Source organism: Papaver somniferum, unplaced genomic scaffold (assembly GCF_003573695.1).
Source record: "Papaver somniferum cultivar HN1 unplaced genomic scaffold, ASM357369v1 unplaced-scaffold_154, whole genome shotgun sequence".
Taxonomy (NCBI): domain Eukaryota; kingdom Viridiplantae; phylum Streptophyta; class Magnoliopsida; order Ranunculales; family Papaveraceae; genus Papaver; species Papaver somniferum.
The window spans coordinates 3178860-3250948 of NW_020624820.1; the positions used below are offsets into that span (position 1 = coordinate 3178860).

The 72089-nt window shown below is 36.6% G+C and overlaps 1 protein-coding gene and 1 pseudogene across 3 annotated transcripts; one reads left to right on the top strand and one right to left on the bottom strand.

Moving 5' to 3' along the window:
- Positions 1 to 18732: 18732 nt before the first annotated feature.
- LOC113336887 (probable histone-arginine methyltransferase CARM1) lies at positions 18733 to 24282 on the bottom strand. 3 transcript variants are annotated; one of them, XM_026582580.1, is made up of 15 exons: positions 23811 to 24282; positions 23629 to 23697; positions 23423 to 23531; positions 22584 to 22727; positions 22221 to 22306; positions 21967 to 22065; positions 21781 to 21850; positions 21577 to 21673; positions 20948 to 21002; positions 20706 to 20789; positions 20336 to 20413; positions 20020 to 20123; positions 19706 to 19878; positions 19461 to 19612; positions 18733 to 19081 (listed from the first exon to the last, which is right to left on the bottom strand). In XM_026582580.1, the coding sequence occupies exons 1-15, from the start codon at positions 24018 to 24020 to the stop codon at positions 19022 to 19024; spliced, it is 1590 nt and encodes a 529-aa protein (XP_026438365.1). In that variant the 5' UTR covers positions 24021 to 24282; the 3' UTR covers positions 18733 to 19021. The 3 variants fall into 3 exon arrangements, with proteins under 3 accessions (XP_026438365.1, XP_026438364.1, XP_026438366.1); XM_026582579.1 differs by having other exon boundaries at positions 22221 to 22309; XM_026582581.1 differs by having other exon boundaries at positions 22221 to 22345.
- A 17088-nt stretch (positions 24283 to 41370) lies between these two features.
- LOC113336709 lies at positions 41371 to 43047 on the top strand (annotated as a pseudogene).
- Positions 43048 to 72089: the final 29042 nt, after the last annotated feature.

A 72089-nucleotide genomic window follows, 5' to 3' on the forward strand; every position in this document is an offset into this window, starting at 1 on the left:
TCCTCCTCGAGCAGCAGCAGCAGCAGAACCAGAATCTCTGCAACTTCAATTTTCTTGCTCTGTAGTGCTCTAAACCTCTCCCAATTCTCTCTAAACTTGCTAGCCTCTCCTTCTCGACATTAGGGACCTATTTATACACAACAAGTCACTCAAATCCTCGTAATAATTCCAAGAATATCCGACCATTAAAGAAAATATTCTGAAATATTTTTCTTTAATTCTCTGATTTGTTACGGATTGTTCCCTGTTTTATCTCTTCTCACGCGTCATCCTTGAGCTGTAGGGATTGTTTCCATCCAATAGCATCAACCCATGCACGTCTCTTACATCCAAGAATTCCAAGAATATAATATTTTTCCTATTTTAGAATATCTTCCCTGATTTGATTCCCACCGGTTATCTAACCAATTTTGACTGAATCCAACACCCATACCAGCTCTATCTAGGCCCTAGGAACAAACCCATTTAATTTGGGCCATTGAATCTCACTGGAACACCTTCAAATCCTCAACCCTAGTCACGACAGTTCAAGAACAATTTTTTTCCCGCCAATTTTTGGTTTTTGAATTTGGGAAGAAGATGTCCTCCCCCTAACCAGAACTGGGGTGCGAATAGCAGCTGCCTTGGGGGTGACCCGGGGGTGACCCTTAGTAATTAGGTTACCCCTTATCCAAAAGCGAGAGTCTGAATAACACTTGTCCTCCGGGGGTCCCAAAATCAACTTTTCGAGCCGAATTTTCCAAAAATGTTTATTTCCTAAAAATACATAAAAACACAATATTAGTACAAAAATAGAGTTCCAACAATACGGACATTGAGGACAAATTAGACACTAAAATGTGTCTATCATGTAACACTCCCTGGAGGAAGACAATACAACCATTCTTCTACTAAGTCTCTCAATGAGAACGGGAAGGCTTGTAGCATCGCCATATCTCTGCCTGCGGTTGCATGCCTCAGACTTGTCATTGTGTTCTGGAACTGTTAAAGGTGTCGATTTGGATTTTCACCTGGATGTCCCTTGAACTTTGGTATATGATGAAGTAGATTCGACTTCAGCTCCACTGGGTAAGTGATTGTAATGCACAGTGGTTGCGAATCTAAGCATGGAGATGTCAACTCTCCTAACTTCCTCTCCTGAGGTGGAGGTGGTGGAGGATTTGCGCCGTTCACCATCTTTGATGTAGACGGTTCTTGATGCGACTGTTGATGTGCTTGTAGCATCGTTCCCTTGCGAGTTTGAATGCCGCACCTCGGGTAATCCCACTGTTTCGGTGCCAGAGATTAGGTACCTGAAACTAAAATTCTAGAAAAAAAATATCAAAAACTAAAAACAAAATCTAAAAACAAAAACAAAACAAAAATAAATAACAACTAAAGCTACCAACTGCTCCTCGTCACCGACGCCAAAATTTTGATGTGTGTCGTAGGTGCACAAATTAATTCACTTATATTCTACTTTACTAATGAATAATATAGTAGTAAATAAGATACGTTCTCACGAAGAGCAGGGAGATTTAGTTGTCAAAAAGTGTCACAATAGGGGGTTTGTTTTAGATTTTAGAACAAAGTAAATAACAAAGCAATTAAGAGTAATTAAGATTGCAAGCAATGGAGAGAAATATGATCAGGGAATCCTTCTTCGTTACTAAACATTCATCAAAGTAGCATATTCATCTATTCTTTGTAAATCACATATTATTACCAACCGTAAGAAAACAAGTACGCTTAGCTATCCCCAAAATTCCTTATATCAATGGAAAACAGGTACGCTTAGTCTCCAAATTATATCCGTCTGAACCACCTTGAGGTACGCTTACAAGATGTAATTCAGCCGAATGCCTTAAGGTTTGTGAACTTAGGTTTGATCCTAGCAGTTAAACTCAGTACGCTCGGTCCACTTACTAGGGTTGTTTTTACTTGCGATTGCTCCACAGAATCCCTGCAAGGTTTCACAATTTCTACTTGTGTAAGAGTTATTCAACAATTACGGATATCCTAACTCATTACTAGCATTAGATTTACTAACAAATTGACTTAGTTGGCCACCTAAACAAGTTATCAATCAATCATGAAATTAAAATAGTAAAAACACACAATAATCATATAAATAATTATGAATAGATTTATATGCTAAATTGAATCATGAAATAGAACTAAGAATTCATCCCCAATCACTAGGAAGTGTAGCTACTCATGGTACTAACAAAACCCATGAGTTTCATATGATAAAATGGTAAAGAAATAGTTACGGTTATGGAAATAGCTCCAAAGTCTAACTTTTCTTTTCTTGAGTTCTCCTCTCCAATGACTTGATAAATAAAAGATTATAAGATATCTCACAAATATTAGAAGAGTCTTTTATATGGTACCCAAGTGTAGATATGCCCGTGCGCTGAATCCCGGTCCAAAACAATTGCCAAATCTCGCTATTTCCAAAAGCAGGCCACGTCCCAAATCTGAAAAGTCTGCAGTTTTCCTGTCAGTTCCTTGGGACTGACAGAGTAAATTTCATTAATTTCCACGGAAAACTTCTTTTTTCTCCCGAGTTTACGTACGGTAATAATACCCCACCATAGCTTCGCATGTTCTTCCCTACGGTTTGAAAACAAAACCGTAAGCTTCCCTGAGTTGTTCTACGGTGGAAACTTTCAATCCGTAAGTTTCCCGGAGTTTGGCTACGGTTAGAAACCCTCCGTAGCTTTCCCTGCTGTTATTTTCTTAGACTTCCTCTGGATTTTCCAACTTCTTTTCCTCCCCTGACATCCCTGTCAAACTCGAGAAGCACAACTATCTCTTTGTCACCATTATTATCACTGCCAAGCTCACTGGTTTCTCGACTTAATTCAAACTCTTTTAGTCTTCCAACACAGCACAACCAACATCTCTTCTTCACGGTTTCTTATCCTCAGCAACTTCTTCTCGGCTCCCATACAAATCTGAGCACACCATTCTTCTTTATCGCTATCGAGCTCCATCATCATCCTGCTGTCAATAAAAGTAACACCATGCTCGCTGCCATCCTCCATTAGCTCGAGTTATCCATCATCACCACGACTGCCAGATCATCTCCTTTCTCCATCGTTTTCTCGTTCTCAAACTCACTTTCTATTCAGGCATTACTCTGACAACTTCCGAAGAATGATCATCAACAATGGCTGGCTGCAGTACCTACAACATCATTTCACCATTCTTTCCCCGTGAACAACAGCACATCTCCATCGACAGCTGCAATCACTCAATGCTCTTTTTTCATCTCGAGCTCGTCATTATTTCTGCCAACCATGGTTCTTCACGTTTTGCTCTCGAGCTCACGTCCACCTCCATATTTTGATCAGCAGCAGACCTTCTCCCATCAGTCACCGGCCGGTAAAACCACCAAAATCAACTCCGTCTTCAAACTTCAACTCCGGTAACAACAACTTCGTCCAAAACCCACACAAACTCTAGCCATACCATTAGTTCATCATTACAGACCATCAACAGCTCCCTTGCTTCATTGCATACTCGACCATTGCCACTTCTCGATTCATCTTCCCTGAACTTACTCCAAACTCGAGCTCCATTGTAACCACAACGTCCCAATCAGCATCAGAGACAGCCGTTGATCATCTCCGTCACAGCACTATCACTGCCATAATCTATTCTCCATTTCCATTAACTATCAGGTACATCATAACAGTCGAGCTCCACTTCTCCGTCTTTTCTCAACTGCCGGCATTCACCATAAATGGTTTCCCGTGTAAAGAAAGTGAAGATGAAGTGCCCTGAGTAATCTGAAGGGTGCCTATAACAATTCTGTAGGCTTAACAAAACTTCGCAACTTTACTCGCTTCAATCGCCCGTCATTTCTTCATACGACATCGGAATGACTCCATTCTTTCGCCGCTGGCTTCGTCTTTTCGTCCTCTTCGAGATGATATCAAGCACTCCTAAATTCGAATGAGCTCTACTTAGTCTTTGGCCCTTCTCCACTTGTAACTAATTTCTTTAATTGCACAATTACGTGCCAATTCACTTCTTTTGGATGATTCATCTAGCAAAACACAAATAAGAGAAAAAAAACGTAATATACAATATTTCTCAAGAATATAAGCAATTACTAGCATGGATTCGACACTAAATATATGCAAAAATATGCACTTAACACTGATTCCATCATAACTTGGGTTCTGAGATTAAATACCCGAAAACCACGACTGTCAGATGCATAGCCAAGAAAGATACCTTCATCACTTTTAGAATCAAATTTACCTTTCTGTTCTCGATCTTTCAGAATGTAGCAGTTACTCCCAAACACTCTGAGATAATGTAAGTTGGGCTTCTTACCATACCACGACTCATAAGGAGTATTTAAGGTCTTTGACCGTAGATAGACACAATTGATCAAGTAGCATGTTGTAAAAACAACTTCTCCCCAAAATTTTAACGGTAAGTTTTTGTTATGGAGCATTACCCTTGCCATTTCCTGAACGTTCCTATTCTTCCTTTCTGCAACTCCATTTGCTTGGGGAGTAATGAGTGGTGAGTATTGTTGAATAATCCCCAGTTTGTCACAAAATTCAAACACCTTAGTGTCCTTGAATTCAGTTCCACAGTCGCTTCTAATTTTCTTTAGCTTGCGACCCTGTTCGATCTGGATTCTACTAACAATAATCTTGAATTCACCAAGGGTTTAATTCTTATGAGCTAAAAATGCTACCCAAGTGAATCTGGTGTAATCATCTACCATAACTAAAGAATACTTCTTCCCAGCAACAGTAGGTTGTTGAATATGACTGAAGAGATCCATATGAATTAAATCAAGAGGAGCTCTAGTGAGAATATCTCGAAATGATTTATGTGGAACTTTCTTTTGTTTACCCTTTTGATAGGCACCACAGACACAATCAATCTTAGCATTGATTTTGGGAACACCTCTAACAAGTTTTTTGTTGATGATCTTAGTTAGAAGGAGGTAATTGATGTGACCAAAACGTACATGCCAAAGATGTGTAGATTCCACCTTAGTCAAATTGCAACAATTACTAAACTGAGTATCTAAGAGATAATAGTTATTTTTACCACGAGTTCCCTGAAAAACTACTTTTCCAGTCTTGTCTACAATGTCACATCCATTCGCATTGAAGACAACTTAATGGCCTTTGTCACAAATTTGACACAGAAAGAAGATTAGCAATCGTACCTTTAACGTATACTACATCATGGATTTCAGGAATGTCAGGTAGTTTGATCGTCCCCTTCTTGCTTATGTAGCAACAACTCCCATCTCCGAATGTTATTGGACCTCCTTCAAAATCGCTTGAATTCACAAACCACGAAAGATCTTCAGTCATATGTCGGCTACATCCACTATCAAGGAATCATTGAAAGGGTGATGTTGATTTTAGAGAAAAAGCTCCCATACTAACACTGCTATCCCGTTTGGGTGATGTTGATTTGTACATGATAGACACATTTTTGTGTCTGATATAGTCACAATTGTATATATTGTTAGCGTTCGATTTTGTATTTATTATGGGTTTTTATGTCTTTGGAGATGCTTTTGAAGAAATAAGCTTTTGCGGAGAAATTGGCTTGAAAAGTGGTCCTGGGAGAAAATTACTAAAGGCACCTAGAAGAATACTACGGGCCTCCCGGAAGTATGTTGGAGACGCCCAAGAAAAGTTATATTGACATCCCAAAAGAATTGCTAAAGGGACCCCAGCAATGGATAAGGGGTAACCAAATTACTAAGGGGCGACCACCTTCTATTCGCACCCCTGGTCTGGGTAAGAGGCACTCATCCCCTAGCTTTTGAAAATTCAATTTGGCGGGAAAATTGATTTCACACTGCAGAATTAGGGTTGAGATTTCGGAAGGGATTAAATGAGACTAAAGTGCTGAATTTGTTTGGGCTTGCTCCTTAGGCCTAAATAGGAATGATATAAGTGTTTGATTCGGTTAAAATTGGCTCAATCATCGATGTGAAGCTAAAACAAAGTTAATTGGTTTGTTTGAGCTATTGTTGGAAGTTTTCGTTGGAGAATTTCGGGAGATTCAGCTAGAGTTTTTGTCGCAGTTTGATTAGGAATATTCTGTTAGGTTAAAACAGGAGAGTCAATTGTCTCAGATTCGAAAAAAAAAAGGGAATAAATGTCACTTGGAAGAAAACAGGGAAAAGTTATTCTCGGGTTATTGGTTTTAGAAGATTTCATGGATAAAAGGGAAGATATCTTCTCTATATTGGTCCTACTCTATATTTGGAAAAAGTCTTGACTGAAGAGAAGCGTATAGAAGATTTGGAGGGGAGAAAAACCCGTGACTTGCAGGGAGGAAAAGAAGATATATTCAGGAAGATTTTACAACCCTGAAGTGTATAAATAGGCTGGAATGAAGTCACAGAAGGCTATCGGGAATTTGGGGTATCTTTGGAGCATTAACAATTGCCGCAGACCGATTCTGCAGCAGCAACATGAAGAAAGAGAAGAAGAAGTTGCAGACGACAAGACAGAACTGTCGTTCTCAAGAACAGGGACTCAGTTATTTAACCGCACAACATAAGTATCGTTGTTCATCTGTAATTGCGAAAGGCCTTTAGTAACTAAGTCTGGCTCTCTAAAAAAAATTATGTCATTGTTTCTTGTAAGAATCAATTCTTTCTCATATATTTCTTCAATAAAAACACTTTTTGAGCTATGGATTATTATTTTGAGCGAGTGTTTGATATCATGAGTTAAACCCCATCACCGGGACGACGGAGGAAGCCTTATTCACAATTGTTTGATAACTATATTTCTTCAATAAAAACATTTTTTGAGTTATGGATTATTATTTTGAGCGAGTGTTTGATATCATGAGCTAAACCCCATCACTGGGACTACGGAGAAAGCCTTATTTCATAATTGTTTGGTAACTATAATTGATTCTTCATGACTTTTTTGCACTTATTTTAATTGATTTATGATTTTCACTAATTAGTTGTGATTTTGTTTGATGGTGTATGCTTAGACGTAAGAGATTTTGATACACCATGCTTATGATTTACATCTAATATTTTAAAATTCAACCTTTGGCAAAGAAATAGAGTCCACAAAAGAGATACAATTGTTAAGAATCATTGTATGCATCACTCGATATTGATTAATGGTGGAATCCTAAGTCCCGGTTTTTCTCCATATTATTATCACTTTGTATATATTTGCTAGCTTAAATTAGAATTTTTATCTTGAATCGAACCTTAATAAGTCTGAGCAACAAACTACTTTCTTACCACTTCTACACACACATCAGTACACCTTTGTAGGGCAGTAAACAGTTGTTCAGCTTTTTTGTGCAGATCACTAGCAACCTTTAAACTTTTCTTGAAAGGTGTACATGTATGCTGAAAATGATCACGAGAACCACAGAGCATACATGTACCAACATCTTTAAACTCATCTGAGAAGTTCTGAGTCACATAGGTTTCACAAATCCTAAACCTCGCTTATCTCCTGACTTACGACAATTCTTCAGGGAATAATTAAAGGAGTTTCTCAAATCCATTGAAGATACTTTGACATGCTTCAAATCCTTATTTTTTGCAATTTCTGCAACAAGATCAGAATTGATCCGGATTTATTCATCCAACTTCTTCTGGAGATTAACTAGCTCTTCAGAACGTTCTCGAAGATCAAAGTTTTTGATGTAAATTTCCAATGAAGACCATCAATTTTCCTTATTAATTGATGTTTCTCTCGACAAAAATTTTTAATGATTTTTTCTAGATCAAAACACTCAGCCTCATCGATGGCTTCTAGAACACACTCGGAGTTGAGTAGATCTAATCCTGGTGAAGCGTTTATAGAGACTTTACTGTCCATAGGGTCAGATTGCTACAAACACAGATTTATGAGGTCTTTAACGTGTTTGCCTGCTTTGATACCAATTGAAGAAGCAGGGGTCTAACAACCACACCCAATATTTCGTTCGGAAATCTTTATGGACTAACTCCAATATAATTCCAAGAGAATCAACTAGACAGTCAGACTCAATCAAGGAAATATATCCAAGAGTTATATCTCAATTTCTCAATACAATCTGCAATCGAACAGACAGAGATCTGTGAGCCTTATTGATATGAGAAAAAACTTGAACGATACCAAAAACCAATGTTCAAGTGTCAATCAATTTCAATCAACAACCAGAGGTTGGATTTACCAATTGATCGAACTACGCACAACCTATGATATTTCAATTATATAAACAAACATAATGCGGAAAAGAAATAACACATGCACCTGAAATTTTATTATCGAGGAAACCACAAATGCAGAAAAACACCGGGACCTAGTCCAAATTTGAACGCCATACTGTATTAAGCCGCTACAGACACTATCCTACTACAAGTTAACTTCGAACTGAAATGTACTTTAGCCCTAACCAAGTCTCACACCGTTTAAGGTACAGTCGCGTTCCTTATTCCTATGAATCCCATCAGGACTCTATTCCCTTAGTTGATCTCACCCACAACGTATAATACTTTATAAACAAGTCTCTCACGGAAAAATCTATCCTGATAGATAAATATATCTCCCACAAAAGTACCTATGAAGTTTTGATCCGTCTTTTCATATATCAAGGTGAACAGGAACCAATTGATAATCCGGTCTTATATTCCCGAAGAACAACCTAGAAATATCAATCACCTCACAATAACTTAACTATATGGTAGTAGAAGAAGTTATTGTGGAATCACAAAGAATGAGACGAAGAGCTTTGTGATTACTTTTTATATCTTACCTATCAGAGATAAATCTCGAGCAAATCTTAGAGAAGATAATACTCAATATGATAGAACAACTAAGATCAGAACACGCAACTTCAGAGAAAATAGTTGGGTCTGGCTTCAGAATCCCAATGAAGTCTTCAAGTCGTTAACCTATAATGGTTTTAGGAAAAACCTAGGTTAAAGGAGAATCGACTCTAGTACACAACTAGTATCACACATAAGTGTGGGGTTTATGTTTTCTAGTTGCTAGAGTTCTCCCTTATATAATCTTCAAATCAAGGTTTGATAGCTTAGAAATAAAGCAATCAATATTCACCGTTAGATGAAAACTTGATTTAAGATTCAAGCTAAGTTTGCTTAAAACCAGAGCAATATCGCTCCACCGTTAGATGGTCTTAGCTTGTTACACACAAATGAAATATACTTCATTTAGATATGGGTACCGTACCTAAACATGTATATTGAGTTGGCTCAACAATAGTTAACCGAAGTTAGCCATATGGACACTTTTGTATTAACCATATTCATCTAACACTTCTAGATCAAATTATAATCAAATGAATCTAATTGTCTTACTCATAGAGTTGTTCAATTGATTATATTCTCATAGAAGTATACAAGACACAATTGAAGCAAAATCGAATTTGATTCAAGATTGTACAAAGTACTTATTCAAGAATCAATTCATGAACATTAAGTCATGGTTTGCAAAGATTGTATTCCTTAATTTATAAATGTATTTGTTCATGAGTATGAAATCATATTTAACCGATTTTAGAACTTTAACCAACTTAGTTTGCAAACGGGTATGCAAACTTATGTTCCGGACTTTGGTCTTGTCCGACAGTTCGCAAACTGGTATGCATACTTTCGTCCCGGACCTATCTCAGGTGAAACCGTTCACATACTGGTATGCAAACTTGGTTCCCGGACTTCAATAGTTAAAACCGTTCGCATACTAGTATACAAACTTGGTTCCCGGACCCGAATCATACCACAATAGTTTGCATACTTGTATGCATACTGTGCTATATCCAGACACTGGTTAATTATTCTAAAATCACATTTCAATCATTGAAACATACTTAGAAGACGACAATAGTTGTCTCACACAAACTATTAGCTTATAAGTAATTTTCAAGTGATCGAATGATCAATACGAAACATTCCGAGTCTACATCAAATGACTGTCTCACACAAATCATGTAAGATGTTTCAAGGCAATTTTCACATGATCATCTTTTGAATTATTATTTAGTTTTCGACAAATAAATTGTTTTCAACTAAACTCATCAAGAATAATGATGAATGTAGCTAAAGCAAAAAGCTTCCAACACATATTTCGAGAAATAGATAAGTGAGTTAAACTCGGCTCGAAATATCAAATGTGTATAATGTAAAAGTATATATAGCTACACGACTTAGTGTCATTAGGAGATAGAATAGAATAGACTTCTGAGCGATAGATAAGTTTTAGTCTCCACATACCTTTTGTTGATGAAGTTCCTCCAATCTCTCCTCAGTAGATCTTTGTCTTCAATCGATGAACACCGTGAAGTCTAAAGCTTAACTACACATTCTACCCTAATCCGATATATAGCTATAAGTGGACTAAAAGTCTTGGCTTATAATTTTGATCACCTAAACTTGAAAAACAAGCTTGAGATAGCAACGCTTGCGAGTTCGACTGAGCAGTGCTCTAACAACACTATGTTGAGTAGCATGCATGATGATCTTATTGAAGAATATGAAGATTTTCTTACTGCCAAGTAAATATGGGATCAGCTGAATTTTGACTTTGGTGGTACGTCCACTACTAGACTTCGCAGATTAGTGCTGAAATTTGAGGTTTGCCAAAAAGATCCCAAGCATTCAATGACTGAACATCTTAGAGTGATGTTGTCTATGATCTATGAGTTGAGATCTGCTGGGAATGTTCTTACTGATGAACAACAAGTTTTAGCTGTGATAAGGTCGTTGCATGATTCTTGGTGCATATGAAACAAATTTTGGCTCACAATGAAAACATCAAGATTTTTTCTTGATATCTCTCAACAAGTTGAGCTTGAGGATGAGCGCCAAGAGGCGACACGTGTGGTTGCCTTATATGTTCAAGGTGAGTGCAAATCACAGGGTAAGCGCAAGCACAACAGACAAAAGGATGTCAGCAAGGCAGAAAAGATAGCTAAACGCCATCGTGGCAAGCGAGCTGGTAAGAAGGATAAGTCCAAAATGAAATGCTACATCTGTGGTAACAAGGGACACTTTGGTCGTGAGTGCACTGAGACTAGAAAATTATTTTTTTCACCTAACCCTGTAAATATTTGTGTTTATACACATGTATTGGTTGCTCACTCTCTCCCTAAATGGATTGTAGATACAGGAGCAACAAGGCATGTAGCTCGAGATTGAGCGGGGTTCGTAAATTATCAACGTCTTTCACGTGGTACACAAAGAGTATATATGGGCAATGGCACTCGTGAGGAAGCTGTAGGAGTTGGTACCTATTAACTTCATTTGCGCTCTAGATGCATTTTAACACTTCACGATGTGCTTTATGTACCTGGAATTCATCATAATGTACTTTCAGTTATTACACTTTTTAGTTTTGGATAGTCTTTTAAAATTGAAGACGGTAGATTGGGATCACTTCTGATGGTATTTTATTTGGACATGGTTATTTAAATAGTAACTTCTTTAAACTAGATTTGTTTGATTCTTTTTATTCTGATGTTTTAGTGACTAATGCTAGTAGTAGTACTGTTGATGATTGTATGACTTTACATGCTAGACTAGAACACATAGGGAAAGATAGGATGATAAGGTTAGCTCGATAAGGTCATCCTGGATCACTCTCTAAAGTTTTCTTACCCATACGTATATGAACCTTGTCTAAAAGGAAAAGCTTGTAGAAATCACTTTGGTAAGGCACAACGTGCTACTCAACCTATTGAGTTAGTACATTCTGATATTTTTGGACCTATGAATGTTAAAACTAGACATGGTTATTTTTATTTTCTCATATTTATTGACGATTATACGCGATTTGGTTATGTATATTTGATCGCTTATCGCTACGAAGCCTTGGATTGTATCAAGCGCTTTGTAGCGGAAACCGAGAATCAAAATGGGAAGAGTATGAAGACTCTCTGTACTGACCGTGGACGCGAATTCTTGTGTGATATGTTCCAAGAATTTTTTAAGACTAAGAGAATAATTAGGCAGCTTACAAATCCCTACACTCCGCAACAAAATGGTGTTGCATAAAGAAGGAATGAAACATTATTGGATATGGTTAGATCAATGCTGGCGCATGCCAACCTCCCAATATTTTTCTGTAGGATGCAATTATGAATACATCATACATTCTAAATTGTGTCCCGTTACAGTCAGTTCCTACTACACCAAATGATCTCTGAAAATGCGAAAAACCCAATTTAGAGAACTTGCTCCCATGAAGTTCAGCTGGTTTTGTTCACAACACTTCTCATGTGTAAGAGAATCTAGCACCTAGAGCAAGAAAGCTTGCCTTTATAAGGTATACTGATTGCTCAAAAGGTTATGTGAGGTATGGTAAACATCCAAGTGGAGGAATGACTAAAGTAGAGTCCAGAGATGGTGTTTTCATTGAAGATGATTTTTTTCGCATCAGTGACATTAAAAAGGACTTGGAACTTTTTGAAATATAAGAGAATGTTGATATCTTACCATCTTCTAGCGAGGGTAAGGAATTAATTTCTCAACCCACAATTGTTGAAGATAGTGGGAGTGATCTTCATCCTAGTGGGAGTGTACCACTAGATCCCAGGACCTTGAGATACGCAGAAGTAAGCGTCAAAAATTACCCCGTCGTCATTTTGGAATTGAAGTGGGAATATTAATTTGTGCTGTAAGTATTAAGGATGAACCTACTTCTTACAAAGAAGCGTGTTCCTCACCTGATAGCGACAAATGGATTGTTGGCATGCGGAATGAAATAAAATCAATGAAAGATTGGAGTTTGGGATTATGTTGACCTTTCCCCCGGGCGAAAGACTATTGGAAACAAATGGGTCTTTAAAATTAAACACAAAGCAGGTGGTTCAACTGACAAATACAAGGATTTCCTAGTAGTGAATGGATATACCCAATAGAAGGGTATATACTATGAGGAAACTTTTTCCCCTGTTGCGAGGTTTGCCTCAATTCGCCTTATGCTTGATATTCGTATTTAGAATTGTACCAAATGGTTGTTAAAACTGCATTTCTCAATGGAGAACTAGACGAAGAGATTTACATATCTCAATCGATGGTTTCTAAGTTCAAGCGACAAGAGCGCAAAGTTTGCCATCTAAAATGTAGTATTTATGACCTTAAACAATCGTCTAGACCATGGTATATGTGTTTCCATCAGTCTATCACCTCTGCTAGTTATGAGAATTGAGAAAGACCATTGTGTGTGCAATAAACGATCAAAGAAAAGTATTCTTATCCTAGCATTGTATATCAATGATATTCTATTAGCTGATAATGATCTTGAAGGTATTGTCGCCACTAAGAAGTGGTTGTCCTCTAATATTGAAATGACATACATGGGTGGAGCTAATTATGTATTAGGTGTTAAGATCGCACGAGATCGCTCAAGAAAGATTCTTAGTTCGTCCCAAGAGACTTACATAAAGAAGATTCCTGAAATTTTCCGAATGCATGGCTGCAAACCCATCGACACTCATAAGGATAAAACGTTAGTCCTAAGTAAAGATCAATTCCAAAAGAATGAAGAAGAAAAGAATTATATGTCCAAAGTACCTTATGCATCTGCGGTTGGGAGTCTAATATACACTATATTGTGTATTAGACCTAACATAAGCTTAGCAGTGGGTAAGGTAAGTCGCTACCAAAGTAACCCTGGAACGGATCATGGAAAGCGTTCAAAACGATATTCCGTTGCCTTAAAGGGACTGATGATCTTTCTATTTCTTACCATGGTGATGATATTAGACTTAAGGGGTTTAGCGATGCTGATTGGGAAACGACACAGATGAGTACAAGTCTACTTCAATTTATGTTTTTAAACTAGGAGGTGGTGCAGTTCACTTGGTGTAGTAATAAACACAAGTGTGTTTCCCTTTCCACTATGGAAGCAGAGTATGTTGCACTTTCAGCAGCTGTCCAAGAAGATGCATGGTTAAGTATATTTCTTAAGAGTCTTGGTGTCTCAGAAAATGCAAAAGATGCGGTGGTGGTTCATAGTGATAGCACATCAGCTCTTGCATATGTGAAGGATCCCAAATACCATGGAAAAACCAAACATATTGGTAGGCGATATATAATTGCACAAACAAAGGTTGTTCTTAGACATATCTCCACGAATAAGATCTTGGTTGACCCTTTGACCAAGCTAATACCGAGAGTTGTTTCCCAATCTCATGTAGAACATGGGATTGACTAGGATTTGATATGTAGAACACTTGATTATTGTTTGATGACATTATTATTAATTTTGGATGAATGAATGGGTATTGATTTTTTTCTTGATTAAATGCGTTTTATAGAATTCATATATACTATTCATGTGTGCATGTGTATACGAGTAAGATGAGACAAGTGAAAATAAGATTTTGGGAATTTGTATTTCGAAACCTACATATTTTTGCAACATTCATTTGATTCTTTTCTAAACTGTATAAGTCTCATTAGTATATCTAAGATGAGATCTCAAAGAGATCAGTCATTAAGTTTAACCACTTAATGAAGCCTGTTATAAAGCCATATGTGATTTTCTGAATAGTCTCTATGTGTATGACTGGGTTTAGAAATTCAGGTTAGGCACTTTTTAGCGACTAGACTAAGATCTGTATGGTGTATGTTTTTTAACATATGACATGCCCACTTTAGTGGGAGAACACCATTGAATACGTATACTGTATATGTTAAGTCGACCTAATGTAGGAGTAATGAATGATACCCTGCTTCGTTGTTGTGTAAGCCATTGGATTAATATCCAATTATGGTTTATCTCATGAATAAGATACTTAATGATGCTACTTTAGCATGTTTTATAATATGATGTATATTTCCGTAATGTGATACATGTCTAGGAAATCTATTAAGTGAACTAGATTGATATAAATTTCTTGGATGACAATTTGATGATACACCATAAATTGTGATTCATTGCTGACCAGTGTTTTTTTTCGTTCGTCGAAATCATGAATACAATTTGTATGTATGGGTGTACAATACTGCTTCTTATAGGGATTAAGAGTATTGCATCAGGTGTGGTCAAATTATCTGAGTTGAAAACGAGAAGTTAGTAAGTGATGTTCTTTGGTTAGTTTGGTGAAAATTAATTATTGTACTCCTGTCATTCGTGTAATACTCGTGAGGTCGCACACCGTGTATCCAATATGAAGATTTTGGTAATGATACGTATTGATCTCTGTACCTTGGTGACTATAATTATAGAGGCGGAATTCAAAATAATAATAGAAGAAAACTAGAAAACAGAACACACTAAAAACCAGATTCGAAAAAAATATCTTCTCTAGATTATGAACAAGAAAACTATTACAATTCTCTATTTGTTACGCTCACAATCTCTCTAGGTAAATAACCTTAATTGCTTGTTAAGCTTGCTTTTACAACAATAACTCTCTCACAAACTTATCTCGAGGTGATTTGTCTCGCAAACCTCCTTTCTTAGATCTAGGTGTATCTGTATTACAAACCGCACTCTATATGTTTTAGCTATGAGCTAAACATCTCTATTTATAGCTTTAACGGTTTCCCGAACCTTTTAGGAATGTATTTCCTTATCAAGGAATAATTCCTTTTCTAGGTATATTTCCTTATCTAGGTGTATTACCTTGTATAGGGAGTATTTCCTTATCTAGGTATACTTCCTTACTTTGGTTTGGTTTCCCAAACCTCTTAGGAATCTATTTTCCTTCTATAGGAATACTGCCTTAAATCAGTAATCCCTCATAAATTACAATTTTATCCTTAATCCGTCTTGAGGATCGCTAGTTCTCGGAGAGAGGAAGATACACATGTATCATGCGCCCCCCTCAAGAAGTTGAACTCCTGTAAAAGTTATATTTGGAAGTTAGGGAACTCGAGAGTTCCTTTCACCCTGTTGAACCATCTCTATTTGCTGGAAACTTGACCTTGACGTCTAATTTGAAAATCTCCCATATCTCCTCCTCTTTTATTAGTAACTCTTCGCTCCATAATGCAATCTTCTTTGAGTGGTTATTCTTCTTCCTCGTCTTTTTCTTCAAAAACGCCAGATGAAAACGTAGTCTTTTTTCGGCTTGGGTGTATAAGACTTCATGTCTGTTTGTAGCGTAGCCACCTTCTCTTCCGTAGTTTGTGGTTCGCTTTTCTTAGGATCATCAACTGACTTTCCCATATTTGGTTCCTTGTTCTTTAAACGTCTTCTTGCTTCTCGAGTACCCCACCAAGCTTTTTGTAGACAGATCTAGTGAAGACCATAAACCACTGGAATCTTCCCTCAAGGTAACGAACCTTGCTCTGATACAAACTTGTTACGTATTGATCTCTGTACCATGGTGATTATAATTATAGAGGCGGAATTCATAATAATAATAGAAGAAAACTAGAAAACAGAACATACTAGAAACCAGATTCGAAGAAAATATCTTCTCTAGATTATGAACAAGAAAACTATTATAATTTGTTAGAGCATAGCTCGGTCGACCTCGCATGCGTTGCTATATCAAGCATGTTTGCCAATGTTAGTGATCAAAACTATGAGTCTTGATTTCTAGTTTATTATAGCTAAGTGTCGGACAAGGATAGAAAAGTGTAGTTGAGCTCAAGGACTTCATGGCGATTCATCATACAACGACGAAGATCTACTCAAGGAACCGTGGAACTTCATCAACAAAAAGGTATGTGGAGACTTGAACTTATCTATCACTCAAAAGTCTATATATTCTATCTCATACTTCTTATGAGACAAAAAGTCGTATGCTATATAGACTTGATCATACACATTTGACATTTCGAGCTGAGTATTCACTACTTATATTTTTTTCGAAATCGTATGTTGGTAAAGCGTTTCGCTTTGATCAAGTTTATCTTCACCTAGTGACGAAAGTCATGAAAAGTTTCAATTACTTTGAGAATTGCTCTGACGTTAAATGGTCTGTGAATAACGGCTATATAACGTCCTCTGAGAATGTCTCAATGATTGGAATGAGAGTTTAGATTACATAACCATATATTCCTTAATCCGAAGTTTACGAACTTTGTTGATTGAGAGAAACCGGAGAAATTGGCTTTGCCAAGTCCGCGAACCCAGTCTGCGAACTCAGTCTGCGAACCCAGTCTGCGAACTCAGTCCGCGAACTTACGGAAGTTCTTTTGCCGAGAATTTCTGCTGGGATTTACTCGTTTGCGTGTTTAGTCCGCGAACTTAGTCCGCGAACCTAGTCCACGAACTTAGTCCGCGAACCTAGTCTACGAACTGGCGGAAGTCTCTTTGCCGAGATTTTCTGCTGAGTTTGGAAAACTCCACCGGTTGCCTTAAGTTCGCGAACTTGTTTGTGAGCTTAAGTGGTTATGATCTAAAGATGTGCTCTGAACATGAAACTTAAATTACTAAGGAATGTTTTATGCAAACCGTGGCTATAAAGTTTATGAGCCGATTCATCGAATCAAATCATCGTTGTTTCAATTGTGTCTTGTGTAGTTACATAATATCTCATAGCAATTAAACAACTCTCTAACTAGTTCATTTGAGTCAATTGAACTAGTTATGGTGAAGAAGAACTAGGTTAATATGAAATGCTCATATGGTTAATCTTTTGGGTTACTATGTTGAACCAACATACACGTACACGTTTGGACATGGTTTTCACAAACCCAATAAACGTCTACCCAAGTGTATGTGACAAGCTAAGTTTTCGATCTAACGGTTGAGAAATATTAGCTTGAATCTAAATCAGGTTTTCATCTAACAGTGAATATGGATTGCTTTGTAACTAAGGCAAAACCCTGATTTGAAGGCTATAGTAGGGGTGTTTATAACATTCCCACAATAAATTACTGTCGACAGTCTCTTTATAGGGGTCAAACCCCAAACTAGCATGTCTTTTTTTTCTTTTTCTTTTTTGTAAGGGGTTAAAGCATTACTGCTTGCAATATTAAGGCATTGGTTCTCCTTCAACATCATGTACATGCTTATACGTTATCCGGATACCAATTAACATATTACAATTTGTTGTCGGTCCGCGAGTTATAATCCCAGAAGTGTCACCATCCTTCCACAAAAAACCCATCGAAACAAAAATTACACAAAAACCCCATCAAAACAAAATTAACACAAAAACCCCAAATTTAAATGTTGGTTTCATCAAATTTTATGATGAAACCAACATTTAAATTTGGAGTTTTTGTATCAATTTTTTAAAATTTGGGGTTTTTGTATCAATTTTGTTTACGATGGAGTTTTAATGGATCCCAACATTTGAGTGGGGTTTTTGCACCACAATTTTGGTCACCTTGGGTTTTTATGACTAGTTTTGATTTACTTACTTTGTTTTGTTGATTGGAAGTTTGCAACGTACTGTGATTTTTATTTGAGTTGCAAAAAAATTAGTTACATCTGTTCACTAGGCAAGTCGAAAAATCTGTTTTGTTTATCAGCAGCATAAACTCTTTTTGTTTACTGATAGTATATCATAAATTACCCATTAGGCATGAAACGAGAAGAGGTGACACCCATTGCTGTAGCGGAGATGATTAGACTGCATCATGTACAATCGTCTCCAAAACCTTCCAAGAGAATAACACGAGGTATACATACAGGTACGTGATTTTACAGTCACAAATTTATAAATATCGACCTAGGTACATCTTTGGCTCCCATCGAAAACAGTGTGCAGTTTTGGTATATGTTTCCATGGATCCTTCACTAATGTGTATATTCTTCATATCGGGAGGGAAAAAACAAAACAGTCAAACAGGTTACCATCTGCCTCAACAACCATCCCTACATTGACCTTAATTCTCCTTGTATCAAAAATTCCAGAAACATGCAATTAAGATTCAGACTCGATCAAATTTTCCAAGTCATCTGGTGATATACACAGTGAAATAGTTCTGCCGAAATAATTATGCATTTGGTCAATAAATGACTGGCTAACAAAGGTTGTGAACCTTTAACAAACTTCCCCACATGCTTCATCAGGCAGGGAATGCCATGTTTCATATGTTACAAACACAGAGAGAGAATGAGACAGGGGAACAAATTGAAAATAGCCTCTACAGGGGAACACCTGAGTTCTGCATTGGTTCTCCCATAAGACCAGGTCCTACAGCATCCTGAGATTGAAAATCGGAAAGGATCAGGATCCGAGAATAAGACGCATTACACATGCATGCACGAAAAACAATGCCCTCACAATATAAAAATCACTAAGAACATTCTAAAACACTGGTCTTTTGGATGTTAACTCGTGTTCATGGAGTCTACTTTGACAATCTGAATTGTGACAGTTTGTAGAATATGAATCACCTTAAAATTTTAAGTACCCGGCAATGATGATTATAAAAAAATCTTTTGAGATGATGGGTTACAGAAAAACTTGAAGTGAAGCTGCTAAAAGTAAACATTCAATATATTTTTTGGGCAATGTGTATACAAGATATCATTTTTAGTTAGTTTGAAGAATGTAGTTTCACATGAGACATTAAGCCATACCTGTCCTTGAATTTGCTGATGTGGCTGCTGATCTTGGGCCCATGCGTAGGGTTGTGGTTGAGACATTCGATAGTACGGCTCTTTCAGATCAAGTTTGCATGAAGATGTTTGAAGTATTCCTCCTTGTTCAGCACCAGCACCCCACATTTTAGCTTCGGAAAGTTACAAATGCCAGAGTTAGGGTTAAGTTTTTCACCATCCCTGCCAACACTGAAAGAAGAGTAAGGATGATTTTAGTGCCTCACCTGACATAGTTAAGTACATGGTATAACTCTGTGCATTGTGAGCAACCATACGAAGAGTTCCAGTAATCTCCTGTCCAGCCATGACATATATTGGCTGAGATAAAACACAACGGAGTTGGTACCAGTGGGTTGTGGGTGCACCAGGAGCTGTGGTGAGCCATCGTTTTCCAGTACTGCACATTCACTTTAGTTGTTAGCATCAGCCTCATTACCGAACCTTCTCAAGAAGAATATGCAAAAGTACGGCGTAGCGAATATGAAAGAAGGACAAGAATACAGAAATCCATGTCCTTGATAAGAAAAGAAAGTGGTACCTTCCATCAAACAAAACATCAAACCGACAAGCCAACTCATGCACTCTAGTGCCAACAGACGCAACAAAGCTTAGGGGAATTTCAATTTCATAAAGCTCTTCTTCCTAGAAGATAAAATATGTAAGTAATTGTCATTGATAAGATAGAAGCTTCAGAAGCAACTACAGTCCACAAAACAATGAGTTAAATAAAGCAAATTGATAACAAAAAAAATACAACCTCGTTAACATTCACAAATGACAGAAAAAAGCAAATTGAGTTCAGAACAAAAGAGAGATTGGACCATAATAAATCTGTCCTACGTGTTAAATAATACCTTGAGAGAAAGAAAATCTAGTGGGTGGCATATAGATGGAGCGACCAAAAATCTTGGATCAAAAGCATCAACAACAGGCTGCACGAAAAGCAAGTGAGAATCCAAACTGATGTTAGGAACTACGAATACCACAAACAATATGATACATAAGCATAGTACGACCACGAGCCACCGCAGAAATATTAACACCTTGTTACCATGGAACTACCAGTCTTGGCAATATACTCTTTCAAGTGGTTTCTAGTCCACCATCTAAACAGACCATTTTAACTTTTAAGAAACAATTCCCATATAGAAATCTATCTTCTAATCTAATGTGAAAGCATATATAATTTGGTTTTTGATAAATTTCATAGGTCAGATGTAAGACCTGAGAAAAGTATCCTTGAAATGCAGATCCATACAGAGATGTAAGATCAACACCATAATAGTTTTGCTGCTGCCAGAAGAGAGCCTAGAACAGAAACAACAGCTACAATCAGAAAATTCTAATGGAAGACGTCGAAGATCAACAAAACAGCCAAACGAACAAGAATCGGGAAAAAGTACAAACTGTGTTGCACCACAGACAAGCCAAATATAACGTACGGAACTTAAAGAAGAACTAGGTACCTTATTTGCTATCTCAACATACAAATACTCATCGCTGAATGGAGCCAAGTGTATCCTACAGCAGTTACCAAAAAGAAAATGAATGCACGAAACTAGAGAACCATCAAATACAGAGATCAATATCCTCAAAGTACTTTAGATCAATCTCACGATGCTCAAAAGCTGTGAAATACCACAAATGAAACGAGTAACTTCTGAAATGGGATTCGCGAGAAAAAGCACAGCACTAAGTCGAAAGTGCAATGCAAATACTAGTCTTGATACCATGTCGACAGTTATCAAAAAATTGTACTATGCTGAAGTACAGGTGACAAAACTGACTAATGCTGGTGGAAGGACCAACAAATTGCTTAAAATAAGATAGAAAACTGATGCCAAAATACTGTTTATACTAGAACTGAGAGAGAGAGAGAGAGAGAGAGTAAGAGAGAGAGAGAGAGAGAGAGAGAGAGAGAGAGAAATGAAATCGACCAACCAGTAAGGACGAAGACACAAAAACTGCAAATGATTGAAACCATTCCAATCAAGGGGTAAGTGGTAAGTGACTGTCGACGCAAGCAAATTTATTAAGTACCCAATGTATCAATCTACATCAGCAAATCGAGTCTTCTAATAGATATAGTAGTCACCTTCCATTTGTTGGAAACATCTTTCCATTTGGAACAAGGAATCTATCTCTAGCAATAACATATGACTCCAGCATTCTTTCATTAACCAGTAAGGTACCTAGAAAAGTCAATTGACATATACATTATTAAGAAATTGATGCGTAATAGAAGCTGACATATACTTCTCCTTGCCAATAACCAGAGTTGGTGAGGCAAGAAACTTACCCATGGGTTCAGAGATCAAAATATCTGCCTTCTCAGGCAGCTCTATTTCCTCAACTTTGCCTTTGATCACCTGTAATTTCAGCCAAAGGGTAACCCCATAAGGAAATCAAAGTAGGATATGCTCTTAGGTGGAAGGTAGACAAAAAGTAAGTAATCAGCCTGCTGCTTCCGAAGGAATACACATACCGTAATTCGGTCTCTGAGTGATGGATTTCCAGCAATAAGCCTACGCGCAGATTCGGCCATGTCAGATGCCTCCACAGCATACACATGTTTCGCACCAGCCTAACCAAGAAAGCATACAAGAAAGTCAGGCTCAGTCAGAAAATTCCGTAAGAAACCCAAAACATTGCCAGATGTGACAGTACATGAAACAAAAATGGGAATGGCGCACATAACAGGATAACGCAGAATTTATTGTCTTGAAAAATTTGAGGTACCTGAGCAGCAAATAGTGAAAGAATACCACTACCAGCACCAACATCTACCACCACACGGCCGGTAAAGTCTGCACGATTCTCAAGGACTGCTGCATAATACGATGTCAACAATAGTACCACAATGCCTACAAGCTGTAAAGGTAAGTAATAACATATGTTCAATGAGAAACTGTTGATCCTTAAGAAAACAATGCGACTTCGTGAAAGTATTTTTATTCGGATATTACAAAAGACACTACAAAAGACACGGTAGTGTAGTAGAGACAAGCTTATTCAAGAACTAATTAGCAGGTACTCAGTGCCTGATGCAGTACAAGTATGAAAGGAATGAAAGGAAGAAAAGAATCAGTTTGTTAATATAACCTGTCCTCACGTAATCCTGCAACATATTTTGCTGGTGCAGCAATTGACTGTAATAATGGAAGTACATTTTAGCAGAAGCTGCCTCTATTTTGCCATCAAACTTACTTCTATGAGCTAAAGCTGTTCCATTTTCCAACTGGGATCCTGAAAAAAATACACATCATGAAAAGAATCAGTGCTAATACAAATTTGCATAATAAGAATGATATTGAAATAATCTTCTGTAACTAATGCCTTGAACCACACATCACTTTGAGTTTTGTCATATAACACGTGATTCTAACTATATACATCACTCTCCCTTTATGATATTACTCAGAAGATCCTTTATAGCCACGCCATCTCATCCTACGCCTTCCTCTTTTCTTATAACACATGATTCTAACTATATACATCACTCCCCCTTTATGATATTACTCAGAAGATCCTTTATAGCCACGCCATCTCATCCTGCGCCTTCCTCTTTTCAATTTAGAGACTTCGACGTTGACTAGGGATCTTCATCACCAAGGCTACCACTTTAAAGTACTCGTAATCAATTTCACTTGGTTTTGATTGCTTCTACGTACTAATTAAGTTCCCAATCACATGATCGACTATAAATTTCTGATATAGTCTTTCCTACTATAAAAACAATCAATAATGCAACACACTCTGCTGGGAAGGGTGACACAAGATGATATGATAAAACTAAATAAAAGATTTATCTCCAAGAATATCCTGCAGGGATTTAGATTTCTGGATTTAGGGTTTTAGGGTGAACTTGTTTATTAACATCAAACCATGACATAAAACTTATCTGAATTAGTACAAACACGACATAACAGAGCACTCATTACCTGTATGTACATCATGTGAATCACTCCTCCACTTATCAAAAGCACAGTGAAAAGCTTCACTTTCTTTCTCCGTCTTAAATTGAATAGTAATTGCTCTCGAGTAAGAATTCTAAACCCAAAAAAAAAAAATGAAAAATAAAAACGCAAGTTTTATACTCACTTCGACAACAATAAAATTAAAGAAAAAGATGCAATTTTCTAGTTACCACTTCCAAATTGCTACTTTCGGAGCCTCTGTTTATACAAATAGATTGAACAGGACTTAACCTAAAAAGCTGAAAAATCACACACAGTAATAAACCATCGTCAGCATCATTATCAACAATGTATAACCAGACAAGAACAACTTCAGGAATGAATCAGGAAATCAATTAACTAAATAAAGTACCTCAGCTGTCCGAAGATCAACAGAAATAACATCATTAGGTTTAGATTCTTGATGAAATATAAGCTGTGAATAACCAGATTCAACATTAAAACGAGCAATAGCACCAGAACCAGTATTATCCGTAGAATCAGACGAAGACGATGAAATTTGAGAAACTGAAACTAAAACGAACTCATTTTGTTTCTGTTTTTTCCCTAACGAGACTTCCATTCTTGAGAATACGAGAAAACTAGGGTTTTCTCTGATTTAGGGTTCTTGGCTGTGGTTGCGTTATAAAAGCGCGAATTTTGGATGGAATCTGAAGCCGCCAAAGAGACTATGAAAAGTTTCTCAAGCATGGTACTGACTGACTGGCGGTTGATTTTTGAATGGGTTTGCAGAGAAGAGAATTATCCAATGGATAGGATCTCTCACGTTGGTCGTGTCCGAGGAGTCCCTCTTATTTCGATCCCATATCCTCACCCGGAACAAGGAAAAGACTGGACATATGAATACTTTTTACAGTTAGAAAGATGTCCAGGTATTTCTTATTTCTGTGGACCCTACCACATTTGTAGCGAATACAGACACTTACCTACATCTTGTAATAACAAAATTAAGAAGATAAAAAAGAAAGTTAGAGCGAGATAAGGAAACAAAAAAATTTGTGATTATTTTACTGCTTTATTTTTCGTAATAAAATATACCAATGTATTAGTTTAAAATTTGTCAACATATAATATTTAGGTTTTTTTCTTTTTTTCTTTGAGAAGATTTAGTTATGTATTATTACTTTATTAAGTAATACATACTTGTAATGTAAGAAAAGTTGATAATATCTTGTTTATTTGTATAAAGGTACTTGTATTCAAGCAAGCAAGAAAAATAGATGTCAGAGTCACTGGTCCTACGTTATCCACTCATATGACAATGAACTCGCCATAGAAGTGAATCTATATTAGTATCCAGATGACACATGTTTGCTATACTTTGTTATAAATGTGGGCTACACCAGTAAAGCCAAAAACCCTGACAGCCAACGAGTTTGAAACGATTATCTTTTTAATAGCATGACATCCAGTCAATAAGTTATGAGTGCCGACATTGGTAATTTAAGCACAAGAATCCAAAAGAACGGTCTAAGGAGGAGTAAAGGCTTCAATAAAATGAAATAAACCTTGGTCATTGATCATGGTGTGACTAAGACCTAAAAATATGAATGAAAAAATGAAATAAACCTTAGTCATTAATCATGGTGTGACTAAAACCTAAAAATATCAATGAAAAAATGAAAGAAATCTTTGCCGTTAATCATGGTGTGACTAAGACCTAAAAATATCAATGAAATGCACCTTAGAGAAACCGCGTGGATATCGAGTATCTCAATCCATCCAGTGAGCGATAATTCCTTAATCATAGCTCCGTGATCTACAAACTCTTGAACAACAAAGTCATCAATAACTATATAATTACTGTAAGTGAATTCAATAAGTTGAAAAAAGATAGACGAACACAATGTAACATGTCCTTGTATATTTTAGCATCCACATTTTAACTGTGTTTAAATATAAAATTATTTACCAACATGTTTGACTTGTAATAGAACCGCTTGGAAAAGAGTGAGTTGTTGGCGAACTCAGAACACAATTTCGAGGATTTTTTTCGAACACACTATACGGAAGATTAGAAAGAAAATCACGCTGTGGCAGCAATATATCACGCGAAAGTTCATCCACCACGGAAGGTAAGTGTTCCCAATTAACATAAAAGATGAAATGGAGGAACCAGGTTAAAAAAATTATAAAAATTCACGGCAACTAAAACTCTGAAAAGAAAAATAAAATAAAATAAAGTGTAACACCTCGGGAAGCAGTACCTGGGAAGCAGTGGAATCTCTTCCTTTAGTCATGGGGTTTTCTTGAGTTCCCACTGTAGTATCTAGGAAGCAGTGAAATCTCTTCCTTGATGTCGTTTTCTGTTGAATTTGTTTTCTGTTAGAGCACTGCTCGGTTGAACTCGCAAGCGTTGCTATCTCAATATTGTTTGTCAAGTTAGGTTGATTAAAACTATATACTTGATTTCTAGTCTACTTATATCTATGTCTCGGATTAGGATAGATTGTGTAGTTGAGATTTAGACTTCACGACGTTCACCAATTGAAGAGTAAGATCACTGAGGAGCTTGGAGGAACTTCATCAACAAAAGGTATGTGGAGACTAAAACTTATCTATCACTCAAAAGTATATTATATTATATCTTATAATAAGACTAAGTCGTATAGCTATATAGACTTTTACATTAGACACATTTGATATTCGAGCGTAGTTTATCTCGCTTATCTATTTCTCGAAATACGTGTTAGAAGATTTTGTTTTAGCTATGTTCATCATATTCTTGACGAGTTTAGTTGGAAACTAAATATTAAGTCAAAAGATGATCAGGTGAAAATTACCTTGAACATATTACATGATTTGTGTAAGACAGTCATTTGATGTTAGCTGGGGAAGTTTCGTATTGATAATTCGATCACTTGAAAATTACTTAAAGTTAATGGTATGTGAGAGATTACCATTATCATCTTTTAAAGATATTTCAATGATTTGAATAAGAGCTTAAAGCGATTACCCATGTCTGGATATACAACACGGTATGCATATTCAGTATGCGAACTATATTGTGATGATTCAGGTCCGGAACTCTTGTTTGCGTACCTAGTATGTAAACGGGTTTACTTGAGTTGGGTCCGGAACGGTTGTTCGCGAACCGGGTTTGTGAACGGCTTGACTAGGCTAAGGTCTGGAGTTGCTCGCGTACCCAGTGGTTAAGTTCTAAAATCAGTAATGTATGATTCTCATAGTCATGAACTAAAACATTTATGATTTGGTGCAACCCCATGCCCTGGATTGCAAGTGGATATAGGCAAGAATTTTATTTTGGTCACCTGTTCTAACAAAATAAACATCCTTCTTGAATGTACGAAGTAAAACTGTAGAAGACACTACTAGTCTACTAGATAAAACTCTTCAGAGATAAATTGGAACTCTTCTTCTAGCTGGAAGTTTATTTTGAGAAGAGTCTATTTATGTTGGTCTTGTCAATGTCATCTTGATGTTTATTTTATGTATTATGGAGTACATATTAGTACAATACATATCTACTGTGTACATACGCTGGGAAGAAAGTCAAACTTGAAAATCTATTTGATTATATTTTCTTCATCAATAATTTTAGTTGAGGCCAGTGAAGTATTATGAGCAGTCGTTGAGAGACATCATATAAATGACATGCTTTTAAACTACTCAGCTCAAGTTATCTTGTTGTTGTACTGTCTCGATCTTGTATACATAGTCAATCAAAGTTATCTTGTTGTTGTATTGTCTCAATCTCGTATCCATATATAATCACACGAAGTGTGAACCGAATTGTCGTATTGTCTCGACTCTGTCCATATACGATCACATTCGGTAAAGGACTTATAGGTTGATAAATAAAATATTGTGGTGTATTTGGCTACCCTCATCTTTTCACTATCCATACCAATTTGGGATCAAGAAATCATTCAAAGCTACGACAAAGATGAATGTACTATTCAGCTTATCACCCAACTGTTAGTGGATGTTGATTTCATCCCTAAGTATACTTACACTGAAGGCATATTGAGATATAAAGGAAGGAGTTATGTGGGTACCAATAATAATCTGAGGTAGCTAATTATACTTAAAGTATGTCCATTCTTCTGTTGTTGGAAAGCATTCTGGGATGCATGGTAGCTGTATTAGATCTAAGATTCACTTTTATTAGAAGGTCCTTAAGAAGGACATGCTTATTTTTGTCAGTCATTGTGACATTTGTCGAAGAAATAAGGGAGAACGGGCATTCTCTGCTGGTCTCCTCTGAAAAAGCGGGGGTCTAACAACCACACCCAATATTTCGTTTAGGCAAGCTGTATGGACTAACTCCAATGTAATTCCAAGAGAATCAACTAAACACTCAGACTCAATAAAGGAAAATATATCTAAGAGTTATATCTCTGTTTCTCAACGTAATCAACAAATCAAACAGATAGAAATCCACGAGCCTGATTATTATGAGAGACAACTTGAATGGTACCAAAGACCAATGTTCAAGTGTCAATCAATTTCAATCAACAACCAAAAGTTGGATATACCAATTGATTGAACTACGCACAACCTGTGATATTTCAATTATATAAACAAATATAATGCGGAAAAGAAATAACACATACGCCAGAAGTTTTGTTAACGAGGAAACCGCAAATGTAGAAAAACCCCGGGACCTAGTCCAGATTTGAATGCCACACTGTATTAAACCGCTACGGACTCTAGCCTACTACAAGTTAACTTCAGACTGGAATGTAGTTGAGCCCTAACAAATCTCACACTGATTAAGGTACGGTCGCGTTCTTTACACCTTCAAATCCCAGCAGGACTATACACACTTGATTCCCTTATCTGATCTTACCTTCTGGCCTGAACCTTTGGTCTGCAGGATCAACAGCAATAACTAAGATTTGCTACGACCCAAAGTCGAAAACTTGATAAACAAAGTTTTCTCACATGGAAAAGTCTATTGAATAGATAAATTTGTCTCCCACATAGATACCTACGAGTATTGTGTTCCGTCTTTTGATAAATCAAGGTGAACAGGAACCAATTGATAACCCGGACTTATATTCCCGAATAACAGCTTAGTATTATCAATCACCTCACAATAATCTTAATCGACTAGCGAAAGAAGATATTGCGGAATCACAAACGATAAAACGAAGATGTTTGTGACTTCTTTTGTATCTTGCCTATCAGAGAAATCAATCTCACACTGATCCAAGGTACAGTTGCGCTCCTTACGTCTCTGATCCCAGCAGGATACTACGCACTTGATTCCCTTAGGTGATCTCACCCACAACTAAGAGTTGTCACGACCCAAAGTTGAAGACTTTAATAAACAAATCTGCATTACACAGAAAAGTCTACGGTAATAGATAAATATGTCTCCCACTGAAATTCCTACGAGTATTGTGTTCCGTCTTTTGATAAATCAAGGTAAACATGAACCAATTGACACACCTGTCTTATATTCCCGAATAATAGCCTAGTAATATCAATCACCTCACAATAGCTTAATTATATGGCAGTAGAACAAGTTATTATGGAATCACAAAGAATGAGATGAGGAGCTTTTTTTAAATCTCGAGCAAATCTTAGAGAACATAGTACTCAATACGATAAAATAAAGTAAGATCAGAACACGCAAATACTAAGAAAATATATGGGTCTGGCTTCAGAATCCCAATGAAGTCCTTAAGTCGCTAACCTATAATGCTTTTAGGAAAAACCTAGGTTAAAGGATAATCTACTCTACTTGCAACTAGTATCACACATGGATGTGTGGGGATTAGGTTAGGTTACCCATTTGCTAGAGTTCTCCCTGATATAGTTTTAAAATCAGGGTTTGGAACAAAACAATTAATATTCACTGTTAGATGAAACCTGATTTAAGATTCAAGCTAATATCTTTCCACCGTTAGATGGTCTTAGCTTGTTAAAAACAAATGAAATATACTTTCATTTAGATATGGGTTCAAAAAACGGGGGTCTAACAACCACACCCAATATTTCTCTTAGCAATATGTATGGACAAACTCCAGTATACTTTTAAGAGAATCCGTTAAGACTCAATCTATAAAACGTATATCAAAGAGTTTATATCTCTATCTCTCGATTTAAATCTTACTCAAGCAAACTGCGAGTCTCGATTAAATACAAGAGAGATAAACTTGGATGGTAACAAAGAACAATATCTAAGGATCAATCAATATCAATCAACAACCAAAGGTCGGATTTCCAATTGATTGATTCAAACGCACAACCTGTATTATTTCAGTTATATAAACAAATATAATGCAGAATATAAATAACACAGACACAAGAATTTTGTTAACGAGGAAACCGCAAATGCAGAAAAGCCCCGGAACCTAGTCCAGATTGAACACAAACTGTATTAAGCTGCTACAGACACTAGCCTACTCCAAACTAACTTCAGACTGGACTGTAGTTGAACCCTAACCAATCTCACACTGATCCAAGGTACAGTTATGCTCCCTACGCCTCTGATCACAGCAGGATACTACGCACTTGATTCCCTTAGCTGATCTCACCCACAACTAAGAGTTGCTACGACCCAAAGTCGAAGACTTTAATAAACAAATTTGTATCACACAGAAAAGTCTACCGTAATAGATAAATCCGTCTCTCACGAATATACCTACGAGTTTTGTTCCGTCTTTTGATAAATCAAGGTGAACATGACCCAATTGATAAACCAGACTTATATTCCCGAAGAACAACATAGTGTTATCAATCACCTCACAATAGTCTTAATCGACGCAGCGAAAAAAGATATTGTGGAATCACAAACGATGAGACAAAGTGTTTGTGATTACTTTTCTATCTTTCCTATCGCAGATATAAATCTCGAGCCAATTATTACAATCGAACTCAAAACGATAGAAACGACAAGATCAGATCACACAACTACAATAAAACTAGTATCGGTATGGCTTCACAATCCCAATGAAGTATTTAAGTCGTTAACCTGGTTTTAGAAGAAGAAATCCAAAGGTTAAAGGAGAATCGACTCTAGCTTAGCAAACTAGTATCACACGTAAGGTGTGGGGATTAGGTTTCCTAGTTGCTAGAGTTCTCCCTTATATAGTCTTTCAAATCAGGGTTTGCAATCAATGTTAGCTTGGTAACAAAGCATTCAATATTCACCGTTAGATGAAAACCTGATTAGATTCAAGCTAATATTTCTCAACCCTTGGATCGAAAACTTAGCTTGTTACACACATATGAAATGTCCAATTTTGGTACCCAAACATTAACATTTGTTGGTTCAAAAACAGTTAACCAATGGTTATCCATATGATTACTTTCATATCAACCATATTCTTCTCCACCATAACTAGTCCAAATGACTCAAATGAACTAGTTAGAGAGTTGTTCAATTGCTTAGATCTTTATGTAACTACACAAGACACAATCAAAGCAAAGTCGGCTTGATTCACTCGAATCGGTTCATGAACTTTATATCCACGGTTTGCAATTGCATTCCTTAGTTTATTTAAACATGAGTTCAAGAACAATCGATTTTAGATATAACCAACTCAAGTTCGCGGACTGGGTTCGCGGACTTAAGCTCATGGAAGGAGCACACAAACTCCAGCAGAAATTCTCGGTTCGAGAACTTCCGCCAGTTCGTGGACTTGGCTCACACCACTTTCATTTCTCTTGATCTACAAAGTTCGCAAACTTTGGTTCAAGGAATAAGGACTTATACATATATGTGTTTCCACAACAATGCTTATATCCTACCAATGGTTATGTAATCTAAACTCTCATTTCAATCATTGAGATATTCTCAGAGAACGCTATATAGCCGTTATTCACAAACCATTTTTCGTCAGAGCAATTCTCAAATTGATTGAAACATAACATGACTTTCGTCACAAGGTAAAGATGAATCGGTAAAGCCAAATCTTACCAACACATATTTCGAGAAATAGATAGACGAGGTAAACTCGGCTCGAAATAGCAAATGTGTATAATGAAAGTCTATATCAAAACGACTTTTGTCTCAAGAGTAGGAGATAGAGTAAATAGACTTTTGAGTGACATATAAGTTCAAGTCTCCACATAATTTTTAGTCGATGAAGATCCACCAGTTCCTTGAGTAGTCCTTCGTCTTGTATGATGATTGTCATGGAGTCTTGAGCTCAAATACACTTTCTATCCTAGTCCGAGACCTTTAGCTATATAGGCTAGAAATCAATACTTATAGTTTTGATCACTAACATTGACAAACATGCTTGAGATAGCAACGCATGCGAGTTCGACCAAGCAATGCTCTAACATGGGTAACCGTACGTAAACGTGTATATTGAGTTGGCTCAATAACAGTTAGCCGAAGTTAGCCATATGAACACATTTCTCTTAATTATGTTCAGCTTAACACTTCTAAATCAATTGATAATCAAATGAATCTAACTGTGTTACTCATAGAGTTCTTCAATTGTTTATATTCTCATAGAAGTAAACAAGACACAATTAAAACAAAATTAGATTGATTAAAAAGAATCTTTTAATGAACAATTTATCCATGGTTTGTAAAGATTGCATTCCTTACTATATAAATGTATTTGCTCATGAGTATGCAATCATACTTAACCGATTTAAGAACTTGAACCACTTAAGTTTGCGAATGGGTACGCGAACTTAAGTTCCATACATTGGTCACAAGCTGACAGTATGCAAACGGACATTGGTGACAAAGGCCATAAAGTTGTCTTCAGTGCCGAAGGATGTGATATTGTAGACAAATCTGGAAAAGTTATTTTTCAGGGAATTTGTGGAAAAATAACTATTATCTCCTGGATAATCAGTTTAATAATTGTTGTAATTTGACTAAGGTGGAATCTACACATCTTTGGCATGAGCGTTTTTCTCACATCAATTATTGTCTTCTAACTAAGATTATTAACAGAGAACTTGTTAGAGGTGTTCCCAAAATCAATGCTAAGATTGATGGTGTATGTGGTTCCTGTCAAAAGGGTAAACAAACGAGAGTTTCACATAAATCATATCGAGATATTCTCACTATATCTCCACCTGATTTAATTCATACGGATATCTTCGGCCTTATTCAACAACCTACTGTTGCTGGAAATAAGTACGCTTTACTTATGTAGATGATTGCACCAGATTCACTTGGGTAGCATTTTTGGCTCTTAAAAATGAAACCTTAAATGAGGTCAAGATTATTGTTAATAGAATCCAGAATGAACAAGGTCGCAAGCTAAAGAAAATTAGAAGAGATTGTGGAACTGATTTCAAAGACACCAAGGTGTTTGAATTCTGTGATAAACTGGGGATTATTCAAAAATATTCACCACCCATTACTCCACAAGCCAATAGAGTTGCAGAAAGAATGAATAAGAATATCCAGTAAATGACAAGGCTAATGATCCATAACAAAAACCTATCGTTAAAGTTTTGGGGGGAAACTGTTTTTACAGCATGGTATTTGATCAACTGTGTTTACTTACGGTCTAGAACCCTAAATACTCCTTATGGGTTGTGGTACAGTAAGAAGCCCAACTTACATTATCTCAGAGTGTTTGGTAGTAGGTGTTATATTCTGAAAGATCGAGAACATAAAGGGAAATTTGATTCCAAGAGTGATAAAGGTATTTTTCTGGGCTATGCATATGACAGTCGTGGTTTTAGAGTATACAATCTCATAACCCATGTAAAGATGGAATCAACAAATTTTATCATTGACGATCTGAGCGATTTCCTTCATGATGACCCTCCTGTTAAATTGCCTCCAGTGAAGACAATTGGGAAGTCAAACAAATCCCAGAATCTGTAGAAGTTGTACCAACAGTTGCAGATCCTGACATTTCAATTGACGGGGAGAAAATCCCTAATCAGGGTATTCCTGTTAAATGTGTCCCTCCACGCCATCTCTGGGTTCAAATGAATCATGATACTAACAGTGTTATTGGAGGAAAGGATTCCACTGCTAAGACGAGAGGTCAACTTCCAAAAATTTGCAACTTTGGATGTTATCTATCGCAAGTGGAACCGAAAAATATTGATGAAGCTCTTTGCGATCCCTTTTGGGTGACTGCAATGCATGAAGAGTTAAACCAATTTCTAAGACAAGATGTATGAGAACTCGTACCATGTCCCTCAAATATAAATATTGTTGGTACTAAATGGATATTAAAGAACAAGTCGGATAAATTTGGAAAAATTGTCAGAAACAAAGCTAGACTTGTCGCTCAAGGATACTCACAGATTGAAGGTATCGATTTCGACGAGATCTTTGCTCTTGTGACATACTTTAGATTACTATTATCTCATGTTTTTTTTCTCAAGATTAAATTATCTCAAATAGACGTTAAATCTGCATGCTTAAACAGATTTTTAAAGGAAGAGGTTTATGTTTCCCAACCTAAAGGATTTGAAAGTTCAGAATTTCCTAATCATGTCTTTAGGCTCAGAAATGCATTGTATGGATTAAAACAAGCACCTCGTGTCTGTTTTTGAAAACCTGACCACATCCTTTCTTAGGAAAGGTTTTTCGAGGGGAGGAGCTGATAAAACACTCTTTACTAAGTGGAGTGGAAAATAAGTTGTTATTGCTCAAGTCTACGTAGATGACATCACCTATGGATCAACCTCCGAGAAACTTGTAAAGGATTTTCAAGTTTCCGTTGGAAAGGAATTTAAGATGAGCAATGTCGGTAAATTAAAATTCTTCTTAGGATTTCAGACTCAATAACACAAGGATGCAATATACTTATCTCAAAAAAATTATGTTAGGGATCTTGTAAAAAGGTTCGATCTTGATAAGTCTACTCCAAAACTTACTTCCATGCCCACTACTGGTAAACTGCACAGAGATGAGAAAGGAATCAATGTGGATCAGAAACTCTTTTGATTGATCATTGGAAGTCTTTTATATCTTACAACTACTAGACCTGACATTGATTTTAGTGTTGGTTGGTGTACTAGATTTCAGGCTAATCCGAAGGAATCTCGTCTTACTGCTGCAAAACGGATCATTCGATATGTTCAACATACTATTGGTTATGATCTGTCTTATACTTTTGATGCTAATAATGATCTTACTGCTTACTCAGATGCTGATTGGGCAGGTGTGTGGAACACAGAAAAGTACATCAGAGGGATTCTACTATGTATCATTGAATCTTGTAGCATGGCATAGCAAGAAACAAAACTCACAATCCCTTTCAACATGAAAATAAAAAAATATTGCTGCAGATTCGTGTTATACTCAGCTTTTATGGATGAAACAAATGCTTGTTGATTATGGAATTGACACTGGTATAATGAAGATTTTCTGTGATAACTCAAGTGCGATTTGCATCACTGAGGATCTTGTTGAGCACTCAAGAACTAAGTACACAAACATAAGGTATCATTCTATAATATATCTCTATGAAAATGGTATTATTAATATGGAATTGTGCACTCGTAACAAAAATTGGCTGATATTCTCACCAAACATATAGACACCGCAACGTTTCAACACCTTCGGTATTCTATTGGTGTTGTTTTCATTTATTAGATAAATATAACATTTTTTCCCTAAAATTATCTATTTCATTTGATCAATAAATCTTGAGTTCTAATGAACTGTTGTTGAAATTTTGCATTTGTTTCTCATAGTTGTGTTATTTTTAGTTGTCTTTCAGATATGTGAAGTATCAATAGGTTAGGAAACCATTCTTTTCTTGTGAAAGTAAGGTCTCTCATGTTGTTCTATTGGGAATGACATCAAATGAGGGACAGTTCTTAAATGAACTTGTGCTAACTTGCCATTTGAAGGGGTTAACTTTTATCTTTATAAACTCCTTGGTGAATACACTAAGTTTCGACTATGTGAAATCATCGAAAGAAAGTTGATTTGTTTATTTTTAGTCATGAATTATCTTTTTAGGATAATTCATTATGATCCCATAGTTTTCGTACCTTTGCCAATTTATATTCATAAAAAGGGGGAGAATTATTTAGTATAATACTATGACAATAAATAACAATAGGCAAGAAACATTTGTTTTTCATATTGTTATTGCTACGGATCTTCAACAACAATGATGTTGAGTTGAAGACATTCAGAATCTATGAAGAACTTGAAGTAACGAAGAATTCAAGGAAGTTGAAGAGCCAAGGAAATCAAGCATGATGGATCATAAGCTACAACGTTTATTTATTTAGTAATCCATATGTATTGATAGTTTTGTAACCAACATTAACAAATGGGGAGAATGTTAGAGCATTGCTCGGTCGAACTCGCAAGCGTTGTTATCTCAAGCTTGTTTGTCAATTTTAGTTGATCAAAACTAATACTTGATTTCTAATCTACTTATAGCTATGTCTCGGACTAAGATAGAAGTTTGTATTTGAGTTTTAGATTTCATGGCGTTCACCAATTGAAGAAGAAGATCTACTGAAGAGCTTGTAGGAACTTCATCAACAAAAGTTATGTGGAGACTAAAACTTATCTATCACTCAGAAATCTATTATGTTTTATCTTCTAATGAGACTAAATCGTATGGCTATATATACTTTGTGTTATACACATTTGAAATTTATAGTCGAGTTTACCTTGTATATCTATTTCTCGAAATACATGTTGGAATCTTTTTAGCTTTAGCTTAACTTTATCATCTACTTAATGAGTTTAGTTTTAGACAATTTATTTGTTGGAAACTAAACATTAAGTCAAGATGATCACGTGAAAATTACCATGAACATCTTACATGATTTGTATGAGACAATCATTTGATGGCAACTTGGGAAATTTCGTATTGATTAATTAATCACTTGAAGCTAGTGGTATGTGTAAGATTACAATTGGTGTCTTCTAAGGATGTATCATGGTTAAATGAGAGTTATAGGACTACTGCTAATGTCTGGATACAACACAGTATGTGTACTTGATATGCGAACCGTGGAGTACTAGTTCGGGTTCAGAACTCTTGTTTGCGAACGAGTTTACCTGTGAAAGGTCCGGACCTATTGTTCGCGTAATCTGTTTGCGAACGGCAAGACTAGTCTAAATCCATAACTATGGTTCGCGTACTCACTTTGCGAACATAGTGGATAGGTTCTAAAATCGGTAAGTATGACAATTCATACTCATAAACTCAGATTAATTTTCGAACTCATTTTGCGAACTAAAGTCCCTGGAACTTTAATAAAATAAGGTATGCGAACTTGTTTTGCAAACCATGGCATTATGTTCATGAATTGGTTCTTGTACAAGTACTTTGGACAATTACAAACCAAGTCGAATATGTTTCAATTTGTTCATGAGTATTTCTATGAGATGGTGAACAATTGAACAACTCTCTTAAAACCCGTTTATATTCATTTGATTATCTATCATGATTGATTGATCATCATATTTGATTTAGAAGTGTTAGATGAATATGGATAAACTATAAGTGTTCATATGGCTAACTTCGGTTAACTGTTATTGAGCCAACTAGTTATACAAGTTTATGTACGGTACATCCATATCTAAATATAAATATATCTCATTTGTGTGTATCAAGCTAATACCATCTAATGGTGGATGATTGATTGCTTATTTTTTAAGCAGAGTTAGCTAGAATCTTAAATCAGGAGTTCATCTAACGGTGAATATCAATTGCTTTGTTACTAAGATATCTTAGCTTTGATTGTAAGCAACCCTGATTTGAAAGACTATATAAGGGAGAACTCTAGTAACTGGAAACCTAATCCCGATACTTCCTCGTGTCCTGCGTTGCAAATTAGAGTAAATTCTCCATTAACCTAGATTTCCAAAACCATTATTAGGTGAACGACTTAAAGACTCCATTTGGGATTCATGAAGCCAGATCTAACTATTTTATATGTAGTTTCATATTCTGATATTACTTGTTCCCTCATATTGAGTTTAATCTTCTCTAAGATTTTCTTGAGATTTATCTCCGACAGGTAAGATATAAAAAGTAATCACAACAGTTCTTCGTGTCAGCCCCTCGTGATTCCGCAATAACTTCTTTTGTTAATCATTTAGGTTATTGTACGGTGACTAATATTTCTATGTTGCTCTTCGGGATTATAATACTGGATTATTAGTTGAGTTTGATGTACACCTTGATCTTTATCTTACGATAGAAACAACAACCAGAATAGACTTATCTGTGGGAGACATATTTGTTTATAAGTCTTCGACTTTGGGTCGTATCAACTCTTAGTTGTGGGTGAGATCAGCTAAGGGAATCAAGTGCGCAGGATCTTGAGAGATTCAAGAGGCGTTAGGGATGGGACTGTAGCTTAATCGGTCTGAGACTTAGTTAGGGCTCAACTACATTCCAGTCTGAAGTTAACTTGTAGTAGGCTAGTGTTTGTAATGGCTTAATATAATGTGGTGTTCAAGTTTAAACTAGGTCCCGAGTTTTTTCTGCATTAACGGTTTCCTCGTTAACAAAATTGCTGGTGTTTGTATTATCTTTTTTCCGCATTATATTTTGTTTATATAATTGAAATATCACATGTTGTGCGTAGTTTAATCATAGTTGATAAATACTACCTTGTATATTGGGTATAACTTGATTGACTCTCAGATATTTGTCTTTGGTACAATCCAAGTTATTCTCATAACAATTAGGCTCACGAATTTCTATCTGTTTGATTTGCTGATTGTATTAAGAAAGAGATAAAAATCTTTAATATATTTTTTCGATTGAGTCTCACTTTTAAGTTGGTGCTCTCGGTATTATATTGGAATTAGTCCATACAGTTTGTCTAACGAAAATTTCGGTGTGGTTGTTATACCCCGCGTTTTCAGTATCCTTTCTTGAAGCAAATATTAGAGAAGATAGTACTCAATAGATATAACAAAGTAAGATCAGAACACGTAAGTACAGAGAAAATAGTTGAGTCTGGCTTCAGAATCCCAGTGAAGTCTTTAAGTCGTTAATCTATTATGGTTTTAGAAAAACCTAGGTTAAAGGAGAATCGACTCTAGCCGCAACTGGTATCACACATGAGGTGTGGGGATTGGGTTTCTCAGTTGCTAGAGCTCTCCCTTATATAGTCTTCAAATTAGGGTTAATTTGCAATCAATGTTATCTTGGTAACAAAACATTCAATATTCACCGTTAGATGAATACATGATTAGATTCAAGCTAATATCTTTCAACCGCTAGATTGTCTTAGCTTGTTACACACAAATGAAACGTGCATTCATTTAGATATGGGTAGCCGTACCTAAACGTGTACACTTAGTTGGCTCAACAATAGTTAACCAAAGTTATCCATATGAATACTTTAATATCAACCTTGTTCATCTTAATCACAACTAGTTCAAATGAAACTATTTATAGAGTTTTTCAGTTGTTTATATTCTCATAGAAGTATACAAGACATAATTGAAGCAAAATCAGTTTTGATTCACTCGAATCAATTCATGAACATTTTATCACGGTTTGCAAAGATTGCATTCCTTAATATATATAAATGTATTTGTTCATGAACAACCGATTTTAGAACTTAACCACTCAAATATGCAAACGGGTACGTATACTTATAGTTCGCGGACATGGTCTGTTCGCCAGTATGCAAACGGATATGCATACTGTCGTTCACGACCGAACTCAGTTGATATCAGTATGCATACGCGTATGCATACCATAGTTCCCGGAATTCAATTGTTTAACCAGTACGCGTACGGGTATGCATATTAAGTTCCCGGACTTGGAATACACTTGCAATAGTTAGCTTATAAGTACGCATACTGTGCTATATCCAATCAATGGTTAGGTGTTCTAAACTCTCATTTCAATCATTGAAACATTCTTAGAATACGGGAATAGCTGTCTCACACAAAGTATTAGCTTCAAAGCAATTTTCAAGTGATCAAATGATCAATACGAAACATTCTGAGTCTATATCAAATGACTGTCTCACACATATTAATCTTTCGTCAATAAAAAATGATCACCAACATTTATTCGACATACATCTAGATATAAATGTAAAGTTTTTGAATAATTTTTTGTCATGCTATCACAACATAGGTAACAAAGGATAAACGTTAAAGAATACGGAAAATAAGAGATAACTAGGTAGATGTGGATTTAGTGTTAGTTGAAGATGAAGCAAAACAATTCGACAGTAAAGGAAAGTGAAGAAGCGGAGGCGAGAATAAAAAGATAGAGAGAATAAATTGGATAGTTAGGTCTTCATTAAGGTTTTGTAATTGGAATTTGGAAATGACATTATGTATACCCTTGATTGGGCATGTGTTGTTCTAAAAATGCATTTTGATTAAGCCAGGTGTTTAATAGTGATTGATTCCTTGATCTTCGACATGTATAGACAAACAGTCTCTTCTTTTCTTTTGAAATTTATATACAAAAACAACATAATGTAACATCATTTTATAATTATCAGGATTAAAATACTTGATTTTACTATATAAATACCGGATTATATATATATATATACTTGTCCGCGTCCTAGTTTTTTTTGGGAATTTTGTAATGTCTGCGTCCTGTGTCCGCTGTGAAACCAGGCCCTTGACTTTACTTTTGATCCTGAAGCGGATATTGGTAGCATTCCACTACTGAGAAAGGGAAAAGTAAACTTTTTTCCACCCTCTCAGTTTAGAAATAGAAATGGACAGAGAATTTCATTGATTGAGAACAATGGTGTATCAATCACTTCGCTTTACAGACCGTCTAAGTTACACCTCTAAGGGTGGATCGTTGCTCGGTGCACACCCTCCAGATACTCTTCCCACCATTGTCGTGGCGCACGACAATTTCTGTTAACGAGTCAAGACTCGGAAAAAACCGATTCCACTAATGAATCAAATAGATTAGCTGATCTATCTGCAAGCTTCAGAATGATATCTAGTTCACTGATGAAGATGAAATTGGCTGACATCGAGATGATTAAAGCTAGAGAAATTTCACGTATTGAATCTGAAAAACGGAGTGTTGAAGTAGAAGCTATTTGACTCAGATGCTGGTTAACACTCAATTAGAAATCGCTTCATTTCTTTCACGAACGGTTCAAAAGCGGAAGATAAAACGAGTTGAAAACGACGATTAACTAAAAATTTTGAGTTTAAATCTTAATATGAAGTTTTTTTTTTTTAATTTTGCTTGTGAGCAATTTAAATTTTGGGTTCAAACTTCAAAGGGTTAATTATTTTCTGCTTTTATGTAGTTGAGGTTTGGATATAGAGATATGTTTTTAAAGTTAAGATTGTGTTTGCTTTCTTGAGTGTGGAAAGCCTAATAAGTTTGAGCTCAAATGTTCACAATCTTAAGTCATATAGTGCTTGCATGAATTAGGTCCAAATGTTAAAGCGTAGTATGTTATGTTCAAGAACAAAACATTATCTAGTAGGTCTTAGGCCGGTTCATATGAGAGGGGGTATAAAAGTTGTTTTGCCATGCCATGTGGCATGGCAAACTAGTTTCCCCACTATGATAAAACTGACAAATTCGAATAAACTAGTATATTTTATTATGTTTCGTAGGACCCTTATCAATAAAAAATCTGTTTGTTTCGGTTTGGTGGGGTCAACGTTAAATTTTTATGGGTTATATAATATTTTATGGAACCCTTTTATAATAAAATATATTATAAAATTTTTAAGGTGTAGGAGAGAAGAAGTAAAATAAAAATATAGGAAATTACCTAGCGTGATCTAGTGTTGACCGCTAGAGGTGGAGACAAAACCGAGAGATATAAACTCCACCTAACGGTCTAGACACCGCAGTTTACTAGTTTGCCAGCTCTATAAAACTGGCAAATCTTGATTTGCCACAATGGTATTGTTCCTCATAAGTTATATATAAGGGTTCACGGTGTCTTCATCCACTTGTATTTTGGTCTCACACCAATTTGTTGAGTGCCCCACTTTAATGGTTGATCAATTTGTTAAGAAGTACGCCATCTATGATAGCAATTGTGGCTGGAACTGCTCCATTCTCCCTTACAATTGCCTCCACCTCCTTTGCAGTTTGTAAGTTTTACGGATAAGGCATTCCTGAACTTAAACGAGAAAACAAATAATCACACTCTGACCTAAACAAAAGGCAGGCAGCTCAAAATTGAAAGATAAAAGCCAAAAATCAATTAGCATGCCATGTGAAATTATAGTGGATTCGGGAGCTACAACAGCACGTCCATTTGACAAAACATCAAACACTTTCCGATGATAACTTGACACCCCCTTTGTTAAAACCATTCTCACTCTATACCCCATTTCACAAATTCACGACCAAACACAGTAACTCAGGAAGAAAGAAATTGAAGTCTTTCGAAATCAAATCCCTAATGGTAAGTTACAATTCAGTATTGATTTGAAAGATATTACCTGTTTTGTTTGTTCAAATTGCCTTTGGAGATTAACCAGTATAGAGAGTGCTGAAGATGATGACATCGCCTAGTGAGTGATGATCAGGGTTTTAGTGAGAGATTGTGACTGAGTGAAGAATGCCAGGAGCTTCAACCTTTGTAGGTACGCTGGCTGGAAATCCCGGTTAACTAAAGTTGTGCCACTCTCCCTGAAATAAAATATTTCGGTCCCACGTGAAATGGTGTCAAAAATTCGGGGATTAAGATCGGTTTATCCCGAACTGGGTCCATGGGCGACAAAAGCATTTAGAAATGGAAGTTTTAGTAAAGTTGTTCGAGAAAGTACTGGGTTTTATGTGATTTTGGAGGAATTCTATATGGTGGGAAACGGGAGGAAGGCGATAAAGATTGACGAGCACTTGCCTAATAGCCTCACTACTTCCATGGTTGATGATGTGTTTTATGTTTCGGAAAAGAGTTGTTGTAGAAGGGCTATCAGAACTTCAAGTATGAATTCATTACTTGCTATTCTCAGCGGCGCAATGAGTACCAGGAAGCTTTGCAACATAAAATGAGAGAACCAAATCTTGGCGCCAAGCTGTTTCTTGGTGGTGTTGGTGTACAAAAGACAGGAACTGAGATTGTGATGAATTTTTCCTGAAACCACGAAATGATACTGAGAAGCAATGTGTAGACGTTTTCCCTGCACCAGCTGAGCTAGAGAAAAAAATTAAATCTTCTTTGTCTGAATTAGGGGAGGTAAGCATCGGTTTTAAGCAAGCTTTAAATGCTGGAATGGAGCAACTAGTCTCTACTGTGACTCCTCAAATCCGTCATGTGCTGGATGTTAGCTATGAGCTGTCTGAGGCTGAATATGCAGAAAATGCAGAAGCTCCTCTCCATGCCGTAAAAACAAATGCAAGATGGCTCCAGCCTACAATGCAACCATCCAACTATGACTCATTTGTTCATCTCATTATTGACTTCATTGTTAAGAGGTTGGAAGTGATTATGATGCAGAAGAAGTTCAGCCAACTCGGGGGTCTTCAACTGGATAGAGATGGTAGAGCACCAGTTAGCCATTTCTCTGGTATGACCCAGAGTACCGTCAGAGACAAGTTTACTCGGCTTACCCAGATGGCAACTATCCTTGACTTGGAAAAGGTTTCTGAGATTTTGAATTTCTGGGGGGAGAATGCAGGACCATGACTTGGAGATCAACTCCAGCTGAGGGGAGGAGAGTTTTAGGTCTGCGAGTTGATTTTTGACCTGAAGCAATTGTTGCTCTTAAATTGTAGACCTCATTTGTATTCATTACGTCTTCTTCTTGTTTTCTTCCCTTCTTTGGTTTCTTCTTTTCTTGTTCTGCTTAGAGTTCATATTTTCTTACTTATACTAGTGTTACAGATTAATAAATTTAGAGATTAACTTTCTGATGAGCACTAATATCATGTATTTCATTTCCGAATTTGCTGAACAGTTTTTCTACTTTCTTAAGAAACTTTCTGAATGAAAGAAATATAGATTCGACGATGCTGAATTTCGAGTTGAGCATTTGACCCTTTTTACCTCCTTTATCCGGGCTTGGGACAGGCATGAAATGATATTATCATTTGCGATGGTGGATTTTAAAAAGGTGTTCACTTAAAACGAACATAAGAGAAACAAAGGTAACATCTCATAAATGATAATATCAGTCTAAAAGATATAAGTGAATATGCATGTATCAGTAACATTGCATATTACTCCATCCAAAATATGTGGCACGGTTCTACTAAGTTGTTATATCAAGCATTCAGCAACTAAAAACTCTATCCAAAAACTCTTGTTTCCTGTATGATCCTACAAAAAGAAAGAAAACAACCAAAAGGAACCGCGACCCACCAACTAAACTCTTCAATTTGCGAGGTCACCTCACGCGAAACCAAATCCAACTGCATACTGATCATGGGAGATGATATCAAGATGCTCAACCAAAACTTTGAGGTCATCATATTTTCGTAGCTTTAACTGAAAGTAACATGTCGCCGAGGTAGGGAATCCGACGCTCTCTCTTTTAACTATAGCCAATTTTTTCCCTAGTGCAACGAACCCTCCAAGTGGTAGAAACCTAATCGAGGTCCAGAAGGACAGAAGATTCCTTCGTTGATGATCTGTCGCTGAATCGACGTACTGCAACAGGAATTTATTACTTTAGACAGTCTAATAATAACACCAAAGCATAAATCCGTAATATGCTAGAGTTTAGTGTATATTGTAGGATCATAATCTCGCAGCGATAATGTCTCAGCGAAATTATCAACAACACAACACAACAGTGTTGCAGAACAATTTCAGAAATGATATAATAAATGACGTCAGCTAAAATCATGAGAAAGATGTGATAGTCCTACGAAAATAAGAGAGTTTGCGAGACTAACATTTGTAAGGTTGCGAGAATGTCGCAAGCCATATCAGAAAATAAAGGACAGATTAGCTGTCATCCACTATGTATTTTCCTATAAATAGTCGTTCAGTTGTAAAGGAAAGAGAGAGATCTTTTTCTGGGTGAGAAGCAAGTAAATAGGAGAGAGAAAATCTAGAGCAGTGGTTATTCTTGATTCCTTTATCTTTCCTTGTAAGATTGTTCAAAGATTCATCAATAAAATTAAGATTGTTGATCTAAAATGAGTTGAATATTAATGAAATCTTGTGAGGGGTGTAGTGTAGGATTTCCTGCAACTACATAATGGCGCTAGAAACAGGGACATGAAGATCGAAAGTAGAAGATTGTTGTTGAAATTGTTCAAATCGAGAAAGTGATTAAATAAATCAGTGAACCAGTTAAAAGAAAAATGATTAGAGTCAATGAAGATGACAAAAGATTGGAGTGTAATATGATAACAAAAACAATGATTAATGAATTCCATGAAAACATTAAAGGAAGAATACATAAACGAAATTTTGAAGGAAGGAAGGTTATGGCAGTAGAAAAGACATCATCCTTGAAAGATTGGGAAAAGCAAAAAATCACATTCATGGCGGCAGAAATACCAAAAGAAAATTTGAACCACACATCTCCATTGGTTATTACAGTGCCTGTTACGCGAAAAGAGAAGGGAACAACAATAAAATCCACGGAAGAATGGATATTGAACAGAACTTTAGTCGATACAGGAAGTTCAGTGGATATAATATTCTATCATGCGTTCAGGGGAATGGGATTTAAAGATGAAGAAATGTCCAATTCAACCTATTTTGTTCATGGCTTTGGAAAATCTGCAACAAAACCTAAGGGAGAAATAGTAGTACGAATTCCACTAGGAGAGATCGAAACACACGTGACACTATATGTGGTGGATATGGAATCGCCATATAATATGTTGTTAGGAAGACCATGGATACATGCGATAAAAGCTGTAGTATCAACGTTGCATCAATGTATTAAATTCCCCACACCAAATGGAATAGGTGAAATCAGAGGAGATGTTGACAATGCAAAATTATGTCATCAAATTGAAGTAAAGCATTATGAAGGACAAGTAAAAAGGAAACAATTCCGCAGAAAGTTGGAAAAGGATGCAAAGAAAGAAGAAGAATTTATAGTATACATGATAAGGAAAAAAGAAGGCATGGGAATACCCAGCGAAATTTCGGAAGAGGGAGAAGGACCTGTGAAAACAATAAAAGAACCAACACCAATGGGAGAATCCAAGTCCAGTTACACTGCCGCAGAACCAACAAAAGAAGTAAACGTTGGGACTATAAAAGAACTTCTAATATTGAGAATTGGAACCAAGATGGATGTAGAGGAATAAGAAAGAACTGTTAACCTTTTGCGAGAATATAAAGACATTTTCGCAGGGAGCATGGATGAGATACCGGAAATAGATCCATCAATTGCATGTCACAAGTTGGAGATTAACAAGAATGTGAGACCATTTAAACAAAGAATAAGAAAAATCGCAACAGCTTACCATTCCCAAATAGAAGAAGAACTACAGAAAATGCTTGATGTTGGAATCATAAGAGAAGCTAAATACCCAGAATGGATAGCGAATATGGCCATTGTCCCAAAGAAAAACAAAGGAATAAGGATTTGCATAAATTTCACTGATTTAAACAAAGCTTGTCCTAAAGATAGTTTTCCATTACCAGATATTCCTCAAATGGTGGAATCCGCAGCGGGAAATGATAGGGTATCGTCTTTAGATGGGTACAAAGGATATAACCAAATCCCTCTCGCTGAAGAAGATCAAGAACATACTGCTTTCTTCGCACCTAGGGGTTTATATTGTTACACGAAAATGCCATTTGGTTTGCGAAATGCGGGAGCGACATACCAAAGAATGGTAGAGAAGGTGTTCGCAAATGGATACACAAAACATTAGAAGTATACGTGGATGACATGTTAGTAAAGAGTAAAGAAGCCAAAGACCATGTACAGGACCTGAGGGAGATTTTTGAACAAATGCGGCAGTATAACATTAAACTGAATCCTGAGAAGTGTACTATTGGAGTTGCATCGGGAAAATTTTTAGGCTACATTGTATCAAAGGAAGGAATACAGGTTGATCCAGAAAAAGTGCAAGCAGTTCGTGACATGCCAACACCAGCAACAATAAAAGATGTACAGAAGTTGAATGGACTTCTAGCTTCGCTGGGGAGATTCATTTCGCGATCATCAGACAAATGCAAATATTTTTTCGATATACTCAAGAAGGGTGCGAAATTCAAATGGACTGATGAATGCGAAAAAGCTTTTCAAGGGATCAAAGAACATCTTATGAATACAACTATTTTACAAAAGCAGAATCAGGAGAAGAATTATTGATCTATCTTGCGACGTCGCATGCATTAAGTGTTGTTTATTGCGAATAGACGCAGGAGTGGAGAAACCCATTATTACATTAGCAAAACTTTTAATACTGCCGAGAAGAATTACTCAAAGATTGAGAAGTTAATCTTAGCATTAGTTTATGCATCATTTAAGCTCCGCATATATTTTCAAGCGCACAAGATAAAGGTATTAACAAAAGTACCAATTGAATCAGTGATGAAGAATTCTAAAAGATCAGGAAGAGTGGAGAGATGGAATGCACAAGTAGGCCACTTTGATATTAAATATGAAATTTTGTCTTCACCAAAATCACAAGTTGTTGCAGATTTCTTGGCAGAATTTCCTTTAGAAGAAGATGAAGCAGTAAGAAATGATGGATAGAAGAAGAACACGGAGATCCAAAAGATTTATTAACAGAACCAAATAGATGGGAGATATTGGTAGATGGATCATCAAATGGAGAAGGAATTGTTGTTTTAATTTCCAGAAGGAATAAATGGCTTTTTCATTCAGATTGGAATTGCATCCACTAATAATGAAACGGAATATGAAGCTGTGATACATGCCTTAAAATTCGCAATAGAAATGAAACTAGAAAATGCCAGGATCACTAGTGATTCGCAGCTAGTTATTCGCCAAATAAAGGGAGAGTATACTACAAATGAACCATCCTTGAAGAAATACAAGAAGCTGTTGAAGAATTGTCAGCGAAAATCCCAAAAATAAAATGGAGGCACATTTCAAGAAGGATAACAGACTCGCAGACGCTTTTGCTTTCATCTCAAGCATGATGACAGATCCAACTGCGAGATGCATAAAAATACAAACACTTCTGTCACCATCAATCAATAAAGAAGAAGAAACGTGGATGATGATAATAGACAATGAAGAAGAAGAACAAACGAACAATATCGCAGATGGAGAATGGAACTTCATGCATATTTGGCGAAAGGAGAAACACCAAGAAATAGATTGGAAACACAAGTTAAAAAGCCGGCAACGAATTATGAATTAAGAGATGGGTGCTATACCGAAAATCCTTTAATGGACCATCACTCAGATGTTTGACACGAGAGGAAGGAGAAAAAGTGCTAAAAATGTTACATAGTGGGGATGCTGGCAATCATAGCGGGGAAGATCTTTGGCACATAGAGCAAAAATGCAAGGCTATTACTGGCCATACATGCACGAAGATGCAAAACAAATATCAAGACGTTGCGAAGATTGTCAGGCATGGAAAGAAAATACATGCACCTGGAGCACCATTGTCATCTTCAACCAGTGTGTGGCCTTTTGGAAAGTGGGGCTTAGATATTGTGGGGCCATTTTTACCAGGTTCTGGACAAAGAAGATATTAATAGTCGCAACAGATTATTTCACAAAATGGACAGAAGTGAAGGCAGTACAACATATTCGCGACAAAGATATCTTTACATTCATATTCGAAAATATCATTTGCAGATTCGGAATTCCTGCGCAGTTGGTATCTGATAATGGGAAACAGTTTGAAGGACAGAACATAGAAATGCATTTAAGATAAAATGTGGAAAGTCTACTCCTTTGTATCCACAAGCTAATGGGCAGGTAGAAGCAACAAACAAAACAATTGCAGATATATTAAAGAAGAAATTGGAAGGACATCACAGAGCATGGTGCGAACAAGTACATAATGCAGTATGGGCTTATAATACAACTAGAAGAGAAGCTACTGGAATGTCACCTTTTTGTTTAACATACGGAGTTGAAGCGGTGTTACCAACAGAAGTTGTTATTCCGACAACAAAGAGAAGCTTGGGAGAAAAATCTTAGTGCGGGTTTGATCTTAAACAAACTTGATGAATTAGAAGAAAGAAGAGAAAAGCTTTACAACATATGGAGAATTATCAGCGAAGATTAGCCCGAGAATATAATAAACGTGTCAAAGTACGCGAATTCCAACCAGGAGATTTAGTTCTGCGAGAGACACCAATATCAGCGAGAAAATGGTGGAAAATTAGCGAAAAAATGGGAACCTTACATCATTAAGGAGATAGTTGGAACAGAGCTTATAGATTAATGGATCCAGAAGGTAGAGATGTTGGTCATAGACTTGACAGACCATGGAACAGGTTGTACTTAAAAATATTATCCGTAAGAAGCTTTGAGAAGTTATGGATTCTGAAAGAATAATTGCAGATTATTCATATCAAAACAAGATCATGATGTGCGAAACTTTCGCAGAGATAATCAGAACAATGACATAAAAGAAAGGGGCGAACCTTTATGGCGTACACCCTAGTTCGCGAATAAAATTTCGCAAGAGGCAAATGTAAGACCTAAAGTACGTCATATAAGGGGGTACCTGTTGCATGGCTCAGGGAAAGGCTACACCGCCACCGGAACCTGAGTCATGGAGATTTGGGGTCAATAAAGCCCATCCGGGAGAGGCACCTTGGATTCTCAGCTTAAGCATATGACTTAGGTTGGGCGACTAAGGTAATAAGGACTCTCCCAAGGAGTGCAGATCTGATCAAGGCGCCGAGGTACACGGTTGAGTCAAGAGTGCCAGGGGCGTTTGAAGCGTACCTTGCCATTCTTGACAAGTCTTGGCTTATACTGCACTCGGCCGAAGAAAACCCCACTTAGGGTGCAGTCTCGTAACCATAAGCCCTATAGGTAAAAGGGATAAGAGGCTGCGAAAACAACTGGTTGTTGTTAAGACTGGATGGGAGGAGCTAACCTTGTATGGTAGAAGTACGCCTCCTTGAAGGGGCAACCAGGGGGGATAAGGGCGGCACCCTCCATTAGGGAGCTGATAAGTGTCTTAAGACGCAAATGTCATGAGGCTTTTTATCGCAAGGGTATTAAGGCTTGTCATATTTGTGCAACAATCCTGAAGAGGCAATAATACAAAAGAAAAAGATAAGACGAGATCAATGGGTTTTCGCATGAAAGTGCGAAGACGTCCTGCGATTTCGTCGCAAGACACAATGTCATGGGGCTTTATTTTCGCAAGAATATTTAGGCCTGTCATATTGTCGCAACATTCCTGAAGAGGCCATAATACAAAAGAAAAAGTTAAGGCAAGATCAATGGGTTTTGCATGAAAGTGCAAGGACGTCCTGCGATTTTGTCGCAATGACAAGAGGTGGCATAATAAGACCTTTAATTAGGAAGGAAAATAAGACCACATGACAAAACAAAATATTTATAAGTATTCATAACAGATTATTTTTCGCAAGAAAGATAATGAGAGGCAAGTATGGGAATCAATAAACAAGAGCATTATCTTTCTCACCAGCAAAATACTAAAAGGAAAATTGATTCCAAAGTTGGTTGAAGAATATTATTCGCAAAAGTATAAAAAAGACAATTCAAGAAGATAGAACTAGATAAGAAGCTCATGCTTCAGTATTAATTCCAGTAGAAGGAGATAATAGACGTTCTTCGCCAATGTTCTCATTATCGCAAGCCTCTCCTTCATTTCGATTCTGATCTTCGCCTTGATTATCGCCAGCAATTACTTCTTCAGAAGATTTCTTTTTCATTCATTAACACCAGCAGTGCTTCCTTAGAAGGAATTTCTTCTCATCTTCCAAAAATTATCCTCTGCACCACTTTCATAATCATAATCACTATCAGCAGGACGAGGAACTTCATCATCATCTACTTCCAAAGGTTCGATTGATGTAGGAGGAAGAGATTTAGACAATAAAATATCATTTACAAGGACTTCAGCCCGGAGATGAACTTGACGAAGAAGTGCTCTCTGATGATTCCTATCTTGAATATCCTTAAAATAAGCAAGATAATCAAGTCTTCTTTCTGCTCGGTCGCGAGAACCAGTAAGGACAGAGACGAGTAATGCATTTTCTTTGCGAATTTTGGCATATTTAGCCTCCAAAACAGAAATGGAGGAATGAAGATTTTTCAGACTCTGCGAAAGGTAGAATACAAAATTTCAATAAGATGAAGAACTCAAAAAGATATGACAAAGAAAAGATAGTTAAGGCAGTCAAATATTATGACTACCTTCCTTTTGCGAAATAAGGTGTTGAATCAAGGTCAGACAACTATTCTCCCAACGGTCCATTGCGTCATCAAATTTATCTCCAACTAAACCTTTAAGTCGAGACTGAAGATTTTTCTCTTTAGAAATAAGAAAGGCATTTTTCTTCGCAAGAGAAGAATAAGACTTCTAATTTGGAATATTGTTCTTTAAGTTGATTCGCCTTTACACTTAAAGCTATTCTACCTTGAATGAGTGTATCTCTTTCAGCGATAGATGACTCTGTTACTTCTTTAAGTTCATTTCTCAAAGAGCGAAGAGATTGTTCTTGGTCATCACATACTTTCTGAAGAATGCTAAGTTGTTGCGAAGATATCGCCATCTTGTTTAAACAAGTTCGCTTCTCTTGAGATAAGGTTTTATTCTCATCTGATAAAGTTATCCCTAAATTAGCTTTAGTTAAAGAATAAGAAAGGCGAGATATTTCATTACTTAATAAATCTTGCCTCTGAACTAATTGGGTATTTTCATTGGTAAGATTATTTATATGATCAAAGAATATGAATAGAGGTTATCTAATTGGTTATATTGATCCATCAAAATTCTTTATCAACACGGGCTTCTTCAACAGCAGATTCAAATTGATATCTCTCCATTATTCGTTTCTGGTTTAAGGCTTAACATGCGAAAGAGGGATTTCAAGGATAATTAAATATGGGAAGGATAAAACATTAGAAAGGCAAATTGAAGATACAGATAAGATCATACCTCTCAATTCATCATTCTTCTTGCGAAGATTGTCACGATCCAGCAAAACATTCTGAAGCTTTTGATTTTCGAGACGAAGAGCATTACACTCTTTTTCCAAAGCTGTTTGAAGCAGCTCTGTCAGAACCGAAATACTTACTCAGAATTTCGCAAATACCAGACTTGACAGGATCAATGGAGACTTCTTGCCATCATCCAGGACTTCAGACAAAACTTTGAAAGCAATATCTATTCCTTCCACGGTTTCTTTCGAAAAGGGAAGAGGCTCAGGTAGAGAACTGGCAATGATAGAAGGTTGAGAAACATTATCAATAGGAAGAGAAGAAGTTTCATTCACAGAAGGATCAATAATGGGGGTTTCAATCATTGAAAGGTCAGTTGAAGAAATGAAGTCTGAGGCAGCTTTTTCGCGAATTGGAGATAATGGTTTCTTGCGAAGATGTCGCAGGAGATTTAGAAGAGATAAGTAAGTGGAATGGAACAGAGGTTTCAACAGTTTTAAGGTGGCGAGATTTCTTGAGAGGTTTATTGACATCCTTATCACCCTGAATTACAATCCAGATAAGAAACAGAGGCAACAATATTGTTATTAGAAAAGAATAATGTTTCTTACTACCTTCTGATTCGCAGACTTTCTTTTGTGTACAACAATCTTATGCTGCGGTTTGGGAATATTAGGGTTCTGAACCGTAAATTTAGTGTTGGAGGCGCTTTTGCTGAAATAACAAAGTATGGGAATCACATAAACAACATCAAATAAGGCAGTAAACAAGATCAATTTCAGCAAAACCCATAAGGAAGAAAAAAGAAAACTAACCTTGATGAATCCATGGAAAACACTAGCAGGAAGATTATTTCGAAGAAAATTACGAAATGATGAAGATCTAGAGAACAATAGAAGATGAAGAAGAACTTAAAAAGATTGAAAGAAGAAGAAAGAAGAAAAGTTGCAATAACGGAATTTGCAGAAGAACGATGAAGTTGCAGAGAAAATAAAAAGAGAAAAAAGAGTGAGAAAGAGTATATATAGAGGAATTTTTTCGAGAAGATAAACACGATTAATACGGAAAGATATGGTTAAAAAGCAGGTTACAAAAGACGTGTCAAGAACAGATGGAAAAAGGATACGTGTGATAAATGCAGAATATGAAATGATGGATAACTGCGGCATTTCTCACATCATTCTCTACTTCGCAGAGAAGATATGAGAAGAGGCAAGATGTAGGATCAGAATCTCGCAGCAATAATGTCTCAGCGAAATTATCAACAACACAACACAACAGCGTCGCAGAACAATTTCAGAAATGATATAATAAACGACGTCAGCTAAAATCATGAGAAAGATGTGATGGTCCTGCGAAAATTAGAGAGTTTGCGAGATTAACATTTGTAAGTTTGCGAGAATGTCGCAAGCCATATCCGAAAATAAAGGACAGATTAGCTGTCATCCACTATGTATTTCCCTATAAATAGTCGTTCAGTTGTAAAGGAAAGAGAGAGATCTTTTTCTGGGTGAGAAGCAAGTAAATAGGAGAGAGAAAATCTAGAGCAGTGGTTATTCTTGATTCCTTTATCTTTCCTTGTAAGATTGTTCAAAGATTCATCAATAAAATTAAGATTGTTGATCTAAAATGAGTTGAATATTAATGAAATCTTGTGAGGGGTGTAGTGTAGGATTTCCTGCAACTACATATATGATTTCCCTACTTGTAACTATATGATTATCCTATCAACAAAAGAAATATCTCTCTACTGCTTAGTTTGCAATCTGGAAGAAAATGCAACTTATTAATTTTGGATAGGTAAGAAGGAATTGTACCTCCCAGAATTTCCTGATTTCAGGATCGCTTTCCGCGAAGCCATTTGCATATATGGTTTGTTTCTTCCAGTCCTTGACAGATAAAGGATAAGGCGATCCATGCAGCAACGAGTCTAGATCTTTAAGCTCTAAGTTTGCAAACAAGAATGAAACTGGGTTGCATCGCCAAGAATTTCGGAAAATCCCTTCTTAAAGGCCTCCACCTGTTTCGAGACCAAGGTCGCAAACTTAAGTTTTGCTTTTAAATCAACATATTCTCTTCGATTCTCGACATTGACAGCGATGGCTTCTCCTCCTGGACAGAGATCCTGACCTGCTAATATCTTTGATAAATGTTAGTTCCATTTCCTTCAGTACGTCAGCATCCAATTCAAGAATTTTCTGGTCGCTTTTATAGGATGTCGGATCAGTTTCTCTAATATCCTCAAACGAAATGCTTTTTCCTGCCAATTGCAAAAAAAATGTTCTATCGAACAAAATCCCAACGTGCACATTATGCTCATTATAGACTAATGATAACGCGATGATTTTTCCGAAGAATTCAAAATAGACAAGCTGCTCTGGGCTATCTGCTGTGAGTCCGGGGAAGTATCTTCTTCTGTCCACCGGACAAACTTGAAATAGGCCACTCTTCAGACTACAAATTTCCTGGCACAAATAAGAAAACCACTCCCTCAAAACCCCCATACCATACCCGTGCTCATGTTTAAAATTAATGACTAGCTCGCCAGCTAGCAAACCTTGAACATTACACTGACCCAACAACCTGTAAGAATCCTGTAATATGAGCTCCCTGTCGATTTGCAGCCCGTTAACTCTATCCGGATCATCACTTGTCAATGGGCTATATTCATCTCCCAACTCAGGAAGCAACATCAGTGTTAGATGCATCCTAGATTCTGAGGAAATCTTATCATTATGCTCTGCAAGTATCCATCGATGCTCGTCAGTTCTAATTGATTTCAGAATCAATGCATTTACGACAACTTTATATTCTTCCATGATATATGAAACAGTACCAGTACTTTCAGCCAAAGTATTCAGTGCCTTCAACAGCAAAAGATGTTGACACCACACTATTAAGACCCTATCTTCCCCGCTTATGGTTTTTTCGATGTTTATCTGAATTCTGTAAAGCCGTTGACTAATATGACCTAGTAGTGTTGAGAATGATATGCGTATCTCAGGAGTAACTTTCACATTGTTAGACATGTATTCTACGATATTGTAAAAGTGATTTGACACTAGTTCGAATGCATAATCAGCAGCATATGGTTCAGATGATAGTCCCGCCTTGTTTTCCAGGTCAGCCACAAACTCCGACAATACTCCTAGTTCACCAGGCATCATGTCCATATGCAAACCCTAATTCACCAGGCATCATGTCCATACGTCCACACAATACTCCTAGCTCAGTTATGCAACAACCATAAATCGCATCATCATGGGATGTGTACTTACAAAGTAAAGAAGCAAACTCTAAGATAATAGAAACCCCGTGAGTATCGTGTTGGTTTAAGAAACTGTTAATTGCTTTTATTGAACAATCTTTATTGCCTGGTGCATTAGAAACATATAACCTTACCAATGCTTCTGCAGCACCTGAAGAAACAAACGAGTGATGACGGCCAAAATCCGTCTCAGCATCCCCATCCACCGTAGAAGAAATTCCAATGAACTTGTGTACATAGGCCACAACTAGCTCCTGTGAATCACGAAAATCACCACCAGTAAACCAAGGAGATACGTTAGAAAGCTTCTCTAACTCTGGGATTAACAAATTCAGGACTTCCCATACTGCTTCATAATCAGCGCATCTCGTCTCTTCTACCAACTCAATCTGGTTATTCGGTTTTATGTTATAGAAACTAAGGGCCTGTTTGGTACAGTTTTGAAAAACAGTTTTCAAAAATAGTTTTCCACTGTTTTAAAAACATACCCTTTTTTCCTTGTTTTCATTTTCTAAAAATTGTTTGGTAAACTGTTTTTGAAAACAAGGAAAACCAACTAAATCGGATCAAATGTAAAGATTCGTCTAAGAGATAGTGACATTAGTCATGACTCACTTGCAGTCATTCCCCATCTCTTACTTTGTTCTGAAAAGAAGAAAAGAATAAAGAAAAGAAAAAAAAGAGAAAACACAGAAAACAATAATTTGTTGTTTTCATTTTTTTGTTTTTAAAAACAGAAAACAGATAGAAAACATTTTCTGAAAATGTCCTTACCAAACGCGTTTTCTCCTATTTTCTCTGTTTTTAAAAACAAAAAACTGTTTTTGAAAACTATACCAAACAGGACCTAAGGCTTCCATACGTTTCGAGAATTTTTCCTTGGAAAAATAAAGTACCATCATGGGTTCCACCTATTCTGTCTCAAATAGTTCTGATACTATCTCTGTGCGTGGCAATTACTACCTCTGGTTAATACGATAATAACCTAGGGTTTTTCCCATCGATAGGCGAACACCTTCTTGAACTAAAAATCCCCCTACTCCAGACCTTGCAACAGTAGATCGATGAATCGATTCAATCAGGGTTTCTGAAGTTGCATCAAGTGTTATTATTCCAAATCTTGGTGAAACATTCACAGAAATCTGAAATGTATCCATCTTAACCTAACCCTAACTCAGAATCACTGAAGAGAGAGTAAAAGTTAGAATAATTGTGAAGGAAATTTGAGTTTTAAGAATTAGATAGAAGGGTCGGAAGTCTGATTTTCACGAGAGGAAGTAAAGAGAGAGAAACAGATTTGAAATTTGGATGAGAAAGTAAGTGAGTGATGAGAGAGAGAGAAAATTGAAATTTTGGAATGAGTAAAGTGAGTTAACAGAGAGAGAGAGAGAAATTTGAAATTTGAAAATTTGAAGAGAAAGTGGAAGCTGGATGCGAATGGTCCTGCCACCAGTGCCATCACCTAACCTTCATTGACTAAAGTCACTAAGGCTAACCCCTATGGTCTTTTAAGGCTAACCCTTATGGGTTAGATTGGACTGTTAAATTGGCCAAAAAGTATTGCAAATCAAGAAAAAAGTGTGGGGAAAAAGTTAACACTCTATCTGGCTACTTCTCTCTCCTGACAACTGCTGGCAGTTCAACTATCAGCGAATTTGAAACGCTGAACAATCCAGCGTTGAGCGAATATTCCATTGAATCAAAGCTGATCCGTTCAGCGTTTTCCTGAACGCTGTTCCATTCAGCGCTCTGCCTGACGCTGCACCGTACATCGCTTGACTGTTTTTACCCCAACGACTATTTTTTTCGGAATTCCATTTTCTAACTCCATTTTCTAAATGTTTGCCAAATTTGTTCCAATAGTTGTTTGTTTCAAATTTGAGAATTTACCAAAGTAAAGGAAAATTTTTAATTACATTGCAAAACAAGGTTACAATATTTTTTGAAGAAATTAAAAAAAATATTAACATTAACATCAAAAAACAAGGTTAAATTTAAAATAACTTAAAACATAAAAAAAATACATTGAAATTGAAATCCTACTTTTAAATAACTTAAAACATAAAAAAGTACATTGAAATTGAAATCCTACTTCTAAATAACTTAAAACATAAAAATAGTACATTGAAATTGAAATCCTACTTCTAAATAACTTAAATTACTACTAATACATTTTAATTTAGGGGATAAGTGGCAATCCATGACGGGCTAAAATCTCGTTCTTCCATATTTTGTAGATGAGTTTCTCCCATTCCTGTAATTCATCAAAGGGTTGATGTAGGATCTTCATGTCCGATTCTCTTTGCTGCGTTTGTGCCAAAATTGAAGAGTTTTCCATGTCCTTCTTCAGATACTCTTCCTCTGTTTCATATTTGGCCATTCTTTGTGTTTGTGCGTTTTCAAGAAGTTCTATGAGTTTATCCATTTTTTCATCTGATTTCTGCGATGCTTTAGCCTCACGAGCCTTTTCTTCGCTTGATCTCTCCCTTCACTTCTAACGTCATTTGTTTGTTCGAAATAGCGTCTTCTCTTTGATATGTCAGAGGTTTCAGAATTATGAGTGGATGAAGTGCCACCAAACCTTGCCATATTTTGCAAATCTTCATCCATATTATCATCTTCATTTTCTTGAGTAGCTTGAGTTTGTTTACTAGGTTGAGTGGAAGTACCAACTCCATCATCATTATTCACCGCAGGGTTGTAATCAGGTTGATAGGTCTTCAGGATCTGGAAAACCGATTTGTGCTTCCAAAGTCTTCCAAACTCTACTTCATAATTATCTTGTCCACGACGATACTGGGAAAAAAAATGAAAGGAAAAATTTAGAGAAAGAAAGAAGGGATAATTAGAGTTTGGTACTCAAGTTTAGACCAACACTAGGCTTTGGTCTAACATTTGTCCAACGTTAGGCTTTGGTACCTGGACTAAACGTTGACCCGCGTTGACTAGGTTAAGTGCTAACTTCTGTTTACTAATTATTAGAAAATTCATATAAAATTTAATTATTAAGCAGATTACTATAATACCTTTTAGCTTTATTAATATTTACAAAAATCTAAAAGCTTCGTGGTGGTATAAGTTACCCGGAGAGAAAAGAAAAAAAAAAAGAAAAACCGAGAGAGAAAAGAGAGAAATCGAATCTGAAATCGAGAGATGTCCGTGAATTGAGAGAAGAATACGGGAAATGATATCAGTAGAACAGTCGATTCAATTAGTGGTGGTATTGATCGATTCGAGAGATTGTGGTATTTACTAAAAGAAGAAATCAAATGCAGATCGATACAAACGAAGAGATGCTGCTGTTCGGAGATAGGTTTCGATCCGAGAAGATTCAAATGGGATTTGAGATGATTGAAGAAGTCTGTGATGGTCTGCTGGTGCTGCAATTGAGAAAATTAAATCTTAGTGATGTTGTTGAGGAAATGGGTTTGTGATGGTGATCAAATGGGTCATGTTGAACAGTGAAGGAACTGGTTAGGGTTTGATGTTGAATCAGTAGAGAGAGATGGGGTTTGGAACGAATCGATTAATGGAGGAGTTTTGGGGCTGAATTTGTGTTCAAAATGATGGAGAAGGTTAGCAGATGTAGAAGTACAATTGTTGAGAAGAATGGGTTCGATCTATGTAAAATGATATTGAATCTGAGAGCTGCTATTCATGGGAAAATGGGTGCAGATGGTGATTACATACCATGGAGCTGAGCTTCTCTTGATTGCAAGAAGAGAAAGGAGGTGTTGATGCTGCTATGGATATGTGTTGATAAATGAAGGCTGAATTGAAGTGCTGAATTAGATGTATGTTGGGCTTATTTGATGAATTGTGTGCAGGTATGAAGCAAAGAAGTGCAACCAAGAGTTTCAATCTGAAATTGAATCTGAGATAGGGAAAGACTGTGCTGCTGCTATTGAAGTCGAGAAGATAAAATTGAATCTGAAATTGAGAGATGACCGTGAATTAAGAGCGGAATAGGGATTTTAGTAGATCCGTTAATGAAGAACAATGATTTGGCTATTGGTAGTATTGATTGATGCACAGAGAGAAAGAAATTAGGGTTCCGATTGTCTGCAATTGAAGAACATAAATGGAATTGAGGTTGGAGTTGGGGATTTCTCAAATCTGGAGAAGATTGAATCTTAGAGCTGATGTTGATGGTATAAGATGGCGCTGGTGATGGAATTACTGGATCGAGAAGATTGCTTGGGATTAATGGAGTATGCCCTGATTGAGTTGCTGGTGATGTTTGAACGGTGAAAGAAGAATTAAGAAGGGACCTAGTTTCAGGGAATAAACCCATCTCAAGGATACATTTGTAAACTCGTTATTTTTACAACATTTTTATTTTACAAAAATTATTAAAGTCTGGTCATAAACGGTCAACCTAAGTCAACGTCTGGTCCAGGTACCAAAGCCTAACGTTGGACAAATGTTAGACCAAAGCCTAGTGTTGGTCTAAACCTGAGTACCAAACTCCAATTATCCCAAGAAAGAAAGAGATCAAAATGGAAGAAAGAAAACATTAAAAAAATTGAGGTACTTACATAATCCGCCTCCGTCATCCCCGTAGGTTTGTTTCGGAAGTATGGCCTAACATGTGAAAGATATCTCTTCACTTAGGATCTTAATGAGTTGCACTTTGTTCGCAATGCCTTTCTTTCTCTTTCGGCACCATTGGGACCTTTTCTTTTATTGTACTCTTCAATTATCTTCCCACAAAATTTTGCACCTTTTTTTATCTTTTCCACAAATTGGATCGTTGCTCGCTATGACCAACCATAGATTAATGCCTCTTCTTCTTTTGTAGTAAAGTGTGCCATAATTTTGTACGAATAAAATTATGTGAAGAAGAAGAAGAAAATTAATGAAGAAAATAATCAATTGATTTTGGTGTGAGGGATGAAGGAGAAGTAGTCCTCTATTTATAGGGAAGCCTGAAAATATAGCTGTTGAGGTTTTAAACGTCCACTAAATCTGAGTTGTTGAATATGCAGCGGTTATCTTGATCTGATGGCTGAGATTTCTGAACGCGGTTTGGTTCAGCGTGGAGCGCTGGATGGTACAGCGCTAAGTTTCCTGCCGTTGATTATGCAACGATCACTTTTGATCTTGCGGCTGATATGCGAAGCGCGGTTTGGTTCATCGCTTGACGCTGTTTGGTTTAGCGCTCCGCCAAACGGCTACATTTTCAGGCCATACTCAGATCACTTCCTATCTCTATATAAACTCAACACATGAACTCAAAATCCCCACCCCAAACTTGTGAATTTTTACTCTCTTTTCTATAATTCTCCTAAATTCTCAAATTAAAAATCAAGCATGGTTGCATTCTCCATTGCCAAAGACAATGACTTGGTTAGAAGTTATTGCAAAGTTAACAACACTCAATTAACAACTAACTCCTTTTGGGGACAAGTTGTTGAAGAATTTGTGAGAATCAATGGTAATGAAAGGTGCAAAAAAAAACTACAAACTCGGTTATCAAGCATCAAGCATTATTGCAAGCTTTTTGTCATTTCATTAAGGGCATCAAATGGTAATCGTGAAGATGCTATGACTTTATATGAAACAGATCATGGAATGCCGTTCATTCATAACACCGCTTTAGAGATACTTGGTTATGAAGCATATGCATGAAGAAGTATTATGAAGAAGTATGGAATATCACCAAAGAAGTATTATGTAGTTTACAAGAACTAATTAAAATGTATACTTATTAATGAAAGCGTGCTTGATTAAAATAAAGGAGTTCATTCTCATAAAATATCTACCAATATGAAACTTACTCTCCATTCTCATAAAATGCACCATCTCCTTGAGGGTCATATTGATCTTCATCGGTGTCCACGTCGGTTGTACCCTCATCAACTTCTGGAAAGGCATCATCCATAACCATGTTTGGAATATCACTATCTCTCAAACCTTGTCCGTGTCGGTTCCATATGTGTGTAGTGAGTTCCAAGCGAAGTTGTCCCCAAATCGCAGGGTTGTACAATACATGAGGAGCTAGCCTTACATTTCCTTGAATTGGCGGTTGAGGTTCATCTCCCGTGATCCTCCCCCAATCCGCATTGCGATATTCCATCTCAACACACATGTTATGCATTATCAAGCACCCCCTCATAATTGCTTTCATGTACGATTTTTTATAATAACGACAAGGTTTCAATATAATGCCAAACTTACCTTTTAGCCCTCCAAATGCACGTTCTATGTCCTTCCTTTTGGCTTCTTGATATTGATTGAAAAGAGCTTCTCTATTGTTTGAGGAGGGTTTGTATGCTTGCAGGATGCAACCATACACGGGATATGCACCATATCCTAGGTAGTACCCCTGGTCGTAATTATTTTCATTGATTTGATAATGACAAGGAGGTGATACACCAAGAAGTTGTCTATCGAACAAACCCGAAGCATGCAAGACATTAAGATCATTGTTCTGCCCACCCAACCCAAAATAGGAATGCCAGATCCATCTATCATATGTAGCTACCGCCTGCAAAACAACCGAGGGATATGACTTATAGCCGCTGTGGGATTCTGCTTGATCCATAGGACATGCTCTCCATGCCCAGTGAAAACAATCGACACTATCAAGCATACCAGGAAATCCTCGAGCTTCATTTTCTGCTAAAATCTTTTCTGTATCTTGACCGGTAGGTTGACGCATATATCGACCATTATAAATCCAAATAATTGCATCCATAAACTTCATAGCATAATGGTAAATAGTGGTCGCTCCCATTTGTGTGTAATCATCTAAGGAATCCGGTGCAATGCCTTTGGAAAAATGTTTCATGACGACAACCATTTTCATATATGGAGAATGACCAGGAATACCGCAAGCGTCCGTTTTTTGGCGAAAATCATGGTCAAAATCACAAACTTGCTCTAAAATTCTCAGAAAAAGAGGACGAGGCAAAGCAAATCGACCTTTGAATTTCTTTGGCCCATACATACAATTGAAGTTGAAGTACTGATGCATCATACGAGCATCCACATCTAAACGTTTTCTGTGCATCCTCTGACGTGTCTTGACTTCATTCGGGACGGGTTGACGTATTCCCTGCCTCCTCTGCGTCTCAAAAAATGTAGCCACTGCTACAACATTCGTCTCAATATCATCTTCATCATCCCGACGGCTTTTCGAAATTCTTCTCAAAGCTCCTCGCATAATGTACCTAACACAACGAAAACATAAAGTTTTATAACACCCCATGACGCAAAAAAACTTAAAACACGCCATAAAAATAAATCAATAAAAACACAAATAACACTCCATAAAATAAAAATCACTTAAAACGTATAACACTCCATATGGTTTCATAAACACTACTACAAGTACTTTAAACACTACGACAAGTACTTTAAACACTACGATAATTTTTGATAATTCAGGTCAAAGAAATTATGGGATTGTTGTTTTTTTTTGGGGGGGGGGGGGGATGAGTATCATAAACAATGTTAGGCTCGCTTTCCGTCAACAATGCAGTAAATTCATTTCCTCCTTGTTGATATTGTGATGTAGTAGCTCCATCTTCGATCTTAGGAGTGTAAAATCCTTGACCTGTAGCCCATTCATATGAACCACCTAATGTGAGGTCTTGTGATGTATTGTTTGGAGGATTGGATTGGACAGATGGTACTGAAGACGATGTGGATCTGCCGGATGAGGAACATGAAGTTGTAGCCCGTTTATATGATTCGTCCCGTGCAGCTTGACGAGCTCCAAGCTGGAATGAACATGAGTTTTCCATAAACCTAATGCAATCATCATACAAGTATATAAATTAGAGAATTTTAATCAAATATTCAAGAAACTTAAAATGAAAATGAGTAGAAAATGTAAATGTACTTACCATTGTCAAATTCATATCCCGAAAGTTAAACGGACAAGGAACCCTTGGAACTGGTACTAGACATTCTACGCCGGCTTCATCAGAAAATGGTAAACTGAAATCTATCTCCGACAGTTGTGATGGGGGCTCATTCTGTGTGCCATAGGTATATGTCTGCGACATCATGTGAGGAGGAGGATGACTAGGAAACAAACTACGAGGAACATCTGAGCTACCCACTGCTATCTCATCGACGTTCTGTGCATGGTATGACTCGGTGACATAAGGTCCAATACTCTTCTTGATCCACCAAGTGTTATATTGATCCTCAGTGACTGCATAATAGTCAGTGACATCTACAGTATATCTGTCTTCAATTTGATCCAAACTTGGAGGATTTGTTGGGACCACAATATCACCTTTAATCTGTCTCTGGAATCTCTCTGCCAAGTAACAACTAACTTTTTTGCGGCTTTCAAAGTGAAAAAATAGAACTCTCTTGTTGGATATATCTAGTGCTTGCTCATATTGGTCTCCTTCAGAATACCGACTATCTTCCCATGGTTTCCAAATATATGTTTCCCTTGTTCTAGTGTCAATCTATATTCTTGCGCTTTTGACCGAGTGTTTCATTGTATCCTTTTGGCCTTCTCGATGTCCTCTCTTCCTTGGTACAATCCTAGTCTTCTTGAAGAGACAAATCTTTGGGAAAACATCATAATGACCTTCAGGTGACTGACAAAGCAAGGGTTGCATGTTGCGGAAGTAGTAATAGTACCAATACTTAAGTACCTTAACCATGCTAGTTAAATTCTTACCATTGGTTGACCATTTGTCGAGATATTTATAGGTATTACCTAATGAAGCTAGACCCCAATCGTACTCCACAACTCTATCTAAATCGGCCAACAACAAAACCTAACGTTTTTCTACTTTTCCAGTAGAATGCGCTAGAAGAAAATGACCAAAACACCACATAAAGAATGCTAGTGTCAATGTCTGTGCACACCCAGTGTTATTCTGCTATTTTCTACTATCCATATACTTTGTCAAGACTACTAAGGAAAATATAATTGTCTTAGAGTCCCATGAACCAAAAATTTTGATATCCGAAAATATAAATCATCCAGAGAGGGATATGTTAGATGACTACCCATTGGCGGCATAAGTACTGGTTGTTTACTAGGGTCACCAGTGGGAATTCCAGTTAACATGTACCAATATAAAGGAATGAGACCAATTTCAAACTCCTGAAAGTGAAAACTCCTGGTTTTTGACCACCATCTCTCAGCTATGGCTTCAACTAAGGCTCTATCCCCATTACCGAAATCAAACTCAAAAACAGAAGAAAATCCACAATTGTCACAATATCGTTTTGCTTCCGGATTCTCTTTCACTAAAATATTGTAATACTTTTCGATATCATTCAAACTACCTCTAAAGCATATTTTGCGAGGAGATTTAAGAACATCTTGACGTACATGTTCACTACATTTCTTTGTTGAAACTACATCCAACCGATCTAGCATTTCATCCATACTCATTTCATCCATACTCAATTCATCCATACTACATCAACAACAAAAATGAACAAAAATATCAATCATACTAAATTATTATACAAATTATCATTATATTCATTATCATACATTTTCATCCATACTCAATTCATCCATATTAAATTTTCATCCATACTAAATTATAATTCATTTTCATCATACAACTAATCAAATTATCATACAAATTATAATTCATTTTCATCAAAAAAATCAAAATTTCATTTCTATTCATCACACATTATCAAACTAAATCCCTAAAAAAATCACAAATAATCAAATTAATCTTACACATATCATCTACATCATCCAAATATGAAAGATCAATCATCAAATTCATTGAAATCGCAAAAAAAAATCAAAAATCATAAAATTTTAACCTAAAAATTAAATTTCTTACCTTGAAAGATTTCGTGGATGGAATTGCACCAAACCACCTTCAATCAATCCCAATTACGATGAAGAACAAACCCCCGGAAGAAATTTGAAAAAGAACTTCTACAAATCATAAACAAGGACATGCATCTTTTGGGTGTTTTGAGAGTGAGATGAAAATGGAGGAGAATTGGGGAAGAAGTCGATCTTCTGTGAACTTTAGGTGTTTTTGTTGGCGTTGCTCGGTGCAGCGTTTCAACTTAGCTGACCAAGTCAAACGCTGGTCGGTTCAGCGTTGACAGGAACGCGACACTGTTCAGCGTTGACGCTGCACTGATCGACGTTTCGCTGATAGATTCGCCATCCCATAGAACTTAGGAGGTTTCCCATGATGACGTGGATGGCCAATCTAGCAGCTAGATATCTAGCCCATAGGACTAAGCCTAATCTAGCAGCTAGATTGGTCATCCACGTCAGCTAGGAAAACCTCCTAAGTCCTATGGGATAGCTGATCTAGCAGCTAGATTAGAAGACCACGTCAGTGGGACCACCGTCTAAAGCTGAACGGTTCAACGTTTTAGATCTCAGCCGTTAGATCATAAAATTAATCTCCCAACGCTGAACCGTTCAACTTTTGGGTAACTTTTTGAGCGCTGAATGATTCAGCTCTCCAATCTCGCTACTACTTAAATTGCGGGCAAATGCTAGGAGAGATAAGTAGCAGCTAGTTTTTTCCAACACTTACTTTTTCATTTGCAACACATTTTGGCCAATCTAGCAGTTTTATCTAGCTCATAGGGGTTATCCTAAACGCATAGCTTCTCCTTCAAAATTGACATCTTGGAACCAAGCCAACTCTGGAGTAGTTTTGTAATAATGAAACCAACCAGCAAAATGCATTAAGGCTAAGTCCTATGGGCTAGATTAGCAGTTAAGTGCAGCAAAATATACAACGTTCAAAAAGTGACCTTTACGCTGAACCATTCAGCGCTGAATCATTTTAAAGTAAATGTTTCCGACAAATAATACCCTCCCATGACATTTATTAAATATTTGGTACTTAGTCAGATGTAGTACAATTAATACTTGAGATCCTCACCATCTAAGTTACACGTGTAGACATACCCAATCATCAAGGGAAGTTGTCGCCGAACCAAACAGGAATTGTGAGCTTCAAGTTGTTTGTCAACAATAAATTATTAATACGGACAAGGGGAAAATAATAATCATTTAGGAAAGCAGATTTAATGTCCATTTGAAACAGCTCAACCTTAAGAAAACAAGCATGAGCTAATAGCAATCGAATGGATTCAAGGCGTTCCACAAGAGCAAAGGTTTCGTCAAAGTCGATTCCTTCAATCTGTGAATACCCCTGAGCGACAAGTCTAGCTTTGTTTCTGACAATGGTGCCAAATTCATCAGACTTGTTCTTAAATATCCATTTGGTACCAAAATTGATATTGGGGGGACAAGGTACGAGTTTCCATACATATTGTCTTTAGAATTGATTTAACTCTTCATGCATTTGATTTACCCAATAGCGATCACTAAGAGATTCATCAATATTCCTTGGTTCTACTTGCGATAGATAACAACCAAAACTGCAAATATTTTGAAGTTGACCTCTCGTCTTAGTAGTAGATTCCCTACCTCCAATGATATTGTTAGTATCATGATTCATTTGAACCCAAAGGTTTCGCAAAAGGACACGTCATTGTTCAATAGGAATAGCATGACTAGAGATTTTCTCCTCATCGCTAGAGACACCAGGATCAACAAAAGTTGGAACAACTTCTTTTGATTCTGAAGTTTCTTTGATTTTCTCAATTGTCTCGGTTGGAGGCAATTCAGCCGAAGAGTTATCATGACGAAAATTACTTAAATCATCAATGATAACGTTTGCTGATTCCATCATGACTTGTGTTCTGAGATTAAAGACTCGGAAACCACGACTGTCAGATGCGCCAAGAAAAATACGTTCATCACTTTTTGAATCGAATTTCCCTTTTTGTTCTCGATCCTTTAGGATGTAGCATTTACTGCCGAACACTATGAGATAGTGTAAGTTGGGTTTCTTACCGTACCACAACTCATAGGGAGTGTTTAGGGTATTTGACCGTAAATAAACACGATTGATCAAATAACAAGCCGTAAAAACATCTTCGCCCCAAAACCTTAATGCATGGTAAGTTTTTGTTATGGAGCATTACCCTTTCCATTTCCTGAATATTTCTATTTTTCCTTCTGCAACTCCATTTGCTTATGGAGTGATGGGTGGAGAATATTGTTGAATAATTCCCAGAGAGTCACAATATTCAAATACTTTGGTGTCTTTGAATTATGTACCACGATCGCTTCTAATTTTCTTTAGTTTGCGACCTTGTTCATTATGAATTCTATTAACAATAATCTTGAACTCACTGAGTGTTTCATTCTTGTGAGCTAAAAATGCCACCCAAGTGAATATGGTGTAATCATCTACCATAACCAAGGCATACTTCTTTCCAGCCACTGTAGATTGTTGAATTGGGCCGAAAAGATCCATATGAATTAAACCAAGTGGAGCTTTGGTGAGAATATTTCGAGATGATTTGTGTGCAACTTTCGTTTGTTTACCCTTTTGACAGGCGCCACATACACCCTTCAACCTTAGCGTTGATTTTGAGATCGCCTCTAACAAGTTCTTTGTTAATGATCTTAGTTAGAAGACGATAATTTATGTGACCAAAATGTTCATGCTAGAGGTGAGTAGATTCCACTTTAGTCAAATTATAATAATTGCTGAACTGAGTATCTAGAAGATAACAGTTCTTCTTGCCACGTTATCCTTGAAAAATCATTTTTCCAGATTTATCGACAATGTCACGTCCTTTATCATTGAAGACAACCTTATGGCCTTTGTCACAAATTTGACTAACAGAAACAAGATTAACAGTCATACCTTTTACGTATAAGATATCATGTATTTGAGGAATGCTAGGTAATTTGATCGTCTCTTTCTTGCTTATGTAGCAATAGCTTCCATCTCCAAAAGTTATTGGTCCACCATCAAAATCGCTTGAGTTGATAAACCAAGAGAGATCCCCAATCATGTGTCTGCTACATCCACTATCAAGGAACCATTGAAAAGGTTATGTTGACTTTGGAGCAAAGGCTCCCATACTAGCACTACTAACCATATTTGGTTTTCTTGTTAGTATAGAATTTCTTTTAAGAGAAGACAAAAGTTGTACAGTTTTCTTATGAAGATCACCTCCAACTTTTAATCTTGTCTTGAAAAGAACACACACATGTTGAAAATGATTATGAGCACCACAAAACAAGGATGTTCCAACATCGTTATCCTTATTCGAAAAGATCTGAGCACTATCAGGTTTCACAAAGCCTAGACCGCGCTTTCCACCTGATTTACGACAATTCTTCAAGGAAGAATTATATGAGTTATTTAAAACCATTGAAGATGACTTTACAGATTTCAAATCCTTGAGATTTTCCATTTCTGCAGCAAGATTAGAATTAATCCGGGTTTGTTCATCTAACTTCTTCTGAAGGTCAACTACCTCTTCAGCATGTTCTCGAAGCACAAATTTTTTTATATATACTTCGTAATGAAGATCATCAAATTTTCTTGTCAAACTATGTATTTCGACACAGAGAAAATTGATGATATTTTTTAAATCAGGATTCTCAACCTTATTGATGGTTTCTAGAATACGCTCAATATTGAGTTTATTCATTTTTGGTGAAGCGTTTTCATAGACTATACTTTCAATCATCATATCGCTACAAATGAAGACTTATAAGGTATTTAATGTGTTTTCCTGCTCTGATACGAATTGAAAATGCGGGGTCTAACAACCACACCCAACAATTAGTTTGGCAATCCGAGAGGCCTTACTCCAATACACTTTCCAGAGAATCAACTAGATAGTCAGACTTAATCTAGAGTAAAATATATTAAAGAGTTTTAATATCTCTATTTCACAATGTAATCAGCAAATCAAACATATAGAAATCCGTAAGCCTGATTATTATGTTAAACAACTTGAACGTTACCAAAGACCAATGTTCAAGTTTCAATCAATGTAATCAACAACCAAAGGTTGGATATTCTAATTTGATTGATCTTAACGCACAACCTGTGATATTTCAATTATATAACAAAAGATAATGCGAAAAAGAAATAACATAGACACAAGAATTTTGTTAACGAGGAAACCGCAAATGCAGAAAAATCCCGGGACCTAGTACAGATTGAACACCACACTGTATTAAGCCGCTACAGACTCTAGCCTACTACAAATTAACTTCGGACTGAACTGTAGTTGAGCCCTAATCAATCTTACACTGATTCAAGGTACAGTTGTGTTCCTTACGTCTATGATCCCAGCAGGATACTACGCACTTGATTCCCTTAGATGATCTCACCCACAACTAATAGTTTCTACGACCCAAAATCGAAGACTTGATAAACAAATATATCTCACACAAAAAGTTTATATGATTGAATAAATTTGTCTCCCACAGAAATACCCAAGATTTTTTGTTCCTTCTTTTAATACATCAAGGTGAACAGGAACCAATTAATAAATCAGACTTATATTCCTGAAGAACAGCTTAGTATTATCAATCACCTCACAATAATCTTAATCGACTAGCGAAACAAGATATTGTGGAATCACAAACGATGAGACGAAGGTTTTTGTGACTACTTTTCTATCTTGCCTATCAGAGATATAAATCTCAAGCCAATATTACGATTGCACTCAATCACGATAGAAACAGCAAGATCAGATCACGCAACTACAAAGACAATAGTTGGGTCTGGCTTCACAATCCCAATGAAGTATTGAAGTCGTTAACCTACAGGGTCTCAAGAAGAAACCTAAGGTTAAAGGATAATCGACTCTAGTTATGAAACTAGTAACACACAGGAGGTGTGGGGATTAGTTTTCCCAGTTGCTAAAGTTCTCCTTGATATAGTTTTCAAATCAGGGTTTGCAATCCAAGTTACCTTGGTAACAAAGCATTCAATATTCACCATTAGATGAAAAATATGATTCAACCAAGCTAATATATTTCAACCGTTAGATCGAACTTAGATTGTTACACACAAATGAAATGTACCTTCATTTAGGTTAATGTAACCGTACCTAAACGTGTACACCATATTTTGGTTCACTAATAGTTAATCGAGGTTAGCCATATGATTACTCTCATATCAACCATATTCATCTTAACCATAACTAGTTCAAATGACTCAAATGAAACTAGTTAAAGAATTGTTCAATTGTTATATTCTCATAGAATTATACAAGAACAAAATTGAAGAAAAATCTGTTTGATTCACTCGAATCAATACATAAACATTATAACCACGGTTTACAAAGATTGTATTCCTTATTAATAAATGTTTAAGTTCATGTACACAACCGATTTTAGAAAGTAACCCACTTAAGTATGCATACGGGTATGCGTACTTAAGTAACCGGATTTGAGTTTGGTTTGGTTTTCAAACTCAGCAGAAATTCACGGACGTGGACTTTCCGCCAGTATGCGTACGGGTACGCGTACTTTAGGTAACTGGATGAGTTTGGATTGGTTTTCAAACTCTTCAGAAATTCACGGACGTGAACTTCCACCAGTATGCGTATGGGTTGCATACTTATCCAGTCTCCTTCAACCATTTTGTATACACACAAGTATGCATACTTTTGGTTCCTGGTTTTGGCCTAATACACTAGTGTGCGAACACAATATGCTTATATCCAAAGATGGTTACAAGATTTTAAACTCTTTATTTCAATCATTGAAACATTCTTAGAGGATGACAATAGCCGTTTTCACACACTATTAACATCAAAGCAATTTTCAAGATACTGAAATAATCATTATCAAAACATTCCAAGTCTACACCAAATGATTGTATCACACAAATCATGTAAGATGTTACTCGGAAATTTTCTCATGATATAAGATGAACTTGGTCGAAGAAACTCACCAACACATATTTCTAGAAATATGTAAGCGAGATATACTCAGCTTGAAATCTCAAATGTGTATATAGAAAATTATATCGTAATACGACTTATGTCTCAATATAGGAGATAGAGTATAAATAGACTTTCCAAGTGATAGATGAGTTTAAAGTCTCCACATACCTTTTGTTGATGAAGTTACACAAGATCCCCTTAGTAGTTCTTCATCTTCAAATAATGAACGCCGTGAAGTTCTAAGCTCAACTACACAATCTATGTCCTAGTCCGAGACATCTATAAATAGGCTAGAAATCAAGACTTATAGTTTTGATTACTAACATTGACAAACATGCTTTAGATAGCAACGCATGTGAGTTCGGCCGAGCAGTGCTCTAACAGATATCCTTATTGAGAAGATCCTTAACATATGTCTTCATGAGACCAAGGTCAGAGTTAACCTTTTTCAACTCAGTTCATAACATGTCAAGGTCCTTCATAGTATCAACAATCTTCATTTTGCTTTCTAAAAATAATTGAGGTAATCATGAACCACCTCAGCAGAGACCATCTCAACCTTTTCACCATCTCGATGAGAATATGCATTATCAACAAAGTATTCTGGCAAATCCCAAGAGCAAGGAGGAGAAGACATTCTTGATAATATGAAACCTAGAGTAAGATAACTCAACTCACTAAAAAAGGTATATAAAAGGTTTATGGAAAACTTTAGGGTTTTCAAAGTTGGTTTGTGACATGTAACACGGGTACTCGTACGAACACAAGCTTGACCCATATGAAAATTGCTAAAACAAAAGAGAAAGCAAACCAAGAAAAAAACACTGTTGCAATATAATATTTTTCTAAGTGAATATTTTTACAAATCTTAGCTCAATAAATTTTATATTCTCTCAAGAGAAAAATTTAGAGCATAAGAGTAGCATTTTTGACTCATAAAACAACGAAAATCAAAAATTTGACAAAACCAAACACAAATACCTATTCAAAAATGTTTGTGAATGACAATCTAGATAAGAACGATAAGAAAATAGCTAGACAATCAAAGAACATTTTTCCAACAAGTATACCTGATCATATCTTACTCATCCAGGATTTTTTGTGAGTGAAATTTCAACCTTGTGATTAATTAGCACAAGTATGATCCTTGAGCTCATTAAGTGAATATTGTTTTCGGTTAACCCTCTTGTTGATGGTGGATTTTAGTTCAGGGATAAAATTGTAAAACCAAATTTATGCGCTGACATCCTGCAAAGGATAAAGACACTTATAAGTGATGAATACTTCTCCACTTTACTAATTCACCTAAAATGGAGCATGTAGCAACAATCCCATATACCTTTTGAATTTATAACATTATTAATGTATGACCATCCTTGTATTTCATGTACTGCTCCACTCTTATCATTGGTGCGGCATGACGACTGATTGTTGCTCTCAGCAGAGCAACACGAATCTCCAAGCATTAATAATGAAGCATGTACGAAATACCCGTACATGCTATAACTATCAGAGTGTTATACTAGCCCGATTGAGCATCTGGACTGTCCATATCAGTCTCAGAAACGATCACGACCATCCAACTTCACCAACATGATTGGATGACTCAGATCGAATCCATAACCCTCAAGCAGGTATTGGAGTATTCACCACCGACCCAATGCGGGCCCCGCATGGTCGGCCTCCCCAAAAGGGTAGCATGGCTTTCCAAATCGTCCAGCCAAAGCAGCGCGGACGTG

Coding starts and splice junctions, on each gene's coding strand:
- LOC113336887 (XM_026582581.1), bottom strand. CDS start 24,020: ATGGAAGTCTCGTTAGGGAAAAAACAGAAACAAAATGAGTTCGTTTTA. Junction 22,346..22,583: donor GCAGGATTACGTGAGGACAG/GTTATATTAACA, acceptor TACAGCTTGTAG/GCATTGTGGTACTATTGTTG. Junction 21,851..21,966: donor CACTCAGAGACCGAATTACG/GTATGTGTATTC, acceptor CTGAAATTACAG/GTGATCAAAGGCAAAGTTGA.